Source organism: Helianthus annuus, chromosome 15 (assembly GCF_002127325.2).
Source record: "Helianthus annuus cultivar XRQ/B chromosome 15, HanXRQr2.0-SUNRISE, whole genome shotgun sequence".
NCBI lineage: Eukaryota > Viridiplantae > Streptophyta > Magnoliopsida > Asterales > Asteraceae > Helianthus > Helianthus annuus.
The window spans coordinates 247210-319064 of record NC_035447.2 but is presented as its reverse complement, the minus strand read 5'-3'; the positions used below and the strand labels follow the sequence as shown (position 1 = coordinate 319064).

The 71855-nt window shown below is 38.0% G+C and overlaps 5 protein-coding genes and 1 long non-coding RNA gene across 7 annotated transcripts; 3 read left to right on the top strand and 3 right to left on the bottom strand.

The window, feature by feature from the left end:
- Positions 1–155: 155 nt before the first annotated feature.
- Positions 156–1765, bottom strand: LOC110911283. Its single transcript, XM_022155886.1, has 2 exons — positions 833–1765; positions 156–764 (listed from the first exon to the last, which is right to left on the bottom strand). The coding sequence occupies exons 1-2, from the start codon at positions 1763–1765 to the stop codon at positions 156–158; spliced, it is 1542 nt and encodes a 513-aa protein (XP_022011578.1).
- A 611-nt stretch (positions 1766–2376) lies between these two features.
- On the bottom strand, positions 2377–5624 carry LOC110909907 (pyruvate decarboxylase 1). The gene is made up of 4 exons (XM_022154636.2): positions 4934–5624; positions 3950–4113; positions 3189–3839; positions 2377–3101 (listed from the first exon to the last, which is right to left on the bottom strand). The coding sequence occupies exons 1-4, from the start codon at positions 5453–5455 to the stop codon at positions 2624–2626; spliced, it is 1815 nt and encodes a 604-aa protein (XP_022010328.1). The 5' UTR covers positions 5456–5624; the 3' UTR covers positions 2377–2623.
- A 19132-nt stretch (positions 5625–24756) lies between these two features.
- On the top strand, positions 24757–26617 carry LOC110909909 (protein ZW2). 2 transcript variants are annotated; one of them, XR_004881375.1, is made up of 3 exons: positions 24757–25579; positions 25841–26054; positions 26400–26617. XR_004881375.1 is itself a non-coding variant. In XM_022154639.2 (2 exons), exons 1-2 carry the CDS (start codon positions 24867–24869, stop codon positions 25866–25868), a joined length of 741 nt encoding a protein of 246 aa, XP_022010331.1. In that variant the 5' UTR covers positions 24757–24866; the 3' UTR covers positions 25869–26109. The 2 variants fall into 2 exon arrangements, 1 of the variants encoding a protein (XP_022010331.1); XM_022154639.2 differs by lacking the exon at positions 26400–26617 and having other exon boundaries at positions 25841–26109.
- Positions 26618–45742: 19125 nt separating this feature from the next.
- Positions 45743–46552, top strand: LOC118487325. Its single transcript, XR_004881374.1, has 2 exons — positions 45743–45998; positions 46315–46552. It is a non-coding gene; the product is annotated as an uncharacterized LOC118487325 (long non-coding RNA).
- Positions 46553–50940: 4388 nt separating this feature from the next.
- Positions 50941–54351, top strand: LOC110909911 (calcium-dependent protein kinase 13). Its single transcript, XM_022154640.2, has 7 exons — positions 50941–51737; positions 52569–52712; positions 52859–53011; positions 53167–53282; positions 53357–53524; positions 53616–53846; positions 53925–54351. The coding sequence occupies exons 1-7, from the start codon at positions 51131–51133 to the stop codon at positions 54075–54077; spliced, it is 1572 nt and encodes a 523-aa protein (XP_022010332.1). The 5' UTR covers positions 50941–51130; the 3' UTR covers positions 54078–54351.
- Positions 54352–55517: 1166 nt separating this feature from the next.
- On the bottom strand, positions 55518–64145 carry LOC110909912 (symplekin). The gene is made up of 26 exons (XM_022154641.2): positions 63809–64145; positions 63365–63617; positions 63184–63298; positions 62946–63105; positions 62689–62863; positions 61927–62028; positions 61328–61786; positions 60679–61251; positions 60536–60604; positions 60290–60406; positions 59987–60220; positions 59806–59853; positions 59589–59717; positions 59358–59504; positions 59215–59277; positions 59019–59126; positions 58855–58938; positions 58731–58778; positions 58437–58511; positions 58139–58315; positions 57823–57894; positions 57289–57333; positions 57138–57221; positions 56961–57064; positions 56305–56654; positions 55518–55755 (listed from the first exon to the last, which is right to left on the bottom strand). Exons 1-25 carry the CDS (start codon positions 64000–64002, stop codon positions 56309–56311), a joined length of 3981 nt encoding a protein of 1326 aa, XP_022010333.1. The 5' UTR covers positions 64003–64145; the 3' UTR covers positions 55518–55755; positions 56305–56308.
- Between the last annotated feature and the right edge of the window lie 7710 nt (positions 64146–71855).

The window sequence follows — 71855 nt, the reverse complement described above, 5'->3', positions numbered from 1 at the left end:
TGAATTTCTCGTACAAGGGGAAGGCCAGGAGGAATTTCAGTGGGAAAGACATCCTTGAAGTCGGTCAGGAGTGGTTGTACTTCAAGTGGGGGTTCATCAGTTTTGGGGTTGGTCTCGGTGATGAGTAGGACTAAGGCGAATGGAGGTTTAGCAGTTCATGTAAAATCCAGGAACGCTGATTTGGTAAGGACCAGGGCTTCGGTTCCGGTGTCACGTATATCCAGTGGAACAAGTTGGACATTAACCCCTTCTTTCTTAAAACTGTAAGTATTGAGGAACCCGTCGTGTTTGGTGCGCCTATCATACTGCCACGGTTGCCCCAACAAGAAGTGACATGCATCCATCGGAACGACTTCGCACCACACATCATCCGAATAACGGGTCCCGATGCTAAACTGAACAAGGCACCTGTGTTTAACCTTCACGACATTACCTTTTTTTAGCCACGTTAGCTGGTAAGGGTCGGGGTGGTCTTCGAATTTAAGGCCTAACTTTTCAACCATAACTGTGGCCACCATATTCTTGCAGCTGCCCCCATCGATTATAATGGTACATACCTTGCCTTTTACCATGCAGCGGGTTCGAAAAATGTTGTTGCGGAGCCAGAGATTATCTTTGACTTCATGATTCGGATTAGTGCTGAGAACCCGTTGAGCTATAAGAGTTTCACCCTTGTCCGGATACACCACTTCAGTTTCAACCTCTTCAGGTTGGTCTTCTTCCGTATCATAAACAGGCAGGGTTTCATCCGTGAGGGTAATGAGCTGAGTATTCGAGCACTCCCGAGCAAAGTGACCCAGCCCGCCACACTTGAAACAACGGGGCGGTGTACGAGCGGTAACGGTGGGTGTCTTGGAAGATGTTGCTCCCTCGCTTTTGCTTGCATTGAATCTGCTTCCAGTAGGTATCCCCGAAACCCTTTAAGGTTGTCGGCTTTGATTGGGCTCGACCGGGGTAACGTGGGTTTGGCTTTAGCTTTCAATTGTTTCTCCACCTTTAGAGCTAGTTGGCACACATCAGTAAAAGACCAATAGGGCTGCAGTTGTACAACGTCGGCGATCTCAGGTCGTAAAGCCCCGGAGAAACGAGCAATAATTTGTTCCTCCTCCTCTTCAACAGCACATCTCATCCGTAATCTGTCAAACTCACAGATCAATTCCTCAACGGTAGTCGACCGTTTGGAGATGTTATGATATTCTAAAAATGCCTCCTGGCGAAAATTAGGTGGAAGAAACTTCTCACGAAGGAGTTTCTTCATCTTGTCCCATGTTTTAACTTTAGAACGTCCCTCTTGAGCCCTCTTTTTTTTAACATGTTCCCACCACAAAGACGCGTAATTTCGAAGTTTAATTGCTACAAGTTTTACCTTGTATTTATCAGGAATGTCGCGTAAGTCGAAGATGCGTTCGACGGTTTGAAGCCAATCAATAAACACATCAGGTTCAGCCCTTCCATCGAACTCTGGTACATCAATTTTGACTCCCAAGTTCCTGAATGGATCAGCTCTCGGTTCTCTTCTTGCAAAAGGATTCCACCTATCATCATAGTCAAACGGGTTGTTCTCAACGACTCCGTCATCCCAGTTAATGGAGTCGGTCTCGGTTTCTTCATCGGAACGGACCCCTCGCTGCAGTTCAAGGTCCCGGACTCTTTGCTGCAGACGTGCGATCTCTTCAACATCACGTGGATCCCGCCGATAATCCTCGTTGCCTCGATCGGCGTTTCTACGGGGATGTCGGTTCATGTGTGCTCCACGGTCTCCCATAATCGGATCTTGCTGAGCTCTGATACCACCTGATGCAGTTCTCCTTAACTCCCAGTTGGATCAAACACAAACAAGAAACGAAAAGCTAGAATTTTTATTCACAAAATTCAAACATCAATTGAGTTCCAAACAATGAAAAGAAACACCATAAATATAACTTCCTAAGCCACCAACGTAGGAGGTAAACTAGGAGAAAATGCAGGAACAATAAGAGATAACTTCTAATTCAAATAAAGAAAAATAATAGATAAAAATTAACTAGATTCTAGCTGCTAACTTTATCCCCATCGCACAGCCTAAGCTGTTGGGCTTTGGCTTAAGTCTGACAAGCCAATGGGGCCTGAATTTGGGTCGCCTGGATCAAGGGGCCCAATGGCATCATTAACAGTTATATTTAGTGTCTGGTATGCATTTGTGATTTGTGCGTCAGTTTGTAACATATCATATTAACATACCTATAGAGTAGCTTACCAACACAAGAGCGTTAATTTTATACCTACAAAAGTGTTGATTTTATACTCTTGGGTATGTCAATTGATAAATATATGTGTTAATATGGTTAAGTTTTATAAACTATGGAATATTATATGAAGAATAATTTGGAATATGTATAAAAAAGATGATTTAAATCTCAAGTAAAGATCTACATATTAAGAACAAACAAGTGATTTGCTTGCATTGTCAATCCTTACGGTCCTCATATTATATGAACACAAACAAAGTAGTAGTAGTAGTAGTAGTGCCTTTATTAACAAAAACAAGAGGATGTTGCTAAGGAGAAATGAACACAAACAAAGCAGTCGTAGTAGTAGTGCCTTTATCAACAAAAACAAGAGGATGTTGCTAAGGAGAAATGGTTTACTGAGGGTTTGGTGGACGGCTGTTAGCAGCCGAGACTCTGGAACCCCACTCCAGTAACTCTTTGCTGGTATCGTCCTTGTGAGCCATCACTTCGATGAAGCATAAACAATCCTTTTTAGCTCCACTTGCTGTCTCTATTGCCTCAATCAGATCTTCTTCACAAAACACCTTTGTTGTCCAACACTTACCCTCCCCGTTGTGGATTGCATCAATGAATGCAGTGTAGTTCCAGTTTTTTATCACATTGTAAGGCCCATCATGGATCTCTACTTCAATAGTGTAACCGCCATTGTTTATCAGGAAGATGATGTTTTTCTGCCCGCATCTCAGCATTGTCGACACGTCTTGGGCTGTAACCTGGAAGCTGCCATCACCAATGCATGCGATCACTCGCTTATCAGTTGCAGCCTGTGCATACCCAAGAGTAGCCCCAACTGACCACCCAATCGACCCATATTGCATCTGGAATTCATACCTACAACACGCCCACAAACATTAAAACTAATATAAAAAAAAACAAAAAGAAACACCATGTGTAAAAGTAAAGTCAACTAATGCTTACCCACATCCTTTTGGCAATTTTAGTTTCTGACAATTGAACCAAGAATCCCCTGTTTCTGCAATCACAGCTGTGTCACCAGACAACATCTTTTGTATGTGTTCAAACAAGACATTAACCCTTAATGGCTCCCTAGGGGCACATTTCAGAGGATGCCCTTCAGGGACATATATCCGATAGTAGTTTTCATACGCAGTTGTGTTTTTCTTAAGCCTTTTCCCTAGAGCTTCTAAGAAATCCTTCATCAGAACACAACCAAAAGTCGGTCCGTTTCCAACTACCACCCGATCCGGTTGAACAATCAGTGCTTTCTCTTTCTTTAGAAGGAGAGAGTAACCTACAGAGCTGTAATCGTTGAATATGGGCCCAGCAAAGATATAAGCATCTGCTGATTCAACAATTTCTGCACAGAATGACGTGCTTACAGCACCCCAGTATGTTCCAATGAAATGGGGATGGTGCTCGGGGACTAGCCCTTTCCCTGCTGGTGTCACCGCCAGAGCGTATCCAGAAGTGTCTGCCAATTCAACAAACGCCTGGCACGCTTGTGCAACTCGTAGTTTCGGTCCACCCACCATTACAGGCTTTACTGCCTTGTTCAAGAACTCTGCTGCCGCCTCAACAGCTGCTTCCAAACCCATCTTATTACTCATCCTACACAATCAAAACAACAAAGCCTATAAGTTCAAAGCATAAGGAAACAAAGCACTACTATTGCATATAGATTGATGTAAAAAACTCTGCAGGATGTTTGTAGATCATACTTGGGGGCTAGAGAAAATGGAACCGGTTCTCGAGCGAAAGTAGGATGAGGGATTGCAGGCAAATTACAGCCGATGCTGATATAAACAGGTTTGCTCTCTTTCAGAGCAGTTGAAATCGCAGTATCGATCAGTTCATGTGCATCTTCCAAGTTATTCACCACAGCCTGCATATATATAAATAGTAACAGTTTAACCAAAAGCTTCCAATTTCTATAAATTTTGTCCTGAGGCTATCAGCACAAGTTTATATATCAAGTTATAACCGTTTACACATATTTGTCAGCTGTATAATCATATTGTGACGCTAAATAATACCAATAAATCGATCTTCAGCTAAATATGTGTGTGCAGTGTACGTTGATATTAATTATATTAAACTTGTGTATTCATCTATCAAAATGAATCTCATGTGAACATTCCAATCAACTAAGCTTCTTTTTCACAGAAACACCTATGGCAGATCTGAGGAATAATCAATAGTTAAAACCATACATTTAAACATCAGAAATCTCCTGAGTCTCTATTCTTCGAGCACAAGTTAATTAAGCTTCTATGGTTATATTAAATAATAATGTTAAGTCGATCTTAATCTTAAACTAATTAACATGTTATATGTACGCAGTGTATGTAGCTATACTTAATTATTTATATTAAACTTGTGTATATCTTAATCGAAATGAATGTGATGTGAACTGTACTATAAACTAAGCTTATTCACAGAAACAGCTATGGCAGATCTGAGGAATTCAGTAGTATAATCGAATGGTTAAATAATACTAGCTGTTAGTTAAGTCGATCATCAGCTAATTAACATGTGTGCAGTGTATGCTGATATATAACTAGTGTATTTCTAATTCTTTATCGAAATGAAATGAATGTCATGTAAACACTGAACTAATTAACTATCAACTAAGCTTCACAGAAACAGCTATGGCAGATCTGAGGATTAATTCAACAGTGTATCGATTGATTCGAGACTTATACCTGATAGCAAGTAACCGTCTGAAAACAACGAAGCTCCTGGCTGAAATCCGGCAATCCGATGGTATGATGAAGAATTCTGTTAGTTCCGTAATCATTAGAGTTGGGCCCGCCAACGATACAAATGAGAGGAAGATTCTCACTGTAGGCACCAGCAATGGCGTTGAGAACACTGAGTCCGCCAACGGTGAAGGTGACGACACAAGCACCGACGCCACGAGACCTAGCGTAACCGTCAGCAGCGTAACCGGCGTTGAGCTCGTTGCAGCAGCCGACGAGGTTGAGGCCGGGCTCAGCAATGAGGTGATCGAGCAAAGTTAGGTTAAAGTCGCCTGGTACGGAAAAGACGTCGGAGACGCCGATCTGCACGAGGCGGCGAGCGAGGTGGCGGCCGAGAGTGGCTTCGGCGGAGTTGAATGAGACGGCGGAGGACTGTATGCAAGTAGCACCGTTGATTTGGGAAGGGCAGCCGATGTTGCCGTTAGGAGCAGCGGCAGCTTCTAGAGAACCGACTTTGGTATCCATGATTTTGACTGAATGAGAATTTTGATTTGATTGAATTGTATTTAGTGTGTTGGAAATTGATGATGAATTGCAGTGTATATAAATAGTGTGTGTGTGAGAGAATACCAGGGGCGGTTTTACGTGTGTGTTGGACCGTTGTCTGCATACAAGGGACTAGTATTTCTTCTTAATAATAATTAAGAAATAAGAAAACAATATAATATTATAATATGGATGGGCAGGCAGGCAGCTGTAGTACAACACATCTTTGTTAACTATGGCCGATTTTTATCCACGAAAATCAACTTTCACTTTTCGTTTTCCATCAATAAATAGATATCGATTTTTGGCTTGTGATATAGATGGACACAAAGGTGCATGTTTCGCAAGCTATGTGGAGAATCTTAATTAAAACATGCTATATGGAACATCAAGGAGAAAAGATAAACACGGTATAATTTTTTCTGCGAAACGCTAGCTTAAAAAAATCAAAAGATATTAAATAAATGATTAGAATTACCTGTAAAACACCTCGAGAAATCTGTAACTCTCCTTTTAGAATAAAGTTGTACATTTTTTACTATGAGTAATGAAACATGACAACAAACACTAGGCCACCAAATCTGTACGTATTAGGGGGTAGGGGTGGTCATCACTCATCACTCACTCACAACTTTCAATCAAGTTCTGTCATGTCATCAAGCTTTATTCCATCACCAGTGATAGATTTTAGTGGAAATGTTCATCACTCACAACACCCAACAATAAACACTCACATTCCCTCACATTATGTCATTCTTCACGCATGATACATTCAACGCGTTATCAAATTGACGCGTTATCAAATCGAGTGGCGATGGTGTTTGGGATTGTTTCACACGTTATATGTTTCCATAAGGGGTAAATGTCCTCCACCTCAGGTCACCTTATATATCAAGTTAAAATCCAAAAAAAATAACATTATGAATAACATTATGAAGATATTATATATCATTATGAAGATACTCTTGTAATTTTAGCAAGTTAAAATAAAAAAAAAAAAACATCCTTAAATCACATGGTAGAAAGTTAGTTTATTAGTTTTTTTTACCATACTCACAACATAACATGATTTTATGTTTATTTTGTTAAATGAATTAATGAACACAACTGAGCTTTTTATTAGTTCATTTATGCTCTTGAATGTTTAGTAATTATAAATTGTATCTTCATGCATATTTATAATTGAATATATAAAATTATCTTAATAGTATAACCATACCTAAATGAATCAACATCAAAAATTATATAAGAAAGTGAATATTTTTGTATATAGTTTTAACTTTAATATTCTCATAATAATGTCGATACCGTACAAGACAAAGTAGTCGTTAAAAAATTCAATGCAACGACTCAAAAGAGTTTTTTATTTTCTAAGTTTTATGTTTTCATTAAGATACACATATACACATATATGCAATAGAATGAGACAAAAAAGCATATAAAATATTCGTTTAACAACAACATATAAAATATATATTTTGGGTATGGAAAGCGGGTTTGAGCAAAAACAAATCGGTGGATTCCACTAGAATGGAAAGGAAAACCGAAAACAACTCATGGTCTTGTATAAGACCACCGAATCAAAATTAAATTAAAGTGTAAAACATATCTTGGCATCAACTAACAGCATGGACCAATATCTGTTGACTTTATATACGTAAATGTGGCAGTTGTGCTTGTGTGGCATTCCAGCTCAGCTCTTTGTTTAGTTGTTAATTGTTTGTTAAGTTTGTTAGATTAACTTTATCATGTATATATATATAGCTAGGTCAAAACTTGTACAGTACACTTTCAATTGAATGAATTTTCCCCAAATTACAACATGGTATCAGAGCACAATGCTCTCGATCATCTCTGAAATTCATTCTTCAATCAATTGAATCTTTTCTCTGCTTAATTCTTTCTGTTGTTTCTTCGATTTCATTCTCACAAATTTGTTTCTTCAATCAATTGAATCTCATCTGCTTGTTTCTTTCTTCTGTTCTTCATTTCATTTCACAAATTTGTTCAATAATCATGTCATCTCAATCGAATCTAAGTAATAACACAATTGATGCTTCGAATCCTTTATACCTTCATCCTTCGGATCATCCAGGTATGATGTTAGTCTCAAAAATTTTTGATGGATCTGGATTTGCATCTTGGAAGCGTGCGATGTCTATTGCACTTTCTGCCAAAAACAAATTAGGTTTCGTGAATGGAGATATTACTGCTGGTTCAATCTCTTCTCATCAAGATCTATGGAAACGATGTAATGATATGGTCATTTCTTGGATTCTTAATTCTCTTTCAAAAGATATTGGTGAAAGTGTGATATATGCTCAAACTGCTAAGCAACTCTGGACTGAGCTAAACGATCGATATGGTCAAGCTAGTGGAGCCAAATTATATCAGCTTCAAAAGAGTTTGTGTGAAATAACTCAAGGTAATAGTAATGTTGCTACATATTTTGCAAAGATGAAAGCAATATGGGATGAGTTATCTGCATTAGATGTTCTTCCTATATGTACTTGTGGTGGATCTCGTGAATTAGCAAAGAGAGAGGAAAATCAGCGTCTAGTTCAATTTCTTATGGGACTCAATTCAGTTTATGATACAGTAAGGGGTAATATTTTGATGAAAGATCCCCTTCCTTCTCTAAGTCAAGCATATGCTTTAATAATTCAAGATGAGAAACAACGTGAAATACACTCAAATAACAATTTCATTCAAGAATCAGCTGCGATGCATATCAATACATATTATCAAACAAGTCAGAATAGCAAAAATGAATCCAAGAAATCTGTTGTTTGCACTCATTGTAACAAGTCTGGACATGTTGCTGCTAAATGTTATAGACTTATTGGATTTCCAAAGGATTTTAAATTCACAAAATCCAAGCATGCTACTGTGAATAATGCTTTTACCAGTGAAGATCCTTCATCAATGTCAGAAACAAAGAATGGAATTAGTGCAGATCAGTATGCAGCTCTTATGAGTTTGTTACAGAAAGTCAATCTCGAGCAAGGTTCAACCGATGCTACTACAACAATCAAGCCAATCAACTACGCAAATTTCGCAGGTATAATGGCTTGCAACGTCTCTCAAATTCATAGTAAATGGATTATTGACACGGGAGCAAGTGATCATATATGTCATGATGAGAATTTATTTTCTCACACTAAATTGCTTACTAGGCCAGCTTATGTTATACTTCCTAATGGTCAAATTCTTGAAGTTCTTAAAATTGGAACAGTCCAAATCACTCCTGAGTTTTCTATCACAAATGTTTTACTTGTCCCTCAGTTTAAACGTAATCTGTTATCCGTACCCAGATTATGTAAAGATTCTAAAGGCTTTGTGGCTTTCTCAGAAACTCATTGTATTTTGCAGGGCCCTTCACTGAAGAGGCCTCTGGTTCTTGGTGAGCTTCTCAATGGACTGTACCTTCTTCAATCAAATAAGCTGTCTTCATTTGATTTTGTTCCTTTTACTCAGATTCATTGTAATTCTGTTGTATCTAGCAACACTTGGCATGCTAGATTAGGTCATTTGCCTTTCTATAAACTCAAGCAATTAAACATACTTTCTCATATTCATAATGATTCACTTGACCATTGTGAAATTTGTCCAAAGGCTAGACAACATCGTTTACCTTTTCCTCATAGTACTAGACATACTTCTCATATTTTTGAATTGATTCATATTGACGTATGGGGGCCATATAATACTAGTACTTATGATGGGTTTCACTATTTTCTTACAATAGTTGATGATTACAGTCGTAATACTTGGACTCATTTGTTAGCCACCAAAGGTAATGCCTTCCAAATCATACAAGGCTTTATTCAGCTGATTGAAACCCAATTTGGAATTACAATTAAAACAATCAGATCAGACAATGCATATGAACTTGGTTCTAGTAATCAATCTGCTGAATATTTCAGAACCAAAGGCATTTTACACCAAACATCTTGTGTCGGTACCCCTCAACAAAATGGTATAGTTGAGCGCAAGCATAAGCATTTGCTGGAAACTGCCAGAGCCTTATTATTTCAATCAAAATTGCCTCTCAAATTCTGGGGAGATTGTGTTCTTACAGCAACGCATCTCATTAATCTTTTCCCTTCCAAACTTCTTCAAAACAAAACACCTTATGAATTGTTGTTTGGCAAAGCCCCTTCATATTCTCATTTAAAGGCTTTTGGGTGTTTATGTTATGCTTCAACACCCATTCCTGGCAGGGATAAATTTCAACCACGAGCAATCCCCTGTTTGTTTCTTGGTTATCCTTTTGGTAAGAAGGCTTATAAACTTTATAGTCTTGTTACCAACAGAGTCTTAGTTTCTAGGGATGTGATTTTTTATGAACACTTGTTTCCTTCAATTGCTAATCACTCCTTACCTATCTTTCCATCACCTTCTAGTTCGTTTCCTTACTCTGATGAAAGTTCCTTTTCTTTTCCATTTACCTCATCCAATTCACCACATACTTCTTCTCCTTCATCTCATAATCATGTTTCTCCATCCACTTCTTCACTTTATAATGATCCTCCTCTTCGCCGTTCATCAAGAACTTCAGTTCCACCATCTTACTTAAAAGACTATGTTTGCAATTCTGTATGTGGAACGTCTTGTAATCATACTCTTCTTGATGTCTGTTCAGCTACTTCCTCCATTTCCATTCCTGATCTTTCTCCACCTACTCAACATTTTTTGGCCCAACTTGATATAATTCATGAACCTTTCTCTTATCAAGAGGCTGCTTCTCAACCCATATGGCAAGAAGCAATGGCTAAAGAGTTTGAAGCTTTGGAAAAGAATAAAACTTGGGAAATTGTGGATCTGCCTAAAGACAAGAAAGCAATCAAATGCAAGTGGGTTTATAAGGTTAAATATCATGCTAATGGTACACTTGAACGTTGTAAAGCAAGACTTGTTGTTCGTGGAGACACTCAAAAACCTGGCATTGACTATCATGAGACGTTTTCACCTGTTGTTAAAATGACGACAGTTCGAAGTTTAGTGGCTGTTGCTACGAAAATGAAATGGAATCTTTATCAACTTGATGTTAACAATGCGTTTTTACATGGTGATTTAGACGAAGACATTTATATGCAACCACCACCGGGAATGCCACTTTCTTCTTCTAATAAAGTCCTTAAACTTCTCAAATCCTTATATGGTCTAAAGCAGGCTTCAAGACAATGGTATGGTAAGCTTTCCGCTGCTCTTAAATCTAAGGGATATGTTCGTTCTCCTAATGATCACTCTTTATTTTCAAAAATCATGGGAACCTCTATTGTTCACCTTGCCATCTATGTTGATGATTTCTTGATAACCGGGAACAATGATGATGAGATATCAGCTTTAAAGTCTTTTCTGCACACTACTTTTCAGATCAAAGATCTGGGTTTGGCCAATTACTTTCTGGGAATTGAGGTTCTTCATGAACCTACTGGTATTATTTTAACTCAGAGAAAGTTTGCTTCTGATCTTTTGAAAGAGTTTAATGCTTATGATCAGACTCCTGTTGCTTGTCCCCTTCCAGCTCACATTCAACTTAAACTCAATGAAGGACCTGTTTTAGATGATCCTATGCTTTATCGACGTTTGGTTGGCAAACTCAATTATCTCACCCATACCCGTCCAGATTTGTCATTTGCAGTACAGTTTTTAAGTCAATTCATGCAAGATCCTCGCTTGCCTCATTGGAATGCTGCAGTTCATACTCTTCGTTACCTTAAAGGTACTTCTTCTCAAGGCTTGTTGTTCAATAACAATTCAGATTTGCAGCTTACTGCTTACTGTGATTCGGACTGGGCTGCTTGCCCGAATACTCGTCGTTCTATCAGTGGTTATTTTGTTACACTGGGTGGAAGTCCCATCTCTTGGAAATCGAAAAAACAAGCAACAGTTTCTCTCAGTTCAGCTGAAGCCGAATATCGATCTTTACGACGTGTCACAGCTGAACTTTCTTGGTTAACTCGCTTGCTTGCTGAACTTCATGTTCCTGATATCACCCCTATTCCAATTAAATGTGACAGTCAAGCGGCTATTCATATCGCCAAAAACCCCGTGTTTCATGAGCGTACTAAGCATATCGAATTAGATTGCCATTTTGTTCGTGAAAAGTTACAAGAAGGCCTTATTAGTTTGACACATACTCGTACCAATACACAAGTTGCTGATGTTCTTACCAAAAGCCTTCCTATAGCTCAACATTCTAATTTACTTGGCAAGTTGGGGTTGATCACACCTCCAACTTGAGGGGGGATGTTGACTTTATATACGTAAATGTGGCAGTTGTGCTTGTGTGGCATTCCAGCTCAGCTCTTTGTTTAGTTGTTAATTGTTTGTTAAGTTTGTTAGATTAACTTTATCATGTATATATATATAGCTAGGTCAAAACTTGTACAGTACACTTTCAATTGAATGAATTTTCCCCAAATTACAACAATATCATAGTTTAGAGTCTTTTTGAAATAATTTCATTTAAATAACCAACTTGATTATACTTTTTTATTATTATTTAAACCAGATCACATTAATGTCCAATTATATCGCAGGGGTGAAAAAAACGAAAATAATAAACATCAACCTTTAAAAGCTTTACATCTAATTTAGAACAATTAGTCAAGTTCAAATGTATGTTTGTTGCAAACATGACGAAAATAATAAACAAAAAGTATTCAAGGCTTCTTACAAAAGACCAGCAAGCTCAGTATTTTTTTCAAATTAAAAACTAATAGAGATAATTGCCAAAATCGTCCCTGAGGTTTGGGCACATTTGTCATTTTCGTCTAAAATGACACTTTTGTACCATTTTACCTCCCATGTTTGTAACTTTTTGCCATTTTCATCCAAACCAATAACTTAGTTTATTTTTTCTGTTAAGTTGAATGATATTTGGATGAAACTGAAAAATATAAACCACAGGGACAATTTTGGTTTTTAGTTTTTTTTTTCATACATTTTCTATTAGTTTTTTTTTTCGTTCTTGTCCGAAGAAAAATAAATCATACATTTTCAGTTAGTTTTTTTAGTTCTTATCTATTTTTAGTTTTTAGTTTATTTTTATGTAAATGTATTATTTTGCTCGTAACATATTATATTCCTTGACCAAAATACTCAAATAGTGTGGTCACCCATTAATAGAATATGTTACAAGCAAAATAATACATTTACATAAAAATAAACTAAAAACTAAAAATAGATAACAAGTAAAAAAACTAACTGAAAATGTATGATTTCTTTTTCTTTGGATAAGAACGGAAAAAACTAGTAGAAAATGTATGATTTATTTTTCTTCTTATATTTCAAACTGCATATATTTATTAAAAGTTTAAGAGCGAAAATATTAAAAAGTATATACCAGTTTTTTTCTCTTAATAAAACTAATTTATATAAATAAATTGGAAATTAATTTCAAATTGCATGTATATTCTTTTTTATTATATATGTGACAAAATTAATTAAATAAAAGAAATTAAAAAGAGTTTGAGTAAATTGCCAAAATTGTCCATGTGGTTTATGTTTGCCAGTTTCATCCAAATATCATTCAACTTAACATAAAAAATAAACTAAGTTAGTGGTTTGGATGAAAATGGCAAAAAGTTACAAATGTGGGGGGGGGGGGGGGGGGGCAAAATGGTACAAAAGTGTCATTTTGGATGAAAATGGCAAATGTGCCCAAACCTCAGGGACGATCTTGGCAATTAACTCAAGCTAATACGGTTTGGCTTTGGCAATACCCCATTTTAAAACCAAACCACGCTGGATCCCACCGCCTTCAAGCTTGTTTGAATGTTTGGTTTTGGTTACCTTGTTTGAAAACTAAACAGGATTGTCTGAATGTTTGTTAGTGGATTTATTATGTCCAGACTCACGACTTTGGGGTAAAAGTTCTAGGCCCACATAAATACGGTTACATATACTTTTGCCAAAAGTTTTAAAGACAAGCAAGCCCTGGTTTGGGTCAAAACATTTCAAGCCCAATGTAAAACCTAAAACCAACCCATTAACGAACCCAACACATACGTAAAACCAAAAAGCCGAAACCGGTTTATCTCCTCCTAATACTGAAAAATCAAAACTTGGTTTTGGTTCATTTTAACCCAAAAACCGACCCATGCACACCACTTGTGTTTTAATCAGGAAATTAAACCTTAGCCGGTTGGATTGGCAAAGCAGTGTGTTCAAGAAAGATTTAGTTTACAATTGACGCACTCTCTTTCTCTCATCAAACCTCTTCCTGCTGCAACATCAAAGATTTGATTCAGTTTTCACCCTTCTTTTGTTGTTTCATCCATTGCTACTGCTTCATCACCTTCGCCTTTCTTACCTATCAAAACACTGAGAAAACTTAATACAAAATGTAACCACCTCAAAATGAGAAAGCTTTCAATGAAATTACTTTTTTTCTTCTTGCCACCACCTTTTTTTTACTACTAGGGGTAACCAAGCTTTAATTTCAGGATCATCAACACTTTTAGTGCTCTTTAAGAGAATGAGACGTGATGCGGTTTAATTTTTTTTTTTTTTTGGAAAAAACGCCCAGGGGAGCGGTCATGGGGCGTGGAGGGGCGTTATTTTGAAGAAAAACGCTCAAATTTGTTTCCACTACGGATGGTCTTAGTTTTATATTAAACATTTAACAAGCTCCAACAACTTACACATATTAAAGTCAATCAGTATAGAGGTTGAAATTGACACATGATAGCTAAAAACAAATGTGTTTCAAAGATCAAAATTTACAAAGCATAAACAGGATGCATTTTCAAAATGTCACCTTCTTTCAACACCGTCTTGTCACTGGCAAGTGGGGAAAAATGGCAGACTGCGTGTTGTTCACAGTTTGCCTGCATTGATAAACAGTGCACACATAAAGTCCAGAAAAAAAAACTTATAATAACACCACATTCATTCATGTTTAATTTGAAAAAAAAAATGGAAGCTTAGCTTACTCTTTGATATACGAATCTCCTTTCTCGCAAAGGTCAACAGTACTACTGGCACTAGGCTTGCATTCTGACAATGTCACAAAAATACCAACTGCAATGCCTCTACACATGTGGATAAAATCATATATCTTGATTTTCAGATAAATTACAAAACAAATACCAGGTTAATTTATACAGTTTAACTACTTAGTAACGTAATTATTCAACCTAGATGATCAGAAAGTCAAAATTGATTGATTTTCCACAAACAAACAATTGAAAGTAATTATTATGTTATGGCCCCCCCCCCCCCCCCCCTTCTATACAATAAGTGGGACTAATTCTACAGTTAACATAAATTTGGTTTGAAAACGAAACGAGTTGGGTCAAATATAATACGTTTTCGTTAGACGATATAAATCCGAGTCATTTTACGTTTCGATGCCGCCACAACACGCTGCACCATTTATTTAACTTAAAAAACACTAATTTTCCTAAATTCGACTCATGTATGTTTCGGTTGGTCTACGTTTAAACGTAAATTACAATTAGCAAGTTTTGTAAATAGTGCTTTCATCCTATTGGCTTTTTTGTTTTAAGTTTTTTTCTAGACTTTATTATTTTATATATTTACTTTTCATTATGTTCAATGTTTTAGTTTTAGGTTTCTTTTTCGTTAAAGTTATATTTAAGATAACATTTACGTTTCCATTTACAATTCATTTGAAATCAGTCCGTCCCGTTGTCCAATTTAAATTTGTTTGGTTTTCGGTCGATTTAAAACATGTCAATATTCTTTTGGGGAATTGGCCTATAATAATCTCAACTTGAACTCAATGGCTATTGTCAATCCAACCTTTGAATATTCCGCATGCCAGTCCCACCTTTCACTTATTTTTCCTCCATCGGTCCTCAGTTAGTTAAGTTTTTTACGGAATTACAAGCTGACGTTTTAGGGCTTTTGATCAGAACGAGGATACGAGTCGAATGATGTAAAACTTACCTTGATATTGTGCTCCAAATGATGAAAACGACGCTTCAATTCGCGTGTTTAAACTTCCAATTAACAAAAATCAAGTCGTTTGGAGCACCGTTTCGAGATAAGTTTTACATCAATAGACTCGTATCCTCGTTCTGATCAAAAGCCCTAATACGTCAGTTTGTAATTTGGGAAGAACTTAACTCCGTTAAGTTTTTTTAACTGAGGACCGGTGAAGGAAAAATAGGTGAAAGGTGGGACTGTCATGGGAAATATTCAAAGGTGAGACTACCAATGACCAATAATGTCTAGTTGGGATTATTACAAACCAATTCCCCTATTCTTTTTTGAGCATATTTCTATCGGTAGCTATATTGAACCAAAATAAATCTCGATCGAAACCCGTACAGCGTAGGGGAGGTAATCTTACTAGTTATTAATTACTAATGAGTTTTTTTTTCAATAGAAACATTATATTATATATTATATGTGTATATTAATAAAAGAAACTAATTATATATGTATATTAATATTATAAAAATATATATAGTTTTTTAATACTTTTATTATTTTAATATTATATTAATAGTTATTTTCTTTAGTTTTTAACTTTAATGATTTTTGTAGTATCACGGGTTGGGATAAGCTTGATGTCAACCGGTATTCAACTGATATTGGTATCGAAAATACCAGTACGGTTCTGTTTGGTATCGGTACATGAAGGTAAAAACCGGCACCAGTCTGTACAGAAAACGCCAAAAGTCGGAACCAAATTGATGCTGAAAATCTTTTAGTTTGTAAAATTCGGTGCTGTTGCCCGGTACCATAGCTCATCCCTGATCACGGGTACCGTACGGACAATAACGGTATCGTACAACTTTTTTTTGTTGATTTTCTTCAACTTTTAATGATTTTTTTTAATTTCAGGGGTAGGGATGAGCTCGGTGTCAACCGATACCGAATCGGTACTGGTACTGAAAATACCGGTTACGATACCGGTATATGAAGGTAAAAACCGGTAGTGAACCGGTACCAAGAACGCCAAAAGTCGGTACCGAATTGGTACTTAAGATCTTTCGGTTGGGGAAATTCAGTACCAGTACCCTGTACCATTTGCTCATCTTTGACCACGGGTTTCATACGAACAATATCATTACCATACAACTTTTTTAGTTGATTTTCTTTCGGTTATCTTTTTTTATTCTTGTCAGCGGTCTCGGTTGCGCACGGAAGAATACCTAGTTAGGATAATCAAATAACAACTAGTATCCGGACATGGGTCATTATTGATCTAAATACCTAACTAGTATTCGGACATGACTCATTATTGATCTAAATACCTGACAAATCACCAGGTTCGACATCTCATATGCTGTAAATCAAGAGGTCAAATCCATCCTTCACTTCCTAAAGTGCACACTGGCATTTGTGCTTCACTATAGTCGACTAACGCACACTTCCATTCTTGTCTACTCTAATATTGACTGGGCTAGGTGCTACGAAACAACCTACCGTAGCGTGCTCCAGTTGTGAATCTAAATATCGAGCTTGGGCCACTACGACCGCATAATTGTAACGATAACACACATATTACAAGTGCTACATGAGTTACCTTTAGACCACCTGACCATTTTGTGTGACAATCGCAATGCTTTATTTCTCATACAAAATCCGGCCTCTCACAAAAGGGCAAAACACATCGATATTTTCTACCATTTCATTCACGAACTTGTGTCTTTTGGTAAACTATACCATAAGTTCATTCCAACCAAGCTTCAGCTTCAGGTTATTGATATACTCACAGTAAGTCATCCCAGCAATCAATTTCAACACTTTCGTTGCTTCCTTCATGTTGGCCTGCCACCGTCTTATTTGAGGGATATATTAGATAGTTTATAAGTTCTTTAGTTTATTTTGTACCTTCGTCTTGTTTGAGGGGGATATTAGATAGCTTATAAGTTCGTTAGTTTATTTTGTACCTTAGTGTAAACATTTATTTCTTGTAGGTCCTTATTTGTAATATTGTGTTGTATATGATGTATTCATCCTCGTAATGAAAAAAATGATTTTATCTCGAGAGTATAATCCTGTAAACACAAAAGTTTGTTTACAACGTTTTTAATAAACCAAAAGGAATGTTATAACAAACATTGTTAGAACAAATTTATATCAAACAAAATTTGGGGAATTTCCTTAAGACGGGTACTTTTAAACTTAATACAAGTCAAACTATATTAAGACCATGTGGTTAATGCCCCTTAAAAGACACTTTTTGCCACATCACCATCATAATGCTTCATATAATGGTTAAAGCTTTTTAATGCCCTTTCATTTATTAGTTTCCTTGTTTTTCCTATTTATTGGACATTATTCTAGAAATGTTCCTCCCTCTTCATGCCCCTATAATGCTCATGCAGATGGTGTAAAGGCTTTATCAAAACCTTTCACGCCCCCTATAAAGCCCCATTACGTATAGTCTAATTAGTTTATACGTAATGAGTGTTACTTTCTAAATGTGGAAACGGAATGGGTTGAGCGAATGAAGACATTTAACGTTTTAAGCATGTTACTTTGTACATGGCCGGCTTCATATAGCTTTCAAATCAAAATTTATGATTTTGCTATAATTAAAGATTGTTAAGGGAAGAAATTTCTAAAACCTTGAGACCTATGTATACCCATCGATCAACCATAACAAACATAGTTTTATTAATTACACTAGGACCCTTGCACTTTAAAATGAGAGGAATTAGCACCTTTAACGTCGGCTTAGGAATTTTGGTGACTAGAACACTGCTGATGCACCATCTTTTTTGTTGATGATTCACATGTACGTATAGTGATGAAGATTATAAAACATTGATGGACAAAATGCTATTACATTTGACTTTGAATGTACGTGGTGAGTGCAGGTTGTACAGAATTATGGATCAACATCATGAAGGGCAAGTGATTGAAAATCGAGTTAAAGAGACATGGATTGTACGGAATGGGTGGTCATGTAATCTGTATTAGTATATTATAATCGATACATTAATGAAGGATAATGTAACACCTTGAAAATTCATGTCCAATAATGTATGAACACGTGTCATAAGCTCTGAACGTGTGAAAGAATACTTTAGAGGGACTAAAGTTGACAAACAAGGAAACTATGTGAATATAAGGGTCCAAAGTGTCAACAATGGATAATTATATTTAAGAATAGCCCTACAAGATGTTTATACCTTCAAATGAATAAATCATGGATCATACGAAACTAAAAATGAAAGAAAGTGAGAGATTACAAATCAAAGGGGCTAAATGCGTCAACATGTGTAAAGTATACCTCTGAGTGACCTTTTAGCAGACCCGAGGCTTTGTAACGGTAGATTATGCTCACTAGAATATGTGATAAAAATTTCATAAAGTTTCGTTATCGTATGAGAAAGTTATGATCAAATTCATGTACGAGGGGTTAAAAGCGTCAACGATGAAATTCAAGGCCTTTCGGGTGATCACAAAGTTATCAAGGGACTTAACAAAGTTAGTAAAGGTCCTAAAGCCCTTAAAAATAAAGTTAGAGGGCTGAAATAGCAAAATTAGGACTTAAAACCATGTAACAAAGGACCAGGGACCAAAAGTGCAAAGTTCAAAACTTGTTTGGCTGGTTCTGACAGGCCAGGCGGCCCGCGTAAGAGTCCCTTATGGACTTACGCGACCCGCGAGAGAGACACAACGACAGAATTACTTGCAGGTGTCAGTCAGACCTGTGTAACCGACTTTGGAACTTGTTTTTACATACTAGGGGCTGCACCAACAGGTTTTCATGCATAGGGGGGGCACTTGTCTTGATCTGGAAGCATTGGTAGACCTCCTTGGCATGATCTTGTTGCATCAAAATGCATATATAAGGAGCTTTAGTTGTAACCATTTAGTTCACTCATTTGCAAAATCTTCACAACTTATTTTCCGGAGCTCTCTGGTCAGCAAGCAAACTTCCTAGTGGTCCCTAATCATAGCTAGGACTCTTGTAAGTATACTTAACCTTTCTAAATTCGTTTTAGCTTGGTTAATTAGCTAAAAGTCAAACCGTCGTAATTAAGGTTTGACTTCGTGATTAATTAAAATTTGTCCAGTCAAATCACGAATTAAAAATACCTTTTAGTAGGTAATTACGTGGGTAATAGACCCTTAAAAGGGTATTCTTTAATTTCCACTCTAGCTAGGTCAATTGTCGGGTCAAAGCTTACTTTAAAAAGTCAACAGAATGCTTATTTCCAAATTAATGCATAATTAGCAATGTAGGGTACATGCAACCTGTTTGATTATTAATATAACTTGGTAATTAATATAAGAACATGTCTAAACATGTTCAACCCGACAATTTTCAGTTTAGTCTCGGTTTGGAACCGAAAGTCGCATAGTTTGACTTCTGCTTTGACTTTCAGTTCTGACCCGTTTAAGCCAAGTATAGGATTGCCTTAGAGCTTCTTTTGGACTTATTTACATGTTAGTATAACCCTCTGTGATTATACAACTTGGTTCATTAGATATCCTATTCACATGCATGTTTTCGTTAAACGCTTATATGTTGACCATTATGCCCAAATGACCTTAAAATATGATTTTTGAAAAGGTAAAAGGGTAGACACCTTAGCTACTGATTTATAAACTTGCACCTAAAATTTGACATCAGTTTGAGGTATAGATTAAGAGTTGTGCTCATTAGCGTAATTAGAAGCTTCCTTGGTAATTAAATGGCGTAAATTGCATATAGCCTATCTAAGCCCAAATTTTTATACAAAAATTTGTACCTACTGATATAAAATAATATTTTGGGATTTTTAAAGATTTTTATTCAATTTTAGGCTGAGCATAACTTAGTGTTCTAAGCTTAATTCGGTTAATGCCGGTTTTACCCTTTTGGACTATAAAATGAGTTTTATAAATCCTATTGATCCCAAACCTTTTTCTACTGATTCAATATGTTAAATAAATTATTTTGAGCCTTCTGGAATATTAAAAATATCAGCTTTTTATACAAAACCCGGAAATGACTCCAAATCGCCCTTTTAAGCGTTTTTAACGCATAAGTATGTACTAGAACCTTTTTAAGCATATGGGGTTGAAACCTACTGATGTATTCAGTAAATTTTTATATTATAACAGTAGACAAATATTTTAAACTCAGAATTCCAGTTTTGACCTTTTTGGCCTATGTGAAATTACCAAAATACCCCTACGGAGCATAGTATGGTTATAAGTAATAAATTTCACCTATATATATGATACCCTACTGTTATAACTTATTAAAGTAAGTATAATTACTGATTTAATCAGACCTGTAACCCAGGTTATTATTTAAACTCTTTTTACACCCTTTAAAAATGATCAAAATGCCCTTATGAGGCATAGTTTGAGTTTAAAACCATTTGGGGCATAATGGAAGGTATCTTACTGATATCACAACATGTTTAAGGCATATTAACTTAGGAAACTTGTATATGACTCTTATGGTTACTCGTTACGCACTTTACGCGTTCGGATCGGCTTATGTAACTAGTTTACCCATTTTAGCCGAAACGGGTCAAACCATAACATTTCTGTCTCAAAATCCAGAATGTGATTAAGTTACCCATATTAAACAAGTATGCAAGCTTGTCGGGTCAAAACCACATTCTAAAAAGCTTTTCGCCTTATCATGCGTTTAAACCGTAATCTTCATTTAAAACTAACCGGTCTAAGCTTAGGCTAAATTAAAAGACCCGTTAGGATTCTAATAGGTTATTAAAAACCATCATTCCAGATATAGGAGCCCAATAAAAGCTATCTGTACTTGCTGATTTGATACGGCTGGGATTAAATTTATATTTAGCTCAGGTAAATACTTTTAACTTAGTTTCCCTTATACGGGCTTGGGGTACGGTATATAAAATACCGCTTGGTCGGGTAATTGACCCTAAACCGGTCGGTGGTTAAGTGTTGTCAAAATGACCCGTTAGAAAATGTTGTTTTGTTTGTTTAACGCCTTTGGGGGTTTAATGACCATGTCCCGGATATCCTTGGCATCATTCAAAGAATGGCCACGACCTTAGCACACGGGTGTAGGCGTACACCCGTAGTGCATTCAAATCAATAAAGTATAATCGTCGGTACGAGAGAAGTCTCGCGGCAGAACTATACTAAGTGGTGTGTCTATTAATCTTTAACCCCGCACGACCCGGACAACTGAACGCATAACAACATGTAATTCTTTTACAAGATTATAAGCAAATAATTATCCCAAGTTATAAAAAAAAAGTTTTGTGCCGCGGGCATTCAAATCAATTTTAAACCTTTTCAAAATGAGTCAGTTAAATTGTATTAACAGTGTAAACTGACGTATTTTCCAAAAAGGCTAAGTGCAGGTACTACGCGTAATAGGCTGGCCACTCCTTAGCATCAATAAAAGTCTCGCAAGCTTAGGATGCATGAAGTCTGTTGAATTAAAGTTTCCTCTTTGTTTGATCCGCCTGTGGATCTATTTCAACTGTTTGTGATACTGGATATTACAATTTTAATTAGTTGAAATAAATTTTTCTTTTGCTTCCGCTGTGCATTTATATTTTGTATTGTTTGACTATGACGATATCAGCTACGTCACGGAACCCCCACCGGGCCCACCGGTGACACGTGGTAAAATAGGGGTGTGATAGATAAACGATGTAATTCTTTTAAAGAAGTTGTTTTTAAATGATTTTCAAGTATAAAGAAATACTCTAAGAAAGAAATTTTATGGTACGTATTTCGCAGCATTTTTTCGGTTAAAACGTGTTAGGGTGTTACAAATGGTGATGCAACTGTCCGACGATGGCGATGTTGATGGTCCAAATAATAGAGATGGTGGGTTTTAGAAAAGGGAATTTCTTGAAATGTAAAGAAAGTGTAACAGAGATACTGGGTTTTAGAAAAGAAAAAAAAGGTTTCTTGATAAATAATTGTGAGTGGGCTGGTCGATTTAGTCAGATAGTTGCAGGTTGTTTTATTTCATTCTCTGTACAGTCTTGGTCGATTTATTTCATTTGATAAATAGTTTATAGTTGCAGGTTGTTGTTTATCTGTGATGAATGAAAAATTAGTGCTTGAATTAGATCGAGGTGTATTATTAGAGTTGTGTGATTTGAATTGAAGTCGGTATCAAAAAAGTCTGTTATCAAAGAAAATGAAATTGTGGTGTTAATTGGGTTTGTGTATGTGTATTAGGGAAGATGATGATGGAGGCATTGATGCTGCAGAGAAGATGATGGAGATGATAGAACTATATTAATTTAATTTAGTAATAAAAAAGAAAGGGTTGAAATGACAATAATACCTTCACATGCATTGCATGTGACGGGTGTTAACTAAGAAATCTAACAGTGTCAGTGTTAAAGGTTGATTTTGTATCAAAATATGAATATAAATGTTAGGTTTGGCTGATTTCATAGTTAAAGATATGAAGTGTACTTTAGGTATAACATAAAGATTGATTTATGCAATTTTGTCTATATATATATATATATATATTGACACTTGAAATTTATAAATAATATGTTGTTATTAAATATCTAATAGATGTTTTGTAAGAAAAATATCATATCTTTGACAAATGTTCCATAAAAACAAAGCTACACTTTAGTTTTTTTTTATGTTCTTTCGTTGATACGAACATAAAGTCAAATTACAAAAATCACTTACGTTTCCTTAATTGATCAAAATTGACTTGAATTAATAATAATATTTTTTTGAAAGTTGAATTTTATAAAACACCAAGAGCTACTCCATTCCTAAGACAGGAACGAAGCACTCGAAAGCCCAATTACGCAAACTGAAAGTTACACCAATCTTTCCATTCTACGCATACAGATTTTGCCTATTTTTTAACCAAAGGAACCCCAAGGCCTTCAAATCCGCCACTATCTCTGCCACACTCGACTTTCTATCTTCAAAGATGCGCTCATTTCTCGCCTTCCAAATTCTCCAACAAGCTATGATAATCACTCCTCGTAAGACTTCTTTTCTTCTAGTCGACATAGGAATCAACTTATGCATTTCCATCAAATCCTTTACCGCGAATGCAAAAATGTGAGGAATACCGCACCATGTAGATACAGCTTGCCAAACACCCACAGCCCTTGCACATCCCGTGAAAATATGATTCGTCGTTTCCTCTTGAACTCCACAAAAAACACAGAGCTCGTTTTCAATGTTGATCTTCCTTTTTCTCAGTTCTACTCTGGTAGGGAGCCTTTCCATTTCCGCCCTCTACACAAAAATGTTACATTCGGCTGGAATCCATTTGCACCATTCATGAGCATAAATGCCTACGTGATGGTTCGATATTTGCAGCCCTTTTTTAACACTACCAACCGAAAACATCCCATCTTTGGATCCTTTCCATAGCCATTTGTCTCTTCGTTCATTGTAACCTGCAGAAAACAAAAGATTATAGCAATTTTGCAGCTGCTCCAACTCCTCTGTTGAGCTCGGGTTCCGCAACCAATCCCAAACCTAGAATTTTTGATTTTGTATATTATCACTAGAATTAATAATAATTCACCCTCACTAGTTATAACGATGCATCTAAGTTATATAATGACAAATTAAATGTGCTTTTTATTTCAATTTTGTATATTATCACTATATGCTTATTTTAGACTCTTTTAAGATCGCTTTATTTATTTCTTTCTATTCTCAAGAGTCTCGAGTTAATTTCAAGAAATTATCTATTGTTCTTCGGTGAACATGTAATGGTATTCTAGATTCTTCTTTTAAGTTTCTTGTCTTCGAGACCAATCTAGAATTTTCTAAACATTCCAACTCTCTCTATTTGCATTTTATTTTAAGGGTGTGACGATATAGAGTTGGCTAACCGTTATTAAAGCCTTGCTAAATTTTGGTTGTTAAATCAGATCCTTGAGTGATTTGTTCACGTACAAGCAAACTATTCATTTTTACAACATACTAATTTTGAAGTAGTGGTTTTTTTCATCTTGGTTTCGATGTAAGTTTTATTTAAAACGAAGTTGTGCAAGATAATGTACAAATCATTTAAGCATGGACGGATAAGTCGATACAACTTTTTAGTTAGTTATTTTTTCTAGGATAATGTTTTATATTTTTACCTAGATTTTTCGAGTTAATTGCCATAAGACACATGCATACATAGTTGGCTAATGTTTTTATGTCTATTCTTTTTATTTTTCAATTTAACAATAAATAAATACTTGTTAATTTATTTATCCTTCTGCAAAATGATAACAATAAAATCTGTTGTTATGTTTAGGATAGAATGAAAAAATATGATATTGTTGACAAATGTCGAGTAGAAAATAAAGCTACGATTACATAAAAAAGGCTTACGTGTCCTTCATAGACAATTTCCTTCTAGCTAGGGTTTCTCCATCTGTCAGTTTTTTCTGCAGCCTCCAGTGGACAACCGATACATATACCTCGTCCATCATCCACCCCTTCACTTTCACCGGTGAAAATGTCCACCAAATCTCGAAGAGCATCCAACTCAAACGTAACCGACTTCGAGGACTTCTTCCAGGGCTGGCTCGTCCGCCAGGAGCAGCTTCGCTCCACTCTACGAACAGTTGGTACTCACACCGATGAAGACTTGAGAGATCTCATCGCTCATGTTCTGGCGCATTACCAGCAGTACTACGAGGAGAAATCGCGGATCGCCAACCATGACGTGTCGCTAGTGTTCTCGCCGCCCTGGTTTTCATGTTTCGAGCAGAGTTTTTTCTGGATTGCTGGGTTTAAGCCAGGGTTGGCGTTTCGGATAGTTTCGGCTTCGGTTTCGGATATGAGTGAGGAACAAGTGGAGCGGATGGACCGGCTGAGGGCGGAGACGAAGGAGGAGGAGCGGCGGTTGGAGAATGAGATGGCGAGGATTCAGGAGAGCGTGGCGGCTCCGCCGATTGTGGAGATAACGAGGAGAGGGGATAATCCGTTAGTGGATGGGGCGTATGATGAAATGGAAGCGGCGGTGGAGGCGCTGAGAGGGGAAATGGAGGTGGTGGTAGGGCATGCGGATATGTTGAGGACTAGGACGGCGGAGAGAGTGGTGGAGATATTGTCGCCCCAGCAGAACATAAAGTTTTTTGCGGCGGTGACCGAGTTGCAGCTCAAGATAAGGGTTTGGGGATGGCAGATTGAAGGAGAAAGTCGACGATGTCCAGATGTGTGCACCATGTAACGTTTTTAGGATTACTTTTCAATCTATTTTACTAATTATATATATATATATATATATATGTGTGTGTGTGTGTGTGTGTGCTGCATGTATGTGTCAATTAAAGGAGTCTCCACGTTCTGTTTCTTTCCATGTTTGGCTTTGGCTTTGGCTTTAGTAGTCGTTAGGTAATAGGCCAGCCATAGGGTTTTCATTATGTTTTAGGCAGTTTCCCTTCTTAATTTCACTCACCTCTTCTTCTTGCCCATTTGATCATCAAGAGTACTCGGGGTCCATGTAAACGGGTGAGGATGGGTCTATAGTGAATGGACCAGGCTGTGGAGGAAGCCCGTCTACCGTTGAAGACGGTGACGGGCCTGAGGGGGTGGGGAGGTGTGCGGCGCAGGAAGACGATAGGCAGGGGACGACCCCCATACCGTCAAGACTTATCTGGACCATAACACGATGACTCCATATGATGCCACCTGGAACCTTGTAAGCCATATTAAAATATTTTATTATTATTATTAGAAGTTGGTGGTGAGTTGAACGGTAGCTTTTTTTGAATGAATGGTTTTGTTCTTTTTTCTTTTTTCTTTTTTTTTCTTTCCAAAAGCATATTTGTATAATTATATTTATTTGTGTTTTTGAGGAAAAGAGAATGGAAATGAATATTTAATGAGTATGCATCTTGTAATCGGTTAGTTGATGAATGGTTAGATTTTTATTAAAAAAATGAAAGCACCAAGAATCACTTGTAATCTAAATGTGTTTTAAGCGCTAATGATTTTGTATTTACATCGTATAGTTTCTTAATGTATGATTTTTTGCATCTCGTAGGGGACGGGGCGCCTCGTTACACGTTATAAGCGTGGAACAACGTCACCGCCAATGATGATCATGCGTGGATCCTAATACGCGTTGGACGTTTCACGCGTTGAAAACTTGATGCAATTCATTTTTTTAATGACTTTGATAGTGTGTAGTGAGTGATGGACATTAGGGCCGGATCTATAGTATAATTAACCTAGTCTTGGGCTTAGGGCCTCCACTTAAAAAAATTAATATGCGAACGATTAATATTAGTGCAAATTTATTGTTTAAGATTTGTTTGATTCCTTATACAATAAAAAAATTAATATGCTAACTATTAATATTAGTGCAAATTTATTGTTTAAGATTTGTTTGATTCCTTATACAAGCAAACTACTATGTGTTAAATTGTCTTAGATTTTTGTTTGGTTTCAAACACAGATAAATGAGTATCATTTATATTAAGAAAAAAAGGGTCTCAAAATTTCTTTTCGTCTTGGGCCTTCAAAAAGCTTGAAACGGCCTTGATGAACATTTTCACTAAAATTCATCATTAGTGATGGAATAATGTTCGATGACATGACGGAAATTGATTGGATGTTGTGAGTGGTAAGTGATAAGCACCCCTACCCTCCTTAAAATACAGGTTATGATGAGTTTGTGAGTTGGCAGCCACCAACGAAATGAATTAGTTGACCGATGTGCAACATATTGCAATACTTGTGTATACACTTGTGTATTGATAATCAAGAGCTAGGGTTAGTTTACTAGTATTCACAATCAATAGGTTGTTTACTAATGAACCTAACCATATATATATATATATATATATATATATATATATATATATATATATATATATATATATAAGATAAGTTTCTCTACAAAGTGTGTTTATTTCCTACAAAGTATAGGAAGCGTTCTTGGCCATAGGATAAGTATGTTTAATGATTGAGACAATCTTTGTGTTATTTTGGTAATATGAATGTCTTAAAAATAGAATGATTTAATTAATTGGGGTAAATGTGTCATTTAACTTGTTTTAAATAAGGAAATAATTGTAATACCATAAATCTCTCTCTCTACCTTTTTCACAAGTCCCCCTACCTTCGTAAAGAAACACAACGTCAAGATAACATATTTTGAATCATAAAATATAACAAATCGTGAAGAAATCCAAGAAAACACATTGTGAATCATACAATATAACACAATGTCATTAACTTTTGTGGTGTGTTATACAATATAAAACATTGTGAAGAAACCCAAAAGTTATAAAACACAATGTCAAGAAACACACAAAAAACATGTCATTCGTGAATCATAACTGGTATAACACATCGTGAATTAACCTGAATTAACCTGGAACTGGTAAAACACATCGTCAAGAAATTACAAATACATCTCCTTCCTAGAAACCACAACGTCAATAATTAAAAATACATCTTTTTCCTAAAAACATAAACTATTATAACACATTATGAATTAACCTGTAACTCTACATGAAGGATTGTAAATGCTAACACACATTATCAAGAAATTGTTTTGTACAAGATACGTTTACATACAAAAAATGAAAGCTACAACACATTGTGATGAACCTGTAACTGGTAAAACACAATCAACCATTGCAATGTACATCACCATTTTTTATATGTAAGTTCAACCGAAAAAAAAGAAAAAACGAATGAAATATGCATCAGGAATCGATCTTCTTAATTTAAAGTAACCGTCGAATTTTGAATTGATGTGAGATATCTTGTTTCCTTAAAAATATCATTTTTTTAAAAGATAAATCTTCCATAAATAATTTAATTAGTCAAATATCTTTATGCCATTTTGTAAAAAATACATATATGTCACATGTCACAAGGAGAACACTCCGTACACTTTGTAGGAAAATAGGCTTTGTGTATGCTCGCGCATCAAGTATGATTTCTACCACTCACTTAGAGGTTGTTTGGAAACGTTGTACTAAACTATTAAAAAGTCTGACCAATTAAGAGGTAGCCTCTAAAATAATTGGCATGTTTCTAATTAATCCATTAACACACCGTATTTGTAGCCTTTTTATTCATGACGTATCATGTATGTTTGTGCAATTTATCTTTTGGTGTACCCTTATAGTGCACCTATTGTTAGGCTTGCGTCATGTTTGGTAGGCTGGTGTTTCAACATCTATTGTGCATTCTATTTTTTATATATACATTTTGTATAGTTTGATGTATTGTTTATGAGTACCAAAAACAAATTATCAAAATAATGATATAAGATTTATTTTTAATAAAAAGACTAAGAACATTTTAAGCATTCAAACACTCTTGACACATTTGGTCATTTCACATTTTTGCTTCTTTAAAAATGAAACATGTTACTCAGTTGGGTCTTTTCAATAAAATACGACTCTAATTGATCGTTTCCACTTATACGTAAAAAAATACTTTCAGTCATATAATGTATTTAGAGATTTATAAATTATATATGTATATTCAACCCGTGTAATATACATGTCTATAACTTAGTATAATATACATAATAATTCATGTGGGTCCCGTCATTTCTTTATTCTAACTTTTAATTGATGGTATAGTAATTTCTAATAGACTTAAGTGGAAAATTTAACGACCATCCAGTGTAGGGACTAGACGAGTAACAACTTGTTAAAGCACATGGAATATGCATGTAATTTGTAGAAGTTGAGGATTAAAGATGTTACTTAGACAAACCACATGAACTATTTGGTCATTTTACTCAAAAGTAAAATCATGTCTTATACTCAATCATATATTGTCGGGTATACTTGTTGATATTGGATATACCCATTAGTTTGCTAAAAGTTACCAACTGAAATTTGTGAATACGTTGCTTAATTTATTATTGTTTTATTAACTAAAGATATTAGAAATATAACTAAATATATGTGAATTAGATTTCTCACAAGTACAAAGAAAAATAAAAGGAACATATTTACGGATATAGTTCGAGTAGACGTGTATTATTTTTTGGGGGTAATTAGGTCGGATATCACCTAATATTATACTCATATCATATGCTTGAGAAACATAAAACTAATCTCATAACTAGTTTTTTACTTGATTACATACATGAATTCGCATCCTGATACTTAGGTTTTAAGTTTACCTATTAGGTTCGAGTTGATTTACAATATACATCATCATCATCATTATCAGTAAATCTCACCAATAACAAAGGCAAGGTCTGAGGAGGGTAGATGTAGACAGCCTTACCTCTACTCCGTAGGAATAGAGAGGCTGCTTCCAGTGAGACCCACCGACTCGATTGTAGTTTTGTATCAAACCTTGGACCTAAGACACATAACACTCAAACAATCGGGACAGAGACTGATTGGTGCATGTACCCCCGTGTCTTTCAGCTATTAACGTCATCAAATGATGCATGATTAACCATCCGCCGCTTTTAACGTTATTTTCACGAAATTAGTAAAATAACGTTAAAGTTAGTACCATTTCACTTTTACCCCTCGAGCACCCACACATATATACATTATATGTGCACATCGCAAACTGGGCATTTGATTTACAATATACATCATACACGAAAGTAAAAGAATTATTGTTTGGTAAATGGATCTAATTGCATTAGTGAGTAGGTGTACTCTACATAATTAATACAATTAACTTGTGAAAAATTGAAATGGATACTATGGTTGAATTATGATGATATCCCCCTATAACATGGTTTCGTCTAAAAGGTGAACAAAATGCACTAGTATATGTTGCTAACTAAGTGATGAACCGCTCGTGTTGCGAGACGATGGTCGAATAATTTTTAACTAATTAAAAAAACAGTACTATAATTTTGCTATAAATAAAAAGTAAAAAGAGTGTTAGCCATCTCTTTAACACAATTTTTAGCTGTGGGCAAAGTCATATTTTTATTTTTACTTGGGGGAAAAATCAATTTTTTTCCCGAGGGTAAAATCCTAATTTTTAGCTAGGGAAAAACCATATTTTTATTTTGTACTGGGGGCAAAAACATATTTTTGAATTGAGGGTGATATCGTAATTTTGAACCGAGGAGAAATTCGTAAATTTTAGCTGGGGGCAAAAGCATAAATTTATTTTGAACTAGGGCAAATACGTAATTTTAAACTGTGGTCAAAACCGTAATTTTAAAGTAGGTAAAAAATAATAAACTGGTGTAAATTCGTAATTTTTAGCCGGGGGGAAAAACAAAATTTTATTTTGAAATGGGGTGAAAACGTAATTTTTGCTGAGGGTAAAAGCGTAATTTTTTTACCGAGGGCAGCGTATTTTTTAGCTCGGGGCAAAAGGGTAAACATATTTTGATGTTGAGGCAAAAACGTATTTTTAACTGGGGGCAAAAACGTAATTTTAAAATGGATATAAAATAATAACTGGTTGATCCAATGGGTATTGCTCGCCGCCCATTTGAACCAATGGCATGGTGATACTTCCCGCCCGCGTTGCGGGGCGATGGCCGAATAGTTCTCAGTCAATTAAAAAAACACTACTATAGTTTTGCTAGGAAAAAAAACTAAAACGATTATAAGACCATAATTTTGGGTTCAGGGCAAGGGCAAAACTGTAATTTTTCAGTACTAATGAGCGAGTGTTAGGCAGCTCCTTTAGTCGAAAAAAATTAAATCGAGTCAACAAATTAAAATAAAAAAAACTTTTATAGTTTTGCTAGAAAAATTAAAATGATGGGGAAAACGTAACTTTGAATTGAGGGGGAAATCATAATTTTGTTTCAGGGATAAAATCGTAAATTAAATGGACCAATGAGGTTGAGGGGAAATCGTAACCTGGCTGTGTGAGGAAAAAAACTAATGGCAAAACTGTAAATTTAAACGGGGCAAAATCGTAATTTGGAACCGAGGGCAAAATTGAAATTTTTAGCTGAGAGCAAAAGCGTAAATTTATTTTTAAATGAGGGTAAAAACATAATTTTGAACAGATGGCAAAATCGTAATGTTGAACCGAGGGCAAAATTGAAAATTTTTAGCTAGAAGGAAAAGCGTAAATTTATTTTTAAGCGAGGGCAAAAGCATAATTTTGAACTGATGGTAAAATCGTAATTTTAAAACGGGATAAAATCGTAAATTTGTTGAGCCAATAGAGAAGTGTCATGCATGACTATAAATATAAACGGAGCAAAATCGTAATTTAGCAAAACAAAATAATAATAATAATAATAATAATAATTTGCCGGTTGGCAGCCGCCGGCCTCCACCAATTAAATGGAACAACTATTACGGCCATCGTAATTGTATAAGTAGATATAATTTTAGAAGCGAGGGGTATTTTTGTTTATTTACAAAATGCACTAGTATACGTTGCTGATCTTAGAAGCGAGGGGTATTTTTGTTTATTTACACATGCAAAATACAACACCTACACACATATATATATAGGGTAAGGTTCATGCGAGAACCACCCTTATTGCGAGAACCGCGAGAACCAATGTGAACACAAAATAAAATCTAAAAAAAATCAAAAAAGCACTCAAATTTTTTTTAATATTTTTCTTGAAAAAATCGCTATATTTCGTTACCATAAAAAAAACTTTTTTTTTCGGGTAACAGTTATACATGTACATGTGCATATGCATCATTACTTCGACAAATTCGGTAATACGTTATCAGAAATAGACAATTGCACTTTAATTTACAATAACATTCGTAATACACTACTTTTTACATTACCAATATTCAAAATGCACATGTGCATCATTAGGTATAACCATGATATAACGTGTTTTGGTACAAAAATATTGTGATTTTGAATGGAGAAGTAGGCCCATATACATGTTTTTTGGTTAGTTATATCTAGTGGTTGATGGTTTGGTTATAGTTGTCAATTTATGATGTAATATGTTGATTGGATGGTATAAATAGTGTTTACATACATGTAATAAAGTGAAAATATTGGTAATGGCATTGTATTATGGATGGTAGGAGGTAATGGTATTGTATTATGGATGGTAGGAGGTAATGGTAGTGTATTATGGATGGTATGATAGATGAAAGGGAAAGTGTATTCAAAGTAGTGTACCAAAACACCTTATTTCATGTTGATACATACAGATGCACATGTGCATTTCTTATATTGGTAATGTAAAAAGTATTGTATTACACATGATAGTATAAATGAAAGTGCAATTGTCTAATAGTTGTAATGAATTACGGAATTTGTCAAAGAAATGACAAAAATGCACATGTGCATGTGTATTGTGGATGGAATGATAGATGAAAGAGAAAGTAGTGTACCAAAACACCTTATTTCATGTTGATATATATAGATGCACATGTGCATTTCTAATAGGAAAATTGGTATTTAATAAACCAACCTTTGCCCAGTTGGTAAATAATAATCCAACCTACCGAATTGGTATATAATAATCCTACCTATCAACATGTTGGTACTCAATGAACTTCCGTTAGTTTTTTTTAACTAAAGTTAGTTTTTAAGTTTTATTTATTACACAAACAGTCCCTGTAGTTGTAATTTACTAGTTTTAACTATGAGTTAATAGCCAAAATGGTCCCTGAGGTTAATAGCCACAGCACCGCCACCACCACCACCACCCCCGCACCGCCACCACCGAGCTCACTCCGGTCACCGGAGATATTCTCCGGCCGGTGTTTCCGGCGAACCAACCGCCCTACCCCGACTCTCCGTCTCCCACCTTCAGACTCATAACACCTCCACACCCCTCGTCGTTCTCTGATTCGTCTCCGGCAACCAAAGAAGCTCCGACCGGCGACGATCTGGCTTACCGATGAGACACCCGCACAGTGTCACACCCCCAAAATCCCACCTGCGGAGTACTACCGCATGGAGGCGTGACTGACCAGGATCCAGCCACCAATCATACTGAACAAGCATATAATGATTATAAAAGTTTAACTAATACGATTGGTGTTTCAAAACAATAAAGTTTAAGTGGCAAGCGGAAGCATAGGTTTAAAGTTATAACATAAGTTCAAAAGTTTCAAGTTTAACATAGCACATAACAATCCGTGTCCCACAACGATCCTCCTCCATGCAAGCTCCAGCTGAGTACCTATGGTCCTGCAAAGCATGTAGTAACGAGTCAACAACTAGTTGAGTGAGTTCACGGTTGAGTGTTCGTTTTAGTTATTCCGAAAACAGTTTCCTTTAACTGGCATCCTGCCGTGGGGGTTACCCCATATTTTAAAACGTGACATGTTCATTCCCAGTTACTCTGGCACTCCGGCCGTGGGGGCTATCCCATGTAGTTATCAGGCATTTCGGCCGTGGGGGCTACCCCATGCGTACACTAGACTCGTTACCATATCGACTGCTGACTGTAGTCATGTTTATGTGCCCTGAAAAACATCAATGTCTATCATCATTGACGTGCCCCAGATCCATTAGTTCACGCCCGTCCTCTGCGGCACGGTGTGAGGCTTGTCAGACCTAAATAGCGCTATCTAACTAATGACCCGCTCGCCATTGGCCCGGCGATTAGTCGATACAAAAAGGAGGGACTTCGTGATAGAGTTTTAGTCTAGTACGTTTATCCGTCCGTCCGGACGAGGAATCACATTCCTGAACCACTTACGTCCTACCCAAGGAGGACGAGGAAACCACGTTCCTTAACCCCGTTCCCAACCCAGGGAATCCCATGCTTTGTAGAGGGTGTGAACTCACCTTGGTTTGCTCGGCAGTTAATCACAGAAAGATCAATCAAGTCGCAAGTAGTCAATTACGTCCTAACACGGATATCACTTATAATCAGATTCAAGCCAGCAATGCACGTATGTTCAACACGTATGGCAAACACGTTTAACAGTAACAGTATTTCAATCAACAGTAGCACATACGGTTCACAAGTTCAGCCCAACTACTTAAGCCCAAACACGTAATAGCAGTTAACACAGAAGCCCACAAGGCCGGCCCATTAACTAAGGCCCATAAGTGTGGTCTCGAGTCGCAACCGGACTCGCAAGCATGGTCTCGAGTCATGCTGTGTGTTGATCATGGATGGTTGCGAGTCGCAACCGGTGTCGCAACCATGGTTTCGGTTCATCATGCTGAGGTCTCGAGTCGCAACGGGACTCGTAACCTGTGGTCTCGGCTTGTCCTGTTATGGTTGCGAGTCGCAACCGCGTGGTCTCGAGTTGTCACGCTGTGGTTGCGAGTCGCAACCGGGTGATTGCGAGTCGGTAGCAGTCATTTTCACGATCAGGTGCTGATGCAGATATAGTCAGATTAGTGGTACAATATAATCAGGCCCAAATCAGGAAACTACCAATAGAATTTCACTAACATGTTTCCTAATCAGGTTATTAGTCAAAGATGGATCAAAATCACAAGGGTTTTCAATCTTCAACTATCATTCAAAGTGTTCTTCAAATATTCAAACACATATTCATCAAGTTCATAACATAAACCCTTTTTCATTCAACCATATTATGCATTTTCGGACAAGAGTTATAATCCCAAACTAGATATCAATACTCATCTTGTTAGCAACACATTTTTAACTAAGTATTATCATAAACTAGTCCGATTTCATGAATATCAACATAAATGGTTCAAACTTCCTTTAAACACAAAATATCACAACTCTACATGAAGATGTGTTAACCGATTATCAACATTGTACATATAATAACATCATTTGTTTAACAAGTAGTAAATCATTTCTCATGTATAAACAATCTAACCTTCAAACCCTAGACATAACATGAACACACTAACATTCAACATAACATCAAGGACACTAACCGGTTATGGGTTTCGAGGGTGTGTGAAAAGCTTCCAATCGGGTGTGTGTGAGCCGATCCAAGTCCAAAGATCCAAGAATGATGAAGTGTTTGTGTTCTAGAGTTTTTAAGTGAGAGAGAGAAGTAGGAGAGTGTGTGTGTTGTAATGTTCAACAAATGGCAAAAACTAACTAAGGGTAGTTTATATAGGCTAGTTCCAAGTGTGCACCCTTAGTGGGTTTCGAGTGGGGGTTTACGGCCCAAAGGCCCAACCGGCCAAAGGTTCTCGGCCCAAAGGCCCATTCGGTCACTATTCACTCGAGACCTCATGGTCTCGAGTCGGGTTCTTTGTTCTCGGGTTGGGTTCTCGGTTCGCATATAACACGTATAAATATATACAATGCACATAACAAGCACATATCACATAAAAAGGTTCACATTATCATTAAGTTTAATCATTCAACTAATCGCATAATGTACAAGCAAGTTACATCACGACACAACGAAAGGTTCTAGATTTCGGGTTGTCACATCATCCCCAAGTTGAAAGAAATTTCGTCCCGAAATTTGATGGCACTCACTGAGGAAGCTAGTCAAGTTGCATGGTTTTCCTGGTTTTCCCGGGGTGTCACATCCACCCCCCGTTGATCTGGAATTTCGTCCCGAAATTCCGTAGCTTCAACCTCAGTAGCGTTTGTACTGTTCTCAAACAGTTGGGGATACTTGTGTTTCATCCGATCTTCGCGCTCCCAGGTAAACTCTGGGCCGCGACGTGAGTTCCAACGAACTCGAACGAGAGGTATTCTAGTGCTCTTGAGGACCTTAACATCCCGGTCCGTGATCTCGACAGGTTCTTCGACGAATTTCAACTGTTCGTCGATCGTGAGTTCCTTCAGAGGAACTACGTGCGTCTCATCTGACAGACACTTCTTCAGATTCGACACATGGAAAACGTTGTGAACTGCACCGAGTTCTGTTGGTAATCTCAGTCTGTAGGCCACCTTGCCTATTTTCTCGATGATTTCAAAAGGTCCAACATATCGTGGGTTGAGTTTTCCTCGTTTACCAAAACGAACCACACCCTTCCAGGGTGAAACTTTGAGTAAAACCCGCTCCCCAACCTGGAGCTCAAGTGGTTTCCTGCCCTTATCGGCGTAAGCCTTCTGACGGTCACGAGCGGCCGCCATGCGTTGTCGTATTTGAGCAATCCGCTCAGTAGTGTCTACCACATGTTCTGGACCAGTGATTTGACTATCCCCCACCTCTGCCCAACAGAGGGGTGACCGGCATTTTCGTCCGTACAATGCCTCAAACGGAGCAGCTTTAATGCTGGTGTGGTAGCTGTTATTATACGAGAATTCCACGAGTGGCAGATGTCTTTCCCAGCTGTTGCCAAAGTCGATTACGCATGCACGAAGCATGTCTTCTAATGTCTGAATAGTTCGCTCGGACTGCCCGTCCGTCTGTGGGTGATACGCTGTGCTCATATCAAGACGTGAGCCAAAAGACTTGTGCATTGCCTGCCACAGTTCTGAAGTAAAACGTGCATCCCGATCAGAGATAATAGAAGTGGGCACCCCGTGCCTCGAAACAACTTCTTTGAGGTATATTTCCGCTAGAGTGGAGAACTTATCCGTTTCCTTGATTGCCAAAAAGTGTGCGGATTTTGTGAGTCGATCCACGATCACCCAGATAGTATCGTTTCCGCGCTGTGATTTAGGTAGGCCAGTAACAAAATCCATGGAAATCTGCTCCCATTTCCATTGTGGTATCTCTGGTTGTTGAAGTAGGCCTGAGGGTTTCTGATATTCCGTCTTGACTCGCGCACAAGTCAAACACTTGCTGACGTAAGTTGCTATGTGGGCCTTCATGCTAGGCCACCAATACGTAGTTTTAATATCGTGGTACATTTTGTCCGAACCAGGGTGTACCGAGTAGCGGGATTTGTGCGCTTCATCCATCACAAGTTCTCGTAAGTCGCCATAGTGCGGGACCCAAATGCGTCCTGTTACATAATAAGCACCGTCTTCCTTCTGTTCTAAGCGTTGCCTTGACCCGCGTAGGGCTTCAGCTCTAACGTTTTCTGGTTTCAGTGCTTCTATCTGAGCAGCTCGTATTTGCGAAGGTAGACTAGAATGGATCGTGAGTTGTAAAGCTCTTACGCGCTTAGGCGTAGTGTCCTTTCGACTGAGGGCGTCCGCCACTACATTGGCCTTGCCCGGGTGATACCTGATAGAGCACTCGTAGTCATTCAGCAGCTCGACCCATCGTCGCTGCCGCATATTCAGTTCCTTCTGCTTGAATATGTGTTCTAAACTTCTATGGTCGGTGTAGATGGCGCACTTGGTTCCATATAGGTAATGCCGCCATAACTTAAGTGCGAAAACAACAGCTCCCAGCTCTAAATCATGCGTAGTGTAGTTCTTCTCGTGGACTTTGAGTTGTCGTGAGGCGTAGGCTATGACTTTATCTCGTTGCATCAATACACAACCAAGACCCTGAATTGATGCATCACAGTAAACCACAAAATCATCTGTGCCTTCTGGCAGTGAAAGGATAGGTGCACTACAAAGTCTATCCTTCAGATGCTGAAAAGCCAACTCTTGTGCATTTCCCCAATGATAAACAACGCCTTTTTGTGTTAGCAAGGTCAGGGGCTGCGCGATCTTAGAAAAATCCTTAATGAATCTCCTGTAGTAACCTGCCAATCCCAAAAATTGGCGAATTTCCTTCGGTGTGCGTGGCGCAGGCCAGTTCTTAATAGATTCCACTTTGGATGGATCAACGTGGATCCCATCCTTGTTCACCACATGCCCTAGGAAATGGACTTCACGAAGCCAGAAGTCGCATTTCGAGAACTTCGCGTAAAGCTGTTCCTTCCGAAGGAGTTCCAAAATAAGCCGTAGATGCTGTTCGTGCTCTTCCTTGCTCTTAGAATAGATCAGGATGTCGTCGATAAAAACTATAACAAACTTGTCCAGATACGGTTTGCACACTCGATTCATCAAATCCATAAAAACTGCCGGTGCGTTCGTCAGCCCAAACGGCATGACCAAAAACTCATAGTGCCCATATCGAGTTCTAAAGGCCGTCTTGGAAACATCCTCTTCCCGAACTCTCAGCTGGTGATATCCCGATCTCAGATCGATCTTTGAATAGTAGCTCGACCCCTGCAACTGGTCGAACAAGTCGTCAATACGCGGTAGAGGATAACGATTCTTCACAATCACTTTGTTAAGCTCGCGATAGTCGATACACATTCTGAAGGTACCGTCCTTCTTTTTCACAAAAAGTACTGGAGCTCCCCAAGGCGATGAGCTAGGACGAATAAAACCCTTATCCAAGAGTTCTTGTAGCTGCGTGGAGAGTTCTTCCAACTCTGATGGCGCTAGACGATAAGGTGCACGGGCTACAGGCGCGGCTCCAGGAGCTAGTTCAATCTGAAACTCGACTTGGCGATGGGGCGGAAGACCAGGTAATTCCTCAGGGAATACCTCAGGATAGTCGCGTACAACGGGAAAATCTTCTAGCTTCTTCTCCTTTTCTGTGGTATCAGTAACTAGAGCCAAAATCGCAGTGTGGCCCTTTCGTAAGCATTTCTGGGCTTTAAGAAGAGAGATGATGTTCTCAACAGCACTTCTCTTGTCGCCACGAATCATGAGGGGTTCACTACCAAAACCAGGAATACGAACGATCTTCTCGTTGCAAAGAATCTCTGCTCGGTGTTGGGATAACCAATCCATCCCAATGACAACGTCGAAACTACCCAAGACAATAGGAATAAGATCGATAGAGAAGGTCTGGTTAGCGAGAATAAGCTGGCAACCCTTGACTACGTGTGAGGCTTCCAAACTCTTACCATTAGCTAGCTCTACGGTGTGCTTGTCGCTCAGGGGTGTAGGAATACGCTTAAGCATCTTACTAACTTCTAGTGACACATAGCTAGTATCGGCACCCGAATCAAATAAGACTGTAATATAAAAGTCGTCGAGAAGGAACTTACCCGTCACCACGTTGGGATCATTCCTTGCTTCACCTTGACCAATCACGAACACTCGTCCCCTAGCACCGTTGTTGTTGTTCCCATTGTTACCATTCCCCTGATTGTTGTTGTTGTTGTTCTGATTCAGTTGGGGACAATCCTTCTTGAGGTGGCCTTCAGCTCCACACTGAAAGCACCCTTTGTTGTTACCCTGCTGCTGTCGCTGGTTCTGCTGAGATTGCTGACGATTCTGATTGGCGGGGTATGCGCTTCTGCAATCCTTTGCAACATGACCAGGCTTGTTGCACCGATGACAGTTGCCCCTGGTGCATGGCCCACTGTGGTGTAGGTTGCAACGATTGCATTTGGGGTGATTTCCTTTGTACCCACCATGACTTTGACCACCGGACGATTGCTGACTAGGGCTCTTGTGATCGTCCGTCTTTCTCTGCTGAGACTGAGTTTGCACCGAAGTTGAACCCCTGCTTGAAGTTCCATCCCATTTCCGTTTATCCCCACTAGAAGCACCAGAAGTAGTTGCAGCACCTATACGCTTCGGTAACTTGTTCTGCTCCACCGCTTGGTCAGTGAGACGGTGAGCCAACTGTACAACCTGCTGGATAGTAGTCAAGTTTGCTGAAGTCACATGACTTTGGATCTCTGGCACCAAGCCCTTGAGATAGAGTTCAATTCGCTTATACGGAGGATCCACCATTGTAGGACACAACAAGGCAAGCTCATGCGATCTCTTAGTGTATGCCTCAATCTCTGACCCCGACATCTTGAGATTGTAGAACTCATCTTCCAGTTTGTGAATGTCGTCACGACTGCAGTATTCCTCCCTGATCATTTCCTTGAAAGTTTCCCATGGGGTGGCGTTGGCAGCAACCAACCCTAACATCTGTACTTGAGCTTTCCACCACGTGAGGGCCAAACCCTCGAGAGTACCAGTAGCATACTTTACCCTGCGCGCTTCAGGGCATTCACACATTTCGAACACAGACTCCAGTTTCTCAAACCAGTGTAGGAGACCTACTGCTCCTTCAGTTCCGCTAAAAGTTGTGGGTCGACAGTCCATAAAGGTCTTAAAAGTGCACACCGGTGCCTGAGCATATTGACCTAAGGTAGGTGAAAGAAAGACAGAGTTTAACACAAAGGTTGGTTCACGAGAGTAGGATCAAAATGATCCTAGAACAATTTCGGACTGCAGGATATACCTCCTGCGTTTGCAGCTGCGAGTGCTGCGGCAACTCGCTCGTTGATCAAAGCCGTCAACTGGGCTTGTGTCATGTTAACGCGTCCAGACATGGTTCTTCATAATAAGAGTAATACGTGTGAGAGAGGTTCGCGAAAGTACGATAGTAGGACAGAGTAAGCACGCACATGTTCAAACAACAGTAGCTATATTAATCAAGCATACCATGAGCAATGTACTACGTAACTAGCAAGTAGGCAATATACGCACATCATGTTACCTAGAACGTCGAGCCTTGCATGAGGAGCGAAGTGTCGTTGTGGACCGTTGAGCACTAAACCGGTTATAGTCTGGTTTTAACAAAAACGTTTCTCCTTTATTAAAACCAAGTTCACTATAACCAATGGCTCTGATACCAATCTGTCACACCCCCAAAATCCCACCTGCGGAGTACTACCGCATGGAGGCGTGACTGACCAGGATCCAGCCACCAATCATACTGAACAAGCATATAATGATTATAAAAGTTTAACTAATACGATTGGTGTTTCAAAACAATAAAGTTTAAGTGGCAAGCGGAAGCATAGGTTTAAAGTTATAACATAAGTTCAAAAGTTTCAAGTTTAACATAGCACATAACAATCCGTGTCCCACAACGATCCTCCTCCATGCAAGCTCCAGCTGAGTACCTATGGTCCTGCAAAGCATGTAGTAACGAGTCAACAACTAGTTGAGTGAGTTCACGGTTGAGTGTTCGTTTTAGTTATTCCGAAAACAGTTTCCTTTAACTGGCATCCTGCCGTGGGGGTTACCCCATATTTTAAAACGTGACATGTTCATTCCCAGTTACTCTGGCACTCCGGCCGTGGGGGCTATCCCATGTAGTTATCAGGCATTTCGACCGTGGGGGCTACCCCATGCGTACACTAGACTCGTTACCATATCGACTGCTGACTGTAGTCATGTTTATGTGCCCTGAAAAACATCAATGTCTATCATCATTGACGTGCCCCAGATCCATTAGTTCACGCCCGTCCTCTGCGGCACGGTGTGAGGCTTGTCAGACCTAAATAGCGCTATCTAACTAATGACCCGCTCGCCATTGGCCCGGCGATTAGTCGATACAAAAAGGAGGGACTTCGTGATAGAGTTTTAGTCTAGTACGTTTATCCGTCCGTCCGGACGAGGAATCACATTCCTGAACCACTTACGTCCTACCCAAGGAGGACGAGGAAACCACGTTCCTTAACCCCGTTCCCAACCCAGGGAATCCCATGCTTTGTAGAGGGTGTGAACTCACCTTGGTTTGCTCGGCAGTTAATCACAGAAAGATCAATCAAGTCGCAAGTAGTCAATTACGTCCTAACACGGATATCACTTATAATCAGATTCAAGCCAGCAATGCACGTATGTTCAACACGTATGGCAAACACGTTTAACAGTAACAGTATTTCAATCAACAGTAGCACATACGGTTCACAAGTTCAGCCCAACTACTTAAGCCCAAACACGTAATAGCAGTTAACACAGAAGCCCACAAGGCCGGCCCATTAACTAAGGCCCATAAGTGTGGTCTCGAGTCGCAACCGGACTCGCAAGCATGGTCTCGAGTCATGCTGTGTGTTGATCATGGATGGTTGTGAGTCGCAACCGGTGTCGCAACCATGGTTTCGGTTCATCATGCTGAGGTCTCGAGTCGCAACGGGACTCGTAACCTGTGGTCTCGGCTTGTCCTGTTATGGTTGCGAGTCGCAACCGCGTGGTCTCGAGTTGTCACGCTGTGGTTGCGAGTCGCAACCGGGTGATTGCGAGTCGGTAGCAGTCATTTTCACGATCAGGTGCTGATGCAGATATAGTCAGATTAGTGGTACAATATAATCAGGCCCAAATCAGGAAACTACCAATAGAATTTCACTAACATGTTTCCTAATCAGGTTATTAGTCAAAGATGGATCAAAATCACAAGGGTTTTCAATCTTCAACTATCATTCAAAGTGTTCTTCAAATATTCAAACACATATTCATCAAGTTCATAACATAAACCCTTTTTCATTCAACCATATTATGCATTTTCGGACAAGAGTTATAATCCCAAACTAGATATCAATACTCATCTTGTTAGCAACACATTTTTAACTAAGTATTATCATAAACTAGTCCGATTTCATGAATATCAACATAAATGGTTCAAACTTCCTTTAAACACAAAATATCACAACTCTACATGAAGATGTGTTAACCGATTATCAACATTGTACATATAATAACATCATTTGTTTAACAAGTAGTAAATCATTTCTCATGTATAAACAATCTAACCTTCAAACCCTAGACATAACATGAACACACTAACATTCAACATAACATCAAGGACACTAACCGGTTATGGGTTTCGAGGGTGTGTGAAAAGCTTCCAATCGGGTGTGTGTGAGCCGATCCAAGTCCAAAGATCCAAGAATGATGAAGTGTTTGTGTTCTAGAGTTTTTAAGTGAGAGAGAGAAGTAGGAGAGTGTGTGTGTTGTAATGTTCAACAAATGGCAAAAACTAACTAAGGGTAGTTTATATAGGCTAGTTCCAAGTGTGCACCCTTAGTGGGTTTCGAGTGGGGGTTTACGGCCCAAAGGCCCAACCGGCCAAAGGTTCTCGGCCCAAAGGCCCATTCGGTCACTATTCACTCGAGACCTCATGGTCTCGAGTCGGGTTCTTTGTTCTCGGGTTGGGTTCTCGGTTCGCATATAACACGTATAAATATATACAATGCACATAACAAGCACATATCACATAAAAAGGTTCACATTATCATTAAGTTTAATCATTCAACTAATCGCATAATGTACAAGCAAGTTACATCACGACACAACGAAAGGTTCTAGATTTCGGGTTGTCACACACAGCCCCTCTCCCTCTCTGCCATGGTTTCTCCGACGAACAACCCCCCCCCCCCCTCTCGGTTAGTCTCTTCCTCAAGGAACCTCCTACCGGTGAAGTGTGTCAGATCACGGAGGAGCTCTGGCGGAGCTGGCAGCGACGTTTGATAGCCGGCAGGTGGCCAGTGAGTTTTTCCGACAATAGTGCCGCCGCATACCGCGGTGGTGGCGGCGTTTTCTTCTTCTCCGGTGGTGGTGGTGGTGGTGGTGGTGCTGTGGCGATGGTTACGGTGGTGGAGGTGCTGTGGCGATGGTGGTGGTGGGGGTGGTGGTGGTGGCGGTGGTGGCGGTGGTGGCGGTGGCGGCGGTGGCGGTGGTGGCGGTGGTGGCGGTGGTGGCGGTGGTGGCGGTGGCAGTGGTGGTGGTGGTGGCGGTGTTGTGGCTATTAACCTCAGGGACCATTTTGGCTATTAACTCATAGTTAAACTAGTAAATTACAACTACAGGGACTGTTTGTGTAATAAATAAAACTTAAAAACTAACTTCAGTTAAAAAAAACTAACGGAAGTTCATTGAGTACCAACATGTTGATAGGTAGGATTATTATATACCAATTCTGTAGGTTGGATTATTATTTACCAACTGGGCAAAGGTTGGTTTATTAAATACCAATTTTCCTTTCTAATATTGTTAACGTAAAAAGTAATGTATACACGTGGTAGTGTAAATGAAAATGCAATTGTCTAATATTTGTAATGAATTACGGACTTTGTCAAAGAAATGATACAAATGCACATGTGCATGGATAACTGTGACTCGATTTTTATTTTTTTTTTTTTGAAAATTTTTTAATTTTTTTTATTGTAAACAAAATATAGCGATTTTTACAAAAAAATGGTAAAAAAAAAAATTTTTGTGTGTTTTTTTAGATTTTTTTAGGTATTACTGTTTGTGTTCACACTGGTTCTCGCGATTCTCGCAATAAAGGGTGGTTTCTAACGGATCCTTCTCCTATATATATATATATATATATATATATAGTGGAGAGTTCAAATGAGAAGAAATTTTTATAAGAAGAAAAAAGAACAAATTTCAACCAATAAGAATGTTTTATTTTACTTCATTAAATATAAGTATTTAATGTTACTACAAGGGTACATTGGTAAATCTCCATAGGTAATTAATTTGTAGTCTTCCTCTTTAATTGCTAATACATTAATTTTTTTTGTAACTTATCTTCAAAATATATTTTCTTTTTTAAAAAAAATAAAATAAAATAATTTAAAGGGTAGGATAAATTACGAGTTGTGTAGGACAAATTACGAGTTGTGTATGATAAATTTCAACGTGTAGGGTGAATTTCGAAATATGTAGGATAACTTTTGATGTGTGTAGGCAAAAAAAAGTTAGTGTGGAGGATAATAGTCTTTGTGACTAATTAATTAGTAAAAAATGATAATAAATGAGATAAGTGAAAAAACTATTTAATGTTTTATAAAATTACCCTTTGTTCTTTTTCTTCTTAATTAAAATTTATTCTCAAAAATTTCTTCTCAAATGAACCTTCCCCTATATATATATATATGGGTGCAAAGGGATTATCATTTATAATTATGATGTTAGAATAGCATAATTGCATACTTTTAGTGATAAGACAACACAATTATAAGTTTTAAAATATTTTACAAAACTAACATTTAATGAACAAACCACCATAGTAAATTCCCTATTTTACACTCCTAACATCAAGTAACCTACAAATTTTTATTAACGATTATTTAGTAACCTACAAATCTTCATCTTTATTAACCATTACCCCCTCCCCTCACCCTACGCACACACACCCTTTCTTTTTTTTTCTGTATTTAAAAACACTCGTCACTGCCAATGAGGTGGTGGTGGAGTGGTAAGGGAGAGACTTGGTGTTCTAAGGGACCCAAGTTCGATTCCTGCCCTCCCCATTATTTTCTGCGTCGCCTGGTAATGATGGGAGACTAGGCGAATAGGTGGAGATCACTAGTTCGATCCTTGAACTGAGCGGGTTTTACCTCACCGCACTGTCGTGCCTTCGGGCGAGTGTTCACGGGCTTCGGCCTAGGTGGGGGTTTCCCCGGATCGGAGGCGAGTGTATCCCGATATGGTGAATTTCGCCAGTAACCCATTTGGAGGATTCGTTGGCCGTTCAACAAAAAAAAAAATATATCTTGTAATGAACCATATACCCCCCCCCCCTCAACACACACCCTTTGTTTTTCCCTAGTTTAAAATATTAAAAAATGGTACAAATATTTCTTGCAATAATTTTATATTAAGTAAACTTCCGTTTTGCTCCCTGTGGTTTGGTCAGTTTAACGGTTTTGCCCCAAACCTTTAAAAATAGCCATTTTACTCCTTGATCTATTTAACTTATCTCCATTTCACTCCCCGCCCCTAACTCTGTCTAAAATGTTTGTTAAAGATAAGGGTATTATGGTAATTCTATAAATATGTATTTTAAATTGATTTTTAAAATCCATTTGTTTTGTCTTTTTTTGATATAAAAATAAAAAAATTATAATTATGTATAACAATCAGATCCTTTTCTTCCTCTTCCTCAATTCATCACTCACTTTCTCTCTCTATATCTCCTTCTCTCTCTACCTTCTGTAACATATTAGACACCGCCACCACCAGCCCCCGCCATTACCACTCCCTCACCACCACCACCGCCGCCCTCATTACCACCCGCACCACCACCATAGTCGCCGCCGCCGCCATTACCACCACCACAGACACCATCTCTTAGTCGGCCTCGCTTAGATCTGAAAAGAGCCATCAAACCTACCTTAGTTTCATTGACCTGTATGTTTAGATCTGTTTATATGTGTTTTAAGATCCGATTTTACATCTGTTTTACCCTCTCCTTTTTATTTTTGTATTATATAAGAAGATATAACTGATGTATAAAGCTAATTAATAAAGATAAGATATTTTGGTTTTATGTTTTTTTTTAGTTTTTATAATTTTTATGTAGTTGAATTTTATTGGCTGATGAAGATAACTCAGATTTATGCTTAACACACAGAAGAGATTTCTGTTCTTGATGGTTTTCTGATTTCTGCTAATTTTGGGGGTTTTGAAGAAGATGATGAATGGGGTGGAATATGATTTATTTCAGGTATCCAAATGGCAAGAGGGTATAGATGACGGCGACACAACTTGGGCTTCTTATTTCGATTCAGGTGGTGGCGATTGGTGGTGATGGCGGTGGGTGGTCGCCGGCGGTGATGATGGGGCTGGGTAGTGTTGAGAGAGAAGAGGAGAGAGTGCAGGGTAGTGAGAGAGAGAAGTGATGATTGTTTTGTTATTTTTTATTATTATATATAATATAATCTTTTATTTATAGTTTTACTAAATTACCTTAGTTTTATATTTAAAGTTACCAAAATACTCTTTCAGTTAATAAACATTTTGGATGGAGTTAGAGGCAGGGAGTGAAATCATGAAGGGCTTCATAAATCAGAGAGTAAACTGGCTATTTTTAAAGGTTTTAGGCAAAACAGTTAAAGTGACCAAACCACATGGAGTAAAACGGAAGTTTACTCTTTTATATTTTGTAAAGAACCATATATATACCCCCATCTCACACACACCCTTTCTTTTTTTCCTGTATTTAAATACACTCGTCACGAATAATTTTAGTAATTTTCTTAATCTTTTAAATTAAGTTTAAAATATTAAAAAATGGTACAAATATTTCTTGCAATAATTTTATATTTTGTAATGAACCATATATATACCCCCACCTCACACACACACCCTTTCTTTTTTCCTGTATTTAAATACACTCGTACAAATATTTCTTGCGCATGTTTTCACGTTTTCGTTGCACTTAGCTTCAGCCGCATCCGAAACACGATATGTTCTCACCTCTTAGTGAACATGACGTTTGTTTGTTGGTCTCAAGAAATTCATGTATCTTATTATGACTTGGCCATCTATATAATATATTATTATATTATATATTCTAGATGAAAGTAATTCAAAGAAGATCGATCACAAAGACGCTTACGTCTTTATATTAAATGTCATATTCATAGACTTAATTAATATTGGAAACCAATTAGGCTCTATATATCTATAGAAATTAAGAGCTACAAAACGAATTATTTTATCCATAGGACAAAGATTTATTAGTATCCTTGGACCTAGTTCTTTTGGATTTTCAAGGGCCGCCTTGTCACTTTCAGTTCAATGTTGAGGTCGAATGCATTATATATTCCATTCTATAATAATACACATGATATATATTTTTTGAACGGCAGGCCGATGTTATTAATCAAAAGGCTAGCAAGAAACTAGTTTACAAGACCATCAATACATCAAAATCTTAGGGGAACTAAATTGAAATTATACCACCTTTTCCAATCCGGATTAGGAATTTTAGACTCATGTTTAATCCAAAGAAGATCGGTGGACTTGATTTCCTCGCCAACCTTTGCAATAGACATCTTTTGGTCATTGAAAACTTTGTTGTTTCGATCCCTCCAAATATGCCAAGTCGTGATCATTCTCACCACCAAGATAAGTAGAGAGATGTTACACGCTTTCAAAAATCAAGGAGTTTTGATAGTGAGTTAAAAGATGCAATGGGAAGCTTGCACCAAGACCATATGTAAGACCACACAAGTTTATATCTTTCAAGCTAAGGAATGGGAAATCCTTCTCCCGTTCCATGAATCCAATTTGCATTGCATCCGTAGCAAAGTTGCAAGAGAACAAGTTATGGTTAGCATTTTCAGCAGCGCCCTCACGTAATGGACATACCTGTTGGTCGACATATACACCCTCTTTACCATCGTTTAAACACCACAAGGGTGCTTCATATACACCCTCTTTACCATCGTTTTACACCACAAAAGATGGCATTAGAAACTCACTGGTTGCGAAGCTTCTTAATCCCAAGCTGCAAACTGCCCACTCATGTTGTATCTCAAACCTGTTCTCACATGAACATGGTTACCATACGTTCATGCATATGTCTTTAAACAACACACAGTCAAACCCCCAATCGCACCAAAAGCGGATCATCCATCGAACCCAACACTAACGAAACCAAAATTTTTGGTCATACCATCAATCGGGTCGCCCACGACCCATTTGGACTTGCAAACCCGAACCGGGTCTCCCATGCATGTAAACGTCACCTCCATGCAAACCCTAGCCATCCAGACCCCATGAACAATCCCATAGCCAAATCCGGTCCAAGCTGTCACGAGTCGGTATCCAGACCCCATGAACAATCCCATAGCCAAACCCGGTCCAAGCTGTCACGAGTCGGTTTCGAGTGCCTGAGGCCGAAAGCTCCTAGAGACTCCTCTACGCGATCGGCGAAATGACCTAAACGTTGATAGGGTTCTACGACCCCGAATCGGTCCAACCTGGCTCATCACTCACCCACCGAACCACCCAATCGTCATCGTCGTGATCCTTACCACCCCGACGCCACTGCCTTCGTCCTACATCGCCACTGAAACCACTTCGCCACTGAAACCACTGATTACACACTAGCGACCACCATAATGGTTTTACGTCCTTCGTCGACCACCCTATCACCCACTCGATCACAACCACAACCAACGCCGCCACTCCCATCGACCCCCAAGATTCTAAAAACACAAAATTAATATAACCATAATTATGTGAATAGTGATCTAAAAGCAACACGATAAATCCCCCCGTCGCGTCTCCTCCTCTTTCCCGCTCTCTCTCTCTCTCTCTATGCCATGAACCTAGGGTTTGATTTGGTGATTAAATCATAATATCCAAAGCTCACCAATTAAACTCTTTAAAATAATGACAATTGGGTCCTTCCAAGTCCATCATGATAATCGTGGTCCTAATCATTGATTGTCTCGTGACTTAAAATCTTGTCTAATAATTCGTCAAAACATCTTGTTGGTGAAAAATTGGGATGTTATGGTAGTCGTCTGGATGGTTCTCCAGTTTAAACGATCCTAAGCTTAACAAGTAGAAGCTCAACATTTGAAGCTTAGAAGAGCATATCTCAAAGATCGAAGCTTAACAACATAAAGCTCAATAGTTGAAGTTTACAAACCGAAGATTAATAAATTGAAGCTTAACTAAACACACATCCTCATACTGAAGCTCATCATGCTAAAAGCTCAATGAAGCAATACCGGATGCAAAAAAGGCACAAAAAACAATAAAGAATGTGAGTTCAGTATTTTATGGCTACATCATACTAGATTGGGGCTTATGACGCAGTTAAAAGAATGCATTGGTGGTCTATTGGCAAAGACAATACCTTTAAACACCTTATGAGAGAAAGATTTTGGGTTAAGTCTCAGATAGAAATAAAAAGAAATTTGTTGTTAAAAAAAATTAAGAAACTAAGAAAAAGATAGGGTAAATTACATTTTTCGTCCTTTATGTTTGTACCGGATTGCAACGGATAGCCTTAAACTTCAATAATTACAGTCGCAGTCCTTTTTGGCAAAACTCATAACACCCTACGTCCTTTAGTACTAACTAAGTTAAATTTTTCAGTTAAATATAACATGTGTCTTGCACATGAGAGGGTAGGTTAGTAATTTTAATATTATACTTAAAATATATTTAAGAAAATAAACAATTCTAACCTCATCCTCTACCTCTCTATCATCTTCATCTGTTCTGTCAAACCAACACCACTGTGACAACTACCACTCCCACCACCACCAGATCCACCACACCACCGCCTCCATATAGATCCGCTACACCGCCACCTCCATCCATATCGTCGATGGATTCCTGAACACGCAGTCGAAATCTCTGTGCATCGAAACTCCTGCTAGAGAAGACGTGTATGCTTTGAGAGAAATCGGCGTTGAAGATTCCGTCGGAATATTTAAAAAAGCGATGAAACCGTTGGTGGTTAACAGTCCAGGGTTCCGACAACCGTTTGAAGATAACACGTTTGATGGTTAACGGAGTTTTGGATAGATCGGATAAAACGGAAACTGCCGGAGAAGACGTGTACACTCTGAGATAAACCGTTGGTGGTTAACGAAGTTTTCGACAGATCGGATAAAACGGCGTCGGAAATTGGCCGGACGCTTAAACCGGAAGGATACGTTGCTGTTCACACAGGTTCTATAGATACATATAGTTTCAATTCTTTCATTCTTTTATCATCGCGGTTTTCAGTTGGGGTTGGGGTTGGAGTTCTAACTAAAATAAGATTTTCGGTTTTCAAGATCTGTAACCCAGCTGTTTACACAAATATGAAGTGAGTTTGATTATTTGATAGAAATTATATGCAGATTATGATCAAACAACTAATTTTTTATTCTTGATCATTGAGGTTTTAGCGTATTTGACTTCCTTGGGTTGCAGATCTGCAAAGGATAAGGGTCGGTGGGTGTGGCCGGAGTGATGGCGGCTGGATGTGGCGGTGGCGGCAGGATGAAGTGGTGGTGGCAAGATGTGGTGGTTAGGGTTAAGAATTTGGGGAAGATGAATTTTATACAATATTTTTTGTTTTATTTATTAAACATTTAAATAAAAAATGAATTGACTAAAATACCCTTGAGTGAATAAACTTAACTGAAAATTTTAATTTGGTTAGTAGTAAAGGACGTAAAGTGTAACGAGTTTTGCAAATAAAGGATTGTGACTGTAATAATAGAAGTTAAAGGCTATCCGTTGCAATCTGGTACAAACATAAAGGACGAAAAGTGTAATTTATCCAAAACGATATTTACAGTATAGTACAGGCGGGCGAAATAAAGAAAAAAAAAAAGAAAAAGGAAATTGTCGTCCTCCTGACTGACTGAAGTTTTGTTCAAATTCTCCGTGCCGTTCTGGCCCCACTTAAACTTAAACTTTCTTTCTTTCCGGACAACAAACGCAGACTTTCTTTCTCCAACAACAACACACACATTCCCTTTCCCCTTTCTCTCTCTTAGATGGAACCCTAGCTAATTGCTATCATGGGAAACTGCTGCAGATCTCCGGCGGCCGTCGCCAGGGAGGACGTCAAACCATCAAACAACGATCACAACTACAAGAAGGATAAGCCTGCCGTCACTGTTCTCAACGATGTATCAAAGGAGGAGAATATAGAGGATAAGTATATGGTGGACAGGGAGCTAGGGCGAGGCGAGTTCGGAGTTACATACCTCTGTATAGATCGGACCACCAGAGAATTACTAGCTTGCAAGTCCATCTCCAAGCGGAAGCTGCGAACAGCTGTGGATGTGGAGGATGTGCGCCGAGAAGTGGCCATCATGAAGCACTTGCCCCAGAATTCCAGTATTGTGACGTTGAGAGAGGCTTGTGAGGATGAGAATGCTGTGCATTTGGTCATGGAGTTGTGTGAGGGCGGGGAGCTCTTCGATCGGATCGTTGCCAGGGGGCATTATACCGAGCGTGCTGCTGCTAACGTTGCCAGGACTATGGTGGAGGTTGTGCAGCTCTGTCATAAGCATGGAGTTATTCATAGGGATTTGAAACCTGAAAACTTTCTGTTTGCTAACAAGAAGGAGAATTCGCCTCTTAAAGCCATCGATTTTGGCCTCTCTATTTTCTTCAAGCCAGGTAGTAGTAACTAGATTAGGAGGAGCAGGAGCTTTCAGATTTTGCCATGATATTTTGTGTTTGCTTAACTTATTATCATGATGCTTCTTCTGTAGATTGTATGACAACTTCTCATGTTATGCTTCTGGTTAGTAATTAAACAAGTTATTAATAAGCACCAGTTAGTAACGTGCGTAATGCTTTCCATCATTGATAAACTGGATATAGCAAGTTATTAATCTCGTGTTTTGTTGTATCGGACTATAATAATGAAGAACCGTGTCCAACGTGATGCTATTATACAATTATTGTTAGATAGAATACCTCTAACGTGATGTAGGTTTATACAACAATGCTGCTTCTTAACAGGACCCATGTATTTACCATTTCTAATGTTATGCTTCTAGAATGAGATTTTAATTCGGTTTTATGAGGTCAATAAGTCACTGTTCTGAGATGGCTTTATTGTTTGGGAGGTCTTAAAAGTCAGCCTTTCTTTTGGACACAACAAATGGAAGCCTGATGAGTTGAATGTTACCAGTTATGTAAATTGAACAACTTACATCATTGTCGATGAGGCTTAGGAAAACAGTATGTTAATTTTGTAAGATGACTATACGATAGAAGACACTAGTCTAGGCTGAATTGTTTTCTGTCAGTCGTGCTACCTTTAACCTCTTGTGGAATGTTTGAAGTTATCTTTGTTTGTAACCACTGAATTCAGACACTGCTGATTGAGCTGTATTTGGTTGTAATACTTATCTGTTTACTACATAAAATATGGTACCATGTTGATCAATTATCACTTGCAGACTTGCTTGAACCTCTTTATTGATTAACTCGTTAATTTAGGCGAGAAGTTCTCTGAAATAGTTGGAAGCCCTTATTACATGGCCCCAGAGGTGCTTAAGCGTAGTTATGGGCCAGAGATTGATATATGGAGTGCAGGAGTAATTCTTTACATTTTATTATGTGGTGTTCCTCCATTCTGGGCAGGTACTTCTTTTTTCTCTAGATGATTCATGTATTTCTCTGTGTATAAAATATATGAACTTTTGTTGTATACACTTCCTTTTTAATTAAACTTTGTTATTCTTCCAAACAGTCTAAGTTATAATAATTCTTTTTGCTTTGTAATGCAGAATCTGAACAAGGTGTTGCACAGGCTATTCTTCGTGGGCAAATAGATTTCAAACGTGAACCATGGCCCAGTGTTTCTGAAGGTGCCAAGAGTCTTGTACGCCAGATGTTAGAGCCAGATCCAAAGCTTCGACTTACGGCTAAGCAAGTACTTGGTATGCTTCTTGTTGAAACTTAATTGCATTATTTTTAATGTTTTTGGTGAACTTTTCACATGTTCATATAGTGGAGTTTATGGCAGTGAAGGAATATGGACATATGAATGTTTAATTTCAGGACTTTGTTTATTCTATAATGCTGTTTGATGCAGAACATCCTTGGCTCCAAAATGCTAAGAAGGCTCCAAATGTACCCCTTGGTGATGTTGTCAAGTCAAGATTAAAGCAGTTCTCGTTGATGAATCGATTCAAGAGAAAGGCTCTAAGGGTTGGTTCAATGATTCTTTTCTCCATACATATCAGATACATGTGTATTAATCTCTACTACTTGTGATGTTTTAGGTTATTGCTGATTTCTTATCTAATGATGAAGTTGAAGACATCAAGGAAATGTTCAAAAAGATTGATACAGATGACGATGGTATTATTACTACCGAAGAGCTGAAAAGTGGACTTCAAAAGTTGAATACAGCACTTGCAGAGTCTGAATTACAGCTGCTTATTGAAGCTGTGAGCCTAATTAACTGCTTGCTTCTTATCCATTTTTACCAATTTTAAAGTGAATCGGTTCATAAATGGAGGTGTTTTCTCATGGTTACAGGTGGATACTAACGGGAAAGGTAGTCTGGATTATGGGGAATTTGTGGCGGTGTCACTCCACCTTAGAAAGATGGCAAACGATGAGCATTTACACAAGGCTTTCTCATACTTTGACAAAGACAGTAGTGGCTACATAGAGCCACACGAGCTTCAGGATGCATTAATGGAAGATGGAGATGAAGATATTTCTAATATTGCAAATGATATCTTCCAAGAAGTCGACACAGATAAGGTGAGGGTATTTCCGTCATTAAGCATGTTTGTTACGCAACGAGTTTTGTGAACATTTTTCTTGTATTGGGCGATGCAGGATGGTAAAATTAGCTATGAGGAGTTTGCTGCTATGATGAAAACAGGAACTGATTGGAGAAAGGCGTCTAGACATTATTCAAGAGGACGATTCAACAACTTGAGTGTAAAGCTGATGAAAGATGGTTCTCTGAATCTGGGGAATGATGAATGAGTAATTATGGCTTGAATTTCTTTTGTAATTATGTTATAGGTCCTTCCTTCCTTCCTTGTGTTTGGTTTGATTAGATTCGGATGTGAGCCCCATATGGTTTGGTGGATCCGGGGCGTGTTTGGTGGATCTTCTAAAATTGTCGGTGATTGTGATTCAATATAATTCTTGCCAAACAAGTAGTGTTGCCTTGTAGTGTTATAAAGTCAGTTACGTTGTTGTGTTGTATCGTAGTTGTTAATATGTTTGTCTAGTCCATAAAATTGTATATTTTTGAGTTGGTATGCATTTATAAAGGAGAGGGTGAACATAATCCAACAGTCCCTCCAACCTGGAGCATGGGTATTGATCATGTCTAGCTTGTTACAAATTTGGCAAAGCAGACTTCCGGTAAGGCTTTAGCGATTACATCGTCTAGCTGATTTCTGGTTCTAACATAAGTAGTGATCATCCTGTCTTCAAGCTTATCACAATATACTTCAAGCCTTCAATGTGGCTGGCTCTTTAAAATACCGGGTTACTAGCAATGTGAATAAAGGACGAAGCTATTGATTTTAGATAAAGATGATAAAGATGGTTTTTTTTTTTAGAAATGGTGTTGATTGATTACGTGTTTTGGAGATTGGTGTGGTATTGAATTAAATATGGAGAATGGTGGTTACGCTTGTAACAAGCGTATTGTCAGAAAAGTATGTATTGCGCCTGTAGTACAAGTGTATTACGTTTAAAACCAATATCCCAGCCGGAGAATGATACATCTCGCCGAAGAAGATGCAGCAGAGTCACCGGAGAAGATGCAACACGCTTGTACATCTCGCCGGAGAAGATGCAACAGAGTGGCCGGAGAAATTTCTTGACACCGGAATATACAACAGAGTCGCCGGAGAAGACGCAACAGAGTCGGAGAAGATGCAGCACGCTTGTACATCTCGCCGGAGAAGATGTAGCAGAATAGACGGAGAAATTTCTTGACACCGGAATTCCTGGTTAGGCCGGAGGTAGCCGAAGAAGATGACCGGAAATGTAAAAGTTGTGATACGCTTGTTGAAGCAGCGAGTTGTTCAATTTTCAGACAATACACTTCTTGTACAAGCGTAACCACCATTCTCCAAATTTAATTCAATCCTATACCATTCTCCAAAACACGTAAACAATCAACACCATTTCTCAAAAAAAACTTTAGTATTTTCATTTAATAAACATCATATATTTAAAAAGCTTATTACAGAGCTCGCCACCAGCCACCGGAAGAGATACTATCTTCATTCTAACTGCTCTAGAAGATTTTTTTGAAGGTTTTAACATAAAACTTGGCTGGCCTGAAGGTCTGACCCTCCTATGGTTCCGCCCTTGTGAATCATAACCATCTCTTTTCATTTTCATCACCATTGTTTTATTACCTTAAGTACTTATACGAAGTTTCAATCATATCACAGACAGCTATTTTAGTTATCTGTACGCTTCTCACACGTTAAGAAATAAGATATAATTAACACTTGGATAGGCAAGTGAAATTATACCAGCATATCAAACATGTATGAGGTAATTATGTTTTTGAAACTTGCATCTCCTATCGGTCAAAAAAATACTTTACATTTTAGCCTCGTACATTTGAAGTTATGCTACAAGAAAATAGATTGTTGAAAGTCCATCCAATTGCACATGTCTTCACTTCAGCAACCTGCAGTAGAAATGAAAACTCTTGTTTATAATGTATATGTCTGTGCCATCGAGGGGCAAAAGTGAAAGTGCACTAATTTTAACGTTATTTTACTAATTTCGTGAAAATAACGTTAAAAGTTGAGGACGGTTAATCATGCATCATGTGGTGGCGTTGATAGCTGGAAGACAAAAGGGTACATGCACTAATCGGTCTTTGTCCCGATTGCTGAGTGTTATGTGCCTTATGTCCAAGGCTTGATGCAAAACTACTATCGAGCTGGGGGTCTCACTGGAAGCAGCCTCTCTATTTCTACAGGGTAGAGGTAAGGCTGTCTACATCTTACCCTCCTCAGACCCTACCGTTGCTTTGCTATTGGTGGGATATACTGAGTATGATGATGATGATGATGATGATGAATAAACAGGTTTATATGTTCGAAACTGTCAGGAATAGCAAATGACCACCGCTAGTTTTTGCCTCACACAAACCAAAATTCTGAGGATTTCATTTCATCTAGTTTTGTTAAATTATTTCTAATGATAACAGTAAACTTTTCAAGTAGCATACCACGTCAGCTGCTACTTGATTCTTTTGGTTCCTCAGCTGCCACATCTTTCCCTGAATTGCCTGTGTCTACTGTTTGTGACTGAGCCTGCGACTGTGTTTGTGACTGGGCCTGCGACTGTGTTTGTGACTGAGCCTGAGACTGTGTATGTGACTGGGCCTGCGACTGTGTATGTGACTGGGCTGGAGACTGTGTATGAGACTGGGCCTGAGACTGTGTATGAGACTGGGCCTGAGACTGTGTATGAGACTGGGCCTGAGACACTGTCTGTGATTGGGCCTGAGACTGTGTGGTTTGCCCCTGACTCTCAGTTTGAGAGTCCTGTTGTATTCCAAGAACCGCCAGTATGGACCTGAAAAATAACAAGCCGTTTCCAGTGTGAAAGACTGAAAAGCGAGTGAAACAAAAACTTAATGGGAAATATGGACTGGGGTAACATGGCAATTCTGAAACTTTTGTCCAATTTTTAATAAATATTTGTGTGCTAAATACGATTACAACAATTGAATCATATAAATTGTTAAAATAAAATGGTTTAAGAAGTTATATGCATAAAAAATTGACACAGCACGACTTTGATCCACTTGAGAGAGAAAACATAACATGAATCGACCCGTTTATAAGCAAACAGGTCCAAACTGCCACATGGTTACTTAACCTTGGAAGTGATGTACGAATGTCTGGTTGGCTTGCATAGGAAGCCAAGGGAGCCTTGAGTACCGGCTGTTTATTCAATGCTATTTCCAGCTGTGCAGGAGGAAGCTAAAAACACAGCCAAAAAACATCATGAGACAAAATAACCATGTCAGCAGAAGAGAATTAATAGAGGACTGACCTGAAGTAGAACGGTGAAAGATTGAGGCTTTGTTAGCTGAGCACATTTTAAGAATCCTACCCACAGCTTTTGGTTTTTCCAAATCTGACATAGAATCTCTATTATTATACAACTTCTAAATGTACCAGTATTTAAACATTTCATTTCTCACCTGCTTGCTCACAAGACGAGATAGAATCTCCATAATAAAATCAACCTGCATTGTCAGATATTTCGTCATAAAAGTAGAATAAATATCTTGAGATTGAAAATACTTGCAATCATATATAAAATAACCTACTTCGGCTAATGTTTATGTGATTATTTAGGGGTGTTTGATACTAGCTGCAACGAAACAGTTTACGAAAGGGTATATACATACCCAAATTTATCTGTTACTACCTTCAATAATCAGAATTTTCGAAATGGTCAACACCTTAAAGACGGTTGGTACTCATATCAAGCACCAGTCACATTTTATGTTATCTGGATTAATAAAAGAAGTTTTCTAGAGCCAGGGGTCTTAGTGGGAGCAGCCGAGCAGCCTCCCCAGACCCTATCAATAGCTCTGCTCTGCTATGAATGGATGTGTTTATTTGTTTACTCATCTCAACCACCAGATTTTATTACACTGGATTCTGAATGCTCAATACCACATTCATTTTCAAAAATCAAATTCAAAGGCCTTGCCAAATCAAATGCTTACCAGGGCGGGAAATGCACCAATTGTCTGTATTACTGTCCGCATGAACAGCATTGGCAGAGGTATTTGCTCCACCTGATCAACCACCCATTTATTAGAAAATTTGGTTATATTTTATGGGTTACAATTCAAACAATAAAAAGCAACATCAAACGATTTAAAAAAACATCATCAAAAGCACACTCACAAGCTCCTAAATATTGCTATTCAAACATAAGTTTGGTTATACATCTTTGAGTATCGATTATTAACAAAATCAAAAACAAGTGCTGGAAGGTCAACCATTTTGTAGTTGGTTAAAGGTTGAACTTGAACGTACCAGCTGATTTAAAACTTTTGCTAGAACTTGTTGCGTAAATATCTGTCGTTGCTGAAAGCAAGTGTTGCATGCATCTGTAACCTTCTTGAGGGGAATCCCATCTTTGTCAGGATCAATGCCATGGATAGCAATCAGCACTTCAGCTGGAGTAAGACCTGCACCACCCTCGGATGATTCCTGCGTTTCAAACACATCTCAGTACAACTTATGCATCACCACCCATAGCAGCTCAAAATAGGTCATTTCAGTACCCGATTTTTTAACAGAAAAAACAAAATCAATCGGTGAGCCAAATTACCTGCAAGGTACGGGCAAGTGCAGCCTGAAACTTATCTAGTGGAAGATTTACAAAACAAGAAAACATCTGAAGAACCTGGGTACACACATGTTAACAATATTACTACAACTTTCACTTTCATTTTGAAAGAATAAATGGGTCACAAGATTTAGAAACCAAAAGTTCACTCGGTAAGGCACAAAACATAGCAAGTAAAAGCAACATAGATGAATAAACTTTGGGTGTTCGGGTAAAACAGAAATTTTCAATTAATTATGGTAAAATAATCACATATGGAGAAGCAGGTAAAAAAACCTCATCTTTCGGCAGGAACGGTAATACTGGAATAAGAATCTCAGCATCCTGTTAAGTGATAGAACGTAAAAAGATCAGCGTGAAAACAGGTTTATATTTACCATGCAGATAACAAACATTATACCTTTAATTTTGTGTCATATAACTTTTTAATGGTAGCTATCAACTCAGGAGAGGGAATTGCCCCATCTGTTAGTGTTTGTACAACCTATAAAAAATAAAAAACTTAGAAAAAAAAATATTCACCATTTTTATGAGAATAATAGAATATATGAAAGCATAAAAGACCTGCATCAGAAGGTTCTCACTTCCAGCAGGTGGGTCTGCAATAATTTCAAGAAGCTGAGATGATGAGCCAATTGTGCGAACTAGTTTCGGGATTTGGACACTAATTGCCTGTACAAAATACCAATCTTAACACCAGTATACTTGCTTTATGTTTTGAAATACATAAATGAAATTGGTACACTCCATTTTACTGAACCTGCTTTGCAGCTTTTGACATGTTCTTGTACACAACTAACAGTTGACGGAAAAGAGAATGTTTCTGTAACTCAGAGATAATGAATAATTAACAAAACTTAATCTCAGAAATCAGATTACGCAAAGAATTATATACTCGTATACCTTTGTACAAAGGGCAAAATATAGTGACATGCATCGTTGTGCATCGGTTACCGAGGAGGATGGAATGTTTTCAGATGTACCCTCAGAAGAACCATCCTTGGTGTTGGCACTTACTGACTCAGTCATAGGTTTTTCCATCTGTGTGTCCTACGTTTATAGATGACAAGAAAAATATAAAGTTCCATATCTAATATTTGAGTTCATCATTATGTTTAAAGTGTTAAGCCACACCATGGCTAATTCAGTATTGGAGCCATCATCAACCGAAGTATCAGCATTCATTGCAGATAATAGCATATCCTTTGCAAAATCTTCAATTTGCTGAGAAATGGAGGGCATAGGATAAAGCTTGTTTGCCACCTGAAGATTGGACACTCAATCAAAATTTGAAAGAAAAAAAAAACCTTAAACTTGTTCAGGTGATAATCAATAATAATTGACAATATACCAAACGTATGGCCTTCGTTTGTACTTCCTCCAAGTGATGCACTGCACTCTGTTTAAAAATCCCAGAATGATCAGTAGGGTAAAACACTTACTAAACCTAGCTTGCCTATTCATTATTGAGGCTTTAACTTTCATATGTTTTCATAAATGAAAACTTGTATTTCACAAGTATGTAAGAATACCTGTAAAGCAATTTTTAGGCAGGCATCTCTAGTGGGGGGTCTATGCAGAATTAAGCTCCAAACGATGCTAAGACCTTGATGCACTCTATCTCCACTGTGCACTTCCTCACTGTTTCCAGGAACACACAACCACTCTAATAATTTAACAACTGATTTTGGCAGGTATGGAACTTCGTTTAGCAATCTACTCAAAGATTTGTCAGAGGGTGGGAACGAATCTCTGAGTGCTTCTGCCTGCAATAAGAATTTTGTTCAAAAAAAGCAGTTTATACTACCACTGAGAAACAGAGGAAATTTACAAACCACTTTGAGAAGAAACATTTCATAAACAGAAGTTGCTGTTGTTGAAGAAAAGAAGTCATGGTCTGCTTCTGCTTCTCCAAATAATCTATAGAGGACGCGCAAGGTTAACTCATGCCCCTGAAAGAATAAGTCACTCGCGTCATTTTAAAATTCAAGCAAGTATAAATTCAACAATCTTATACTAAAATTGATTGAGTTGGGCTCAGTCAAATTTAGTTTGGATAAAGAGAGAGAGAGAGAGATGACCTCATGATTTGTATAATCAGAGAGTATGTGTGTTTGAAGAAATCTCCAAGGGTCCAACTCCAAAGGAAACTGCCACAGCATGCAACAAATCAGGATCATAACCAACTAAACTATATTATCACAGAATTTATTAGAAATATTACCTCAACTCCTAAATAGGAAAGTAAAGAAAAACGAAGCTCTGAACCACCAGCAACTGCTATATGTTTATAGGCTTCAATGATGCGTATAAAGGCTGATTTCTGTATGTGATCCTTCTGTTCATCAGTGAGATTAACAACAGGTGCAGACATTTTTGGCAGGACAACTTTAGATGTTAACTGAAGAGAAGTTAATGTTGAGGAATTGTTGCTATTTGTTTCTGCTTTTGGACTAAGTTCCTCAGATCTGTCTGTAGACATAGACACCGAAGGAACTATATCCATTTTGGTAATTTGGTCTCGACTGTTATCTTCCAAGTCAACTGGTGACATGTCCATTTTGGTAATTTCAGGCATTCCATCATTCTTGGCTGATGATTCCAGACCAGGTATGCCATCCTCAAGTTCGCCTATATCTATATCTTCAGATGGAGTACCTAAGCCAGCAATCGGTATTGATGGTGGTATATTAAGAAAAACAGGTGGGACGGAAGGTACCAAACCCTGATTGGTGGTAGAATCTGCTACATCATCACTGTCTTTTGTTGCAGGCTGTTCACCCTCCATTTCAGGTTCCTGTAGTATTCTTCCAATATAATTATACAAAAATAAGATATAATAGTATTGTAAATTTAAGATAATAAGAATATACCTCATCATTGTGTGTCTCAAAATCAGAATGTGTGACTTGAGGTTTGGTGGATTTTGATAATATGTCGGTCAAATATGCAGACAGATTAGCACCACCAGCTGTAGCAGGATAGGACTCGGTGTTCTCAGCCTCTTCTATAGGGCGAACTGGAGGAAGATTTGGCATGTTGGCCATGACTACTTGAGCAAGTAAATCGGCTGAAATACTACTAATAAGAATTTCTAGCATTGCTGCAGACTGTTCACCCTGTGCAACCAATGAACTGAACATAGAAATAAGCTGCTGCACAGGTCCACTCTCTACATTCTGTTTGCTTGAGGACTTCCCCTTCAACTCCTCATTCGGTTTCACACGCTTTCCAGGTACATCATCATCTTTATTAACATCCTGTACTTCAGGCCTTTTCCTAACCGCACTGGAATGCACAGCATCACATGATTCTATGGAAGGTTTTATATCCTGAAATTTATCACCATACAAGAATACTTTTTAACTGCACAGCTGTATGCCTTGTGCATAACGTAAAGATAAGTTTTGAATTTGACCCATTAAATAAATTAAACCACAGTTTAATAGATACTAATAATGAGATTAGGTACCTGTGTGGTCGATGAATTACCCCTAAGAACTTGCTGAAGAGCTTCTTCAGCCAAATCACCAGCTTTCATTTCCCTAAGTGATCCAACTAAACGATCTCGCCACTACAAAAATAGAGCATAGTTCAAGGCCAGTACAAAAAGGGAAAAAATAAGTAAACTAGAAAGCATTTCCTTGTTTTATCTATGATGTTAAACAACTGATTCAAGTTCAAATGCCAAAAAAAAAAAAAAAGAACAAATGTAGTTCTGTAACGAAAGTAATAATTGAACTAAACACACCTGATCAATAAGATCATACATGACAACCAAGCAAGTTATAAACATCTGACCCATTCCATATTTAACTAAGTTCTTAAATTTACCCGTATGAGATGTTGCAGGTTGAGTATAACACAATAACGCATATCAACCCAATTCAAGATGAAGTGTCAATAATCGCCATCTCTAGATAATACTAAATGTGTTAATCTACACTAAAGCATCCTTCTAAATATGAGTGTTTCAGGATAAACTCACAACAAAACTAGCTAAATCCAAAACATAACCACCAAATCTAAGTTGTAGGGGAAAACTTTTGCTACGCTAAAGTTCTCATTCATAACACACTTAACTAAGTGTTAAATTGAAAGAAAGGAGAAAATACACTAGAAACAAGGGCATCCACTCAAAGCACAAAGAGATGTAAACAAAATTAAGGGAATTGCATATGTATATAGACAGATGGCAATGACATGAAACAGGGCAAGAATGTGGCAATGTTACCGGTACAGCACCCGGGTGCATGCATTTCAAGCAGGTAAGAAAAGCATTTTTTAAAGCATGATGAACCCCGGAAACATGACCAGCTTTCACAGCAGAAGTTGATGGATCCAACCCAAGTAAAACCGGAAGAATACGGCCATAAAATGCAGGCCTTTTCTTAGCAATTTCTGAAAGACTACAAAAAGGCATGATAAATGAATTAGTTAAAGTGAAGAAAATTACAGAAGTATAGCATATGTATGATGAACATCCAATACCTCTTAATTAACACAATAACAACCATATTGCTGAGTGACTTGACTGCTGGATATCTTAGCTGGTCAAGCAACAAACCCAGATTCTTGCTGGCTTCTACTGATAAATCAGCAACATTAAGTATGGGATGGCCCCCACGAAGCCATGCTATGTTAAATTCATCTGCCACACAATCCATCAGACATAGCCACACGAAAGATGAAAAAAAAAACAAGTAAGAATTTATAAGAGGAAAAAGACCTCTAGAAGTGTGATCTTCAGGTGGTTCAGTAGAAGCACTAGGATCAGCTGTATATAAAAGAGTGACTGCTTCAACGAATTTGAGTGCAAGCAACTGTCTCCCATCGCTGTGAGGCTGGTGGTTAAAGAAAATTAGAGTGCAGCAGAAAGATTATGTTATGGGTGAGATGTTGGTGGTTACCTGGTATGCCATAGAATAAATTTCATCTTTAAGCTTCAACATCCATAACCATGATGACTGGAGAGAATCATGGAGGTCACTTGAATACAGGCCCTGAATAGCAGTTTTGATAAGAGAGCGTCGGAATAAAGTGATTCCACAAGTGATGGCCTGTCTAGCAACGGCAGGTGTAGCATCTCTTAAGAGAGTTAACAAAAGAGGTACAATATCAGGGAATAAATCCGTGTTATTCAACCCAACATCGCCAGCGATCCTACATACATACATACATACATACATACATACATATGAGAATCAATTAGCAACAGGATTTCCTAGCCCTAAAATGCAGGACAAAAGGCATTCATTCTATTCTAATTCTAATATATATAGCAGAAACTTGAATGTGAAAGAAATATAAGAAATGAAAACTGAGATATGAAGGAAGGAAGGAGGCGCACTGACTCTGCAAGGAATCTGCGAACGGGGCTGGAGCGGTCGGTGTGAAGATCGAGAAGTTGAGGGAACAAGTGTGAGAGGAGGTGAGGGTCGAGATCTTTAAGCTTGCGTAAGTTGTCCAGCTTCGAAGGGACATCGCTGGAGAATTTGGCGGAGTGAATGAGGCCGGAAAACTTCTCCATCGAAATCATTCCCACCATCTTCTTCCAAGGGACATAATACAGAAGGAGGAGGAGGGTTGGGTTAGCTGCTGACTGAATCTCGATTTCAACAGCTGCAAACAAACTCAACACTTCTAGGGTTGCTCCTGCTCGTAAAATTCATTCGACATTTTAACCATAGACAACCGATCGTGTTTGTTTGTTAAGAAATATATGTATTGAAGAACTGTTCATAACGCTTACCGAACTAGATTTTATGTTCGTGTTTGTTTGTTAAGGAAAGGAACTTGTTCGTGTTCATTTGTTTTTGTTTGTTAATTTTAGGCAACGAATGAAAACGATAGATGATAACACAAATGAGCATAAACTAATTTACATGAACACAAATGGTAACAAACGAACACAAACAAACGTTCATGAATAAAATATATAATACATTGACACTTATTAAATATTTTATTTGTCGGAATGAAGTATTTAAATAAAATATAAAAGCTAAAAACACTAATGAACTATTGAACACAAACGAACATGTTACCGATGTAAGATTAAATATATTATGTATTAATATTTAATCTATACCCATCATAATCATTTACATAATATAGATCAAAATATTTAATAACCTATTAAATAATTAGTTGGTAATTGTTGATGGACCATATTACCCTTATTAACTAATTAGGTTTCCTCCTGGGTGCTTATAAAAGGAGAATTATGTGGAGGTTAAGGGTTACTCAGTTACACAATTACACACACCCCATTAGCCATAACATCGTAATTTCGACCTCCTCTCCTAGCTGATATCCCTTTTCGGTTTTTCGAAGTCCCCATCATTAGTCAGCACCCTAAGGAGGAACCAGATCACGATGACAAGCATGTCGAACTCCATTACTGGATTCTCCAACGCACTGTCTGCTATAACAGGTATGTTTTAATGTTTTCCTTCATGTACAAACAGAACTGATCCAACATGTGGTATCAGAGCATATGTTGATTAGTCAGTTCTGTTTTCGTATCCATAATTTTGGGATTGAAACTTGGAAAACGGATTTTTTTGTAACTTTAAAACGGTGACAGCCGGTTTCGAGTCATGAAGATCGACTCGAGATCTCTGTTTTCGGGAAAAAGGTTAATTATATGTTCACTCAAATTCAACTGGGTTATGTTTTAGCCGAAATCTGTTTAGAAAAACTATTAATATTCAGGTTTCGGGTTCCAGAATTTATGTTTTATATTTTTAGGGTTCATCATGTTCTTGGGAAAATTCGAAAAATTCTGTTATGTTTTGGAATGTTTTAGGATTAATGAGTGTTTTTTCCATGTTTGATTCAATTTTATCTTTTAAGTTTATTCGAAAACTGTTATTAGATAAACAGTTATAATTTTTCGAAATATGTTGATAAAATTAGATCATCTTAAAACAGGAAATAATATCTCATAATCCCTTAGATTTCGAATTTTCAGTTATGTTATCACAATAAACAGCTGTTAACAGGAAGCTTCGAGATCATCAGATTACGACTCGAGACCATTAGTCTCGACTCGAGACCATAAGGTCTCGACTCGAAATCATAAGGGCTCAAAGGTCTACAACTCGAGACATAAGGTCTCGACTCGAGACCATAACGTCATAACTTGAGACCGTAACGTCATAACTCGAGACCGTGGTTGCGACTCGAGACATAAGATCTCGACTCGAGACCATAACGTCATAACTCGAGACCATAAAGGTTGCGACTCGAGACCTCATCATGACTCGAGATCTCATAAGATATAGTAGTCGAGACCATGGTTCCGACTCGTGACAACAAGGTTGCGACTCGAGACCTCATAACTGACTCGAGATCTCATAACTCAGTCGATCCGCGCTAACGGGTAGTTTGCTATTAAATAATTGGTTTCGTATTTATTTAGTTAATTAATCAGAATCGGATAATGTTTTGCAAAACCAAAATAGCTTAACTTGAATGAGCTTCTGATGTATCATTTCTGGCCAAAGCTGACTTGATACATCTACTTATCATTCAAGTATTACGAAAGCTATGTTAAGTGTGCATCATAAGCATGAATGTTTTAATATCTGGCCAAAGCTGATTTAATTCTTTCATAGATGGCATACTTAACAAGTGCATAACTAAAGTGATTGTCTCAATTTCTGGCCAAAGCTGTTTTGTTACAACCACTTTGCACATATGCTTAAATGATTACACTTCTGGCCAAAGCTGTTTTGTCTTCGTTTAAGTAGAATTTTAACTAAGTCTATTATTTTGATGTTAGTAATAGACAATATCACAACTTCATAACGTAAAATGGTCATTATTCATGCCTGCCTTAGTTTAACGTGCCCTTAGATCACATTAGGACTTCTTCCTTAGTATCATAACTTGCTCATCTTATTTCCACTATCAGCACCAAATCAGGGGATTCCATCTTTGACTGGTGATAACTTTGCTGCATGGAAGGATGCTCTCATGCTTACGCTTGGGCTGCTGGATTTTGATTATGCTCTAAGGGAGAATAAGCCAGCGGACCTTAGCACTCAGAGTACTGCTGCTGAGCAGATACTTCATGAAAAGTGGACTAGGTGTAACCGCATGTGTCTCATGTTTATGAAGCAGTCCATAAGCAATGCTATCAGGGGAGCTATTCCTGATTCCGAAGATGCTAAAACCTACTTGGCTTCTGTGGAGGCGCAGTTCAAGGGGACGTCTAAAGCACACGCTAGTACCCTTATTCTCAAGCTGATGTCAACTAAGTATGATGGGAGGAGCGGCATTCGCGAGCACATCATGATGATGAATGACATGGCCAATAAGCTGAAGGGGCTGGAAATGGAAATCAGTGATGGTTTCCTTGTTCATTTCATCATTACTTCGCTTCCTTCGTCCTTTGAAGCATTCAAGATCAATTACAACACTCAGAAGGACAAATGGACAATGAGTGAACTGGTCGCTATGTGTGTACAGGAGGAAGAGCGTATGAGGATGGATCGCCATACTAATGTTGCAAACTTCACTACCTCCAATTCTAAGAAAAGGAAGAACAATTATCAGAGGAAGGATGCTTCAAAAGTCCAAAGGCCTAATCCTAATACAAGTGCACCTTCCAGCTCTAAGAACTCCTTAGGCAGTATCCGCTGCAAGTTCTGTAAAAAGACAGGACACATGCAGAAGGAATGCCCTGACTTTAAGGAGTGGCTGGCTAAGAAAGGTAACGATTATTTTATGATACTTGCGTCCTATAATTTAAGTGTTCCTGCTAATTCTTGGTGGTTTGATTCTGGTTCTATGGTTCATGTTACCAATTCAACTCAGGGATTCCTTTCAATCCGGAAGCTGAAAAGAAACCAAAGAACGCTTAAGGTTGGGGATGATCGAGAATTAGAAGTGAAGGCCATTGGAACATTACAATTAATTATGAAAACTGGTTTATGTATTAAACTTTATGATACCTTGTATGTTCCTTAGGTAACTCGGAACCTTGTATCAGGACCAAAGTTAGACATGGACGGTTTTATTGTTTCCCATGGTCATCGCAAACTCTCTATCCTTCATGATTCTGTTCTTTATGGTACTGGTGTTCTGGATGGTGGTCTCTATAGATTAGAACTAGAAGATAACTTTTCCAAATCTTTGTTGTCATATAACATTAATGAATCACTCACAAATATGGAAGAGAAACGAGAATTAGAGACTTCATCCATGTTGTGGCATCAGCGTTTAGGCCACATTTCAAAAGAACGATTAAATCGTCTCATAAAGGATGAAGTCTTACATCCTCTCGATTTCTCTGATTTTGGAACATTTGTCAAATGTCTTAAAGGTAAAATGACATTAGCGAATAAGAAAGGTGCCACTAGGAGTTCTAATTTATTAGAACTCATTCACACTGACATTAGTGGTCCCTACCAAATCGCTGGCATAACAGGACATACTTCATTTATCACTTTCATTGATGATTATTCTCGTTACATGTACTTGTATCTTATTAAGGAAAAATCTGAATCTCTTACAACCTTTAAAGATTATAAGGCTGAAGTTGAAAAGCAATTAGATCGTCAGATTAAAGTTGTGAGATCAAATAGAGGCGGTGAGTATTATGGAAGACATACTGATGTGGGTCAAGCTCCTGGTCCATTTTATGAGTTTTGTAAGGGCCAGGGGATTGTGAACCAATACACCATGCCTGGTACACCTCAGCAGAACGATGTCGCTGAAAGAAGAAACCGTACCCTTATGAACATGGTGCGCAGTATGTTAGCCAACGCTAATTTACCATTATTCCTCTGGACTGAAGCGTTAAAAGCAGCTGTTCATATACTCAATAGAGTTCCTTCTAAGTCTGTCCCTAAAACTCCTTATGAACTTTGGACAGGAAGGAAACCGAGTCTTAAATATATGAAAGTATGGGGCTGCATTGCTGAAGCAAAACTTTACAATCCTTTCCTAAGGAAACTTGACCCTAAAACAGTTACCTGTTTCTTTATCGGGTATCCTGAGAACTCTAAGGGTTATCGTTTCTATTGTCCTTCCCATGTCACCCGTATTGTTGAAACAAAGCGTGCCGCGTTCCTGGAGGATTTCAAGGTCAGTGGGAGCAGTACCAACCCTTACGAAGAATTACAAGAAGTACAAGACGCGGGGGGAGAGACTCGTTGCTTACCATTACTCCGATTACTCCTCTTGTACCCAATGCAACTACTGCACCTGAAGCTACTGCACCAACTCCAAATTCACCTCTACAATCAGAATCCATTATACCTCATGACAAAGGCACATCAAACACTCATAACCACGACAACGCTGAACCCGATAATCCACTCAGGAGGTCATCTAGGCAAAGAAGGCCTACTAATTGGGATGATTATGTTACCTACCTGACTGAAATGGATCCCGGAAAGCTCAATGATCCTATCTCTTACAATGAAGTCATTAGCAGTGATCAGTCTTCTGAATGGAATAAAGCGATGATTGATGAGCTTGAATCCATGAAGAAAAATGACGTTTGGGATTTGGTAGAATTACCCAACGGAGTCAAACCCGTAGGATGCAAATGGGTGTTCAAAACAAAACTGGATCCGAATGGGAACGTTGAACGCTACAAAGCGAGATTGGTTGCAAAGGGCTACACTCAGAAAGAGGGAATTGATTATCAAGAGACGTTTTCACCTGTCTCTCGTAAAGATTCATTAAGGATCGTCATGGCCCTAGTAGCTCATTTCGATTTAGAGTTGCATCAGATGGACGTTAAAACCGCTTTCCTTAACGGAGATTTGGACGAAGATGTTTACATGAAACAACCTGAAGGCTTTAAACCTGAAGGTCAGGAGCATCTAGTCTGTAAGTTGAAGAAATCCATTTACGGGTTGAAACAAGCATCACGTCAGTGGTACCTCAAGTTTGATGAAGTCATGAAGAGGCAAGGTTTTATGAAGAATCAAGTGGATCAATGCACCTACCTCAAGATGAGTGGGAGCAACTTTACTATACTTGTCCTTTACGTAGATGATATTCTATTGGCAAGTAATAGTTTAGACATGTTGCATGAGTCGAAGCGGTTACTTTCGCATAACTTCGACATGAAGGATCTCGGAGATGCTTCTTACGTCATTGGCATCGAAATTCACCGAGATAGACACAAAGGGATCTTAGGATTGCCCCAGAGGGCTTACATAGATCGTGTCCTTACACGTTACAACATGCAACAGTGCAAACCCTCCGTCGCTCCAGTAGTTAAAGGAGATGTTTTCGGTTCATTCCAGTGTCCGACAACAGAGGTTGAGAAGGAGCAAATGAGCCAGATACCTTATGCGTCAGTAGTTGGGAGCTTGATGTATGCTCAAGTCTGTACTCGCCCAGATATTGCTTATATTGCTGGAATGCTAGGCCGTTATCAGACTAATCCTGGCTTAGATCACTGGAAAGCAGCTAAGAAGGTACTTCGATATCTGCAAGGGACGAAAGACTATAAACTGACTTATAGAAGAAGTGATCATTTAGAAGTGGTGGGCTATTCTGATTCTGACTTTGCCAAAGGCAAAGATGACAAGAAATCCACTTCGGGCTATATCTTTATGTTAGCAGGCGGCCCTATCTCATGGAAGAGTCATAAACAACAGTTGACCACAACTTCCACAATGATGGCAGAGTACATTGTTGTTTATAACGCAACCTGTCATGGAATGTTGCTTAGAAATCTGGTCACTGGACTCAAAATTGTTAATTCCATTTCTAGACCATTGAAGCTTTACTGTGATAATTCAGCTGCCGTTAGTTTCTCGAACAGTAACAGTTCGACTGGAGCTGGTTTATATCTCGATACAAAATATCTGTTTGTACGTGAACGAGTTGAGGAAAATAATCTTTGTATCGAGTATATTAGTACTAAGGATATGCTTGCGGATCCAATGACTACAGGTCTCCCTCCTAAGGTTTATAAAGAACATGTTCGGAATATGGGATTTAGTAAAGACCTTATTTGAGCATATTGTACTAGCTTATGTTTATGATTAATGAAATTTCCGCAGTTTGATTTTGTATGTCTCTTAGAATATGTTCAACCGGTATAATGGCATATAGACAAATAAAGTTACAAATCAAACAAAGGGCTTACGCATATTTTGATCATGACGATTAGGTTTTAAATTAAGGCTATAGTATGATTAATGGGGGTCCTGAGTCGCATAATGATTCAACGGCTGTATTTCTCTGCTGTAGTACTTGTTTAAGGCTAAAATGAGTGTTAACTCCTGATCAGGCTTATCTAATACTCATAGTAAATGATTACTCGGCTAAGTGGGAGAATGTAAGATTAAATATATTATGTATTAATATTTAATCTATAGTCATCATAATCATTTACATAATATAGATCAAAATATTTAATAACCTATTAAATAATTAGTTGGTAATTGTTGATGGACCATATTACCCTTATTAACTAATTAGGTTTCCTCCTGGGTGCTTATAAAAGGAGAATTATGTGGAGGTTAAGGGGTTACTCAGTTACACAATTACACACACCCCATTAGCCATAACATCATAATTTCGACCTCCTCTCCTAGCCGATATCCCTTTTTCGGTTTTTCTAAGTCCCCATCATTAGTCAGCACCCTAAGGAGGAACCAGATCACGATGACAAGCATGTAGAACTCCATTACTGGATTCTCCAACGCACTGTCTGCTATAACAGGTATGTTTTAATGTTTTCCTTCATGTACAAACAGAACTGATCCAACAACCGAACGTTCACGAACATAAATGAACGAACGAGCCCTCTGTTCATGTTTGTTCATTTAACTAAACGAACGGAATTTCTTGTTTGTGTTCGTTTGTTTAATAAACAAACGAACACAAACAAACTTCCCGCCGAAAAGTTCACGAACTGTTCACCGAACGTTTGGTTCGTTTGCAGCCCTACATGTATGTATGTGTTATAAAGTACTAATAATAAAATGTATAATATATAATATATGATGGGGTAATTACACAAAAGTTGTCTCATCTAAAAAAAATTTAAAGTTGTGACATGTTTCAAAATATATCGACACGTGTTTTACATTAATAAAAATCATATAAATAAATATTGATATTAGTACTAATGTTATCCAGCAAATATCGCTTCAGTTTGTTACAATATTGGTACAATATCGACACCCAATATGGCTTAGGATACCAAAACATACCTTACACCTCCGGGGTTTTTCTTTTAGTGCACCGGTACCGAGATAACATAAAACGAAAAATTAGTAAAAACACAAATCAAAGTATCAAGTATGGCCTTAAAATGAAAGTCCAATTTCATAAATAGAATGTTTGAAAAAACACTCTAATTCTTCTAATGTTCTTAGCAGCAGGGATGTTATCTAACTCTTTTCATCCAAACAAAAG

Excerpts from the sequence above, each read along its gene's own strand:
- LOC110909907 (XM_022154636.2), bottom strand. The coding sequence starts at position 5,455 with ATGGATACCAAAGTCGGTTCTCTAGAAGCTGCCGCTGCTCCTAACGGC. Across the intron at positions 3,840-3,949 it reads CCATTTTCTCTAGCCCCCAA|GATGAGTAATAAGATGGGTT; the intron begins GTATGATCTACA and ends TTGATTGTGTAG. Across the intron at positions 3,102-3,188 it reads AAATTGCCAAAAGGATGTGG|GTATGAATTCCAGATGCAAT; the intron begins GTAAGCATTAGT and ends GGCGTGTTGTAG.
- LOC110909912 (XM_022154641.2), bottom strand. The coding sequence starts at position 64,002 with ATGGTGGGAATGATTTCGATGGAGAAGTTTTCCGGCCTCATTCACTCC. Across the intron at positions 61,252-61,327 it reads TTGAGACACACAATGATGAG|GAACCTGAAATGGAGGGTGA; the intron begins GTATATTCTTAT and ends AGAATACTACAG. Across the intron at positions 59,127-59,214 it reads TGTCAAAAGCTGCAAAGCAG|GCAATTAGTGTCCAAATCCC; the intron begins GTTCAGTAAAAT and ends TATTTTGTACAG.
- LOC110909909 (XM_022154639.2), top strand. The coding sequence starts at position 24,867 with ATGTCCACCAAATCTCGAAGAGCATCCAACTCAAACGTAACCGACTTC. Across the intron at positions 25,580-25,840 it reads TGTCCAGATGTGTGCACCAT|AGTACTCGGGGTCCATGTAA; the intron begins GTAACGTTTTTA and ends TTGATCATCAAG.
- LOC110909911 (XM_022154640.2), top strand. The coding sequence starts at position 51,131 with ATGGGAAACTGCTGCAGATCTCCGGCGGCCGTCGCCAGGGAGGACGTC. Across the intron at positions 51,738-52,568 it reads CTCTATTTTCTTCAAGCCAG|GCGAGAAGTTCTCTGAAATA; the intron begins GTAGTAGTAACT and ends TCGTTAATTTAG. Across the intron at positions 53,283-53,356 it reads TCAAGAGAAAGGCTCTAAGG|GTTATTGCTGATTTCTTATC; the intron begins GTTGGTTCAATG and ends GTGATGTTTTAG.
- LOC110911283 (XM_022155886.1), bottom strand. The coding sequence starts at position 1,765 with ATGGGAGACCGTGGAGCACACATGAACCGACATCCCCGTAGAAACGCC. Across the intron at positions 765-832 it reads GACACCCACCGTTACCGCTC|CTCATTACCCTCACGGATGA; the intron begins GTACACCGCCCC and ends TCGAATACTCAG.